Source organism: Urocitellus parryii, chromosome 8 (genome assembly GCF_045843805.1).
Source record: "Urocitellus parryii isolate mUroPar1 chromosome 8, mUroPar1.hap1, whole genome shotgun sequence".
Lineage (NCBI taxonomy): Eukaryota > Metazoa > Chordata > Mammalia > Rodentia > Sciuridae > Urocitellus > Urocitellus parryii.
Genome location: NC_135538.1, coordinates 123,077,576 through 123,148,078, shown reverse-complemented (window position 1 = coordinate 123,148,078; position 70,503 = coordinate 123,077,576). Strand labels below are relative to the sequence as shown.

The following is a 70,503-nucleotide window of genomic DNA, read 5'->3' as shown; positions in this document are numbered from 1 at the left end:
AGGCACTGAAGATAGCAGGAAACAGTTTTATTTGGCTGCAGCTGGGTTCAGAGGGCACAGCTTTTGCTGTAATCAATCAATCCCCTGAACCCTGAGTTTAGGGAATTTCAGAATTTTATACCCAGCATGTAAGGGGAGGGGCTCAGAAGTTCATATAAAAGTAGCCTTTTCTTTCAATGTTTTGGGCAAGTTAACCCTTTAAGGACGGCACCTGAGAAGGGGAGAGCTGCTTCTCCCCTCTCTTTCCTCCCCCTGCCAGCTGTTACCATGGAGCCCACTTGGTAACTTATATTAAAAACGTAGATATCTCTGTGAAGCCCAGCTCAAGGCCAGAGGGCTTGTTTGCACATTTCTTCAAAGTACTATACCGGATATGTTTGTGAAAAACTAGTAAGGGGGTGTCCAGCACTTGGAGTGCTGGTATCTTCTTGGCCAGTGGCCAAGTAAACAGGGTAACATGAAAATAGGAAGTTTATCTACATTGAACTCTTTTGCAAAGACTTTTTTACTGACAGTCCTAAAATAAGTCTGGGTGAAGATTTCTGGAGAGGCTCAGTTAAGACTATTCAGTGGAGAAAGGGGGTGCCACTTCATTACTATTGCTTATCCTTGTTATCTTACCTTATTCCTATAATCTTTAACCTATGTCTATGACTTATTGATTATATTGATCAGTTCAAACCACAACAAGCTCAGCAGTCCTGGGGGAGTGAAGTGTCAGCTGAAGGTGTAATGCCAGATTTGTGGGACCCCAATAGACCTCCAGGAGCTGAATCCAATGCAATCACACGAGTCTTTATTGCAAGCTTGAGCCTGGACTCACAGCCATTTCCAACGCAGCAGTCCCAGGGAGTGAGTCTCTGTCCTTTGTTCAGTGAGATTTTATAGATTTTGGGGGGATATTCTATGTGTCACAACACCACACAGCAAATCATTCCATACCGCAGAAAAATCTAACAACTCTTCCCCCCCCCTCAGTGCTTTATTGAACTTTTTTTTAATTGGTTGCTCAAAACATTACAATGCTCTTGACATATCATATTTCATACCACAACTCTTAACATTGATTAGCACATTAACTGGCAGGAAAAGTTGGGTAGGGGTGATTGGTTAGTACAAGAGGGGGATTCATTTGAACTGATTGGTTTAAGCCATGAGGGGTGTACATGTTAAACTACATGGTTTCCCAAAATGTTATCAACCACCATAAACTACTGGGGGGGTCATCTGGCATCCCAGGTATTTTCCCTGTCTCATGCTGATTGGTGGTTGCTAGGGGGTTGCTATGGGTCCTCACCTAGCCTGACTGAGTCAGGGACACCTGGCACCGAAGATCTCTCCTGTTATTTGCAGACAAACAACTCAGCAGAGTGGGTATGTGCCTAGAAAGGCTCTGTGGGTTTTTTTCCAAGGATAAGGATTACGCCTGAAAGACCTAAGCAACCTCATTCTACTTGGGACCTCATTTTGCTCTAAACTTAACCCCTGACCTACTGCAGTCCTAAAATCAGGAAAATACCATAGAAAAGCTCTGTGGAAACAGTTCTCGGAAAATAGTGATCGCCTAAGATAGGCCAAGATATCAAAATATCTGAAATTCCAGATGGCCCCCCACCTAGGTGTAGTGACCAATATCTAAACTAGAAGCCCTGCAGCTTGGCACGTACCCCCCTTATGACACCCTCACAGTTTAAACCAATCATTTTTAAATGTGTCAACCCCTTGAACTAACCAATAATCCTTTCCAGATTCTTTCCCACCACTTGATATGCTAGTCATGTTTTAGAGTTGTTGTTTGATTTTCCTGTGGTGTGTGATGATTTGCTAAGAGATGCTATGATGTATGTGAAGTCCCCACCTTCCCCAAAGAGTGTATAAGGGGCTCGTTCTGGCTGTTTCAAAGCTGAGAGGGGGCATCGAAAGTGAGGGGGCTCAACGACATGGGAGACATGAGTTCCCTTTTAGAAGTCAGTTCAGTTTTAAATCTGGTTGGGGAATAACAGGTTGTAAAGTCATATGGGGATGGGTGCTTCTATGAGAGAAACAAAAACCATGAGTACTGAATAAATGTTGCAGTAGCTGGAACCTGTCACTGTATAATAGAAGTTTCCTCACCAGGCTTTAACATCCCCAGTTATCAGGACTGTAAACATAACATTTAACTTTTAGTGTTACATATGTCCTTCCCCATAAGATAGTTTAATAATTTAATGTCATCTGATCTTGAAAAATTCTTTTTACTAGTATGACCTCTGTGTCTATTAGAGAAACCTTTAATTCTGATACTTAGGGCTGCATGATCATACTAGCAAACATCAAGCCTACCTATATAGGTTAGGAATATCTGTAGGCCTTAAACTAAAAACTACTCTGGCAGTTTCTCTTGATAGTTTATTTTGATAGTTATCAGGCATTCCTGCCTAAGAATCTCTTTTGTAGCCTCCAGTTTATTTATTCTTGGGGGCAAACACAAGGTGTATACCTTAAGTTACATTTAATTATTATTATTATTTAAAATGCCCAGGAATAACTGTGTTTTGGTTTTAACTGTCTTTGCTAAGTGTTTAAGATGAAGCAGTCAAACTGAGTTTTGTTTCTATCTATTTTTTTTTTTAAAGAGAGAGAGAGAGGAGAGAGAGAGAGAGAGAGAGAGAGAGAATTTTTAATATTTATTTTTTAGTTCTCGGCGGACACAACATCTTTGTTGGTATGTAGTGCTGAGGATGGAACCCGGGTCGCACGCATGCCAGACGAGCGCGCTACCGCTTGAGCCACATCCCCAGCCCTATGTTTCTATCTATTGTTAACAGTCAATTGAGTTTCCATGGTAGTCCTGGGGGAACTTGAGAGCAGCTTCTCAGTTCGGCTAGTGCCATTTGAGCTAGGATGGGTTCAGGTCTTGCTTGACCATGTGGCTTTCCTTGGAAGCATCAGGGATGTTTCCCTTCTCCGATGACCCTCCTCTTTATAGCAAATGCACTGATTGGCTTTCTGTTCTCCAGTGGTCTCATTAATTTCCCTGATTGGGAGGTTATGTGGCCCAGAGTTGCAAAGCTCTTTAGAGAAGTCCCCTGTTCCCTGGATTCAGACTGACTCAGACGGTAAGAGCCAAATATTGGTTTTCTTGGCCCTTTTAATTTAATTTTAACTTTAAATCTTAATCTTAAACATCCTGCAAATCAATTTCAACAGCCTTATATTAAGAGTACTGGGCTTTAATGTCTATCTCTTTATCCTATAGGTGATAATTTATTATCTTAAATTAACCCAGGTTGTGTGTTCTTAAAGCAATACCTCTGCAAAACATTAACAGTCAATCTTTAGACCACTTATAAGAAAACTGCAAATAAAATTAATAAGAGTAACAACATATTTAGTTCATATAATATAATACATTGAACTTTGGCAGAATTATACATTATATCCCCTGTTTGAGATCCCAGTAATCTTGACAAAAACCAACTTTTGGACACAACTTTAAATGTACTGAAACCTGTCCTATTTCTTTCATAGTCATTCTCACATGCAGTAAGATGGGTTTCAGAGCCTTATCTCAGGTAAGGCAGGGCTCTTCATAAATCTTAAGTAAAGTGCTATAGTTCTGAAGCTGATCTTTGCTTTTTAAACATCATTTTACAAAGCTTGCATAAATTGTTGCTCAAGTTCACATAAATATTAGCTAACACAATATAATATCACATCTAAAACATGAATTAAAGAAAGGCTGAAAGGTTTTAACCTTTTGTAGAAAAGTAGCAAAGTACTTTTGTGTTTTACAATATTAAACTTTACACAGATTAGGCTCTCATTAACTTAAAATTTAAATTGTACCTCAGTATAAAAAGTAACATAAAACTTTACATATCTTATTGATAACAGGTCCAGTTATAGAACATCAAATGATATAAATAAATCTCCAATATGTTTTTCTTTTAAGCCTAAAATTACTATACAACTTTAGAACACCAGCTTGATATAATGCTCTTTTAAAGCTTCTATCTTACAGACTTGTATATCTGGAAGATATGAATACATTTAATAGTACAACAATTACATTGATGTTTTTATATTCATTAAGTTTATCTCTTAAAGAAATAATATATTACAATATTGCAAAATAGCAGATGTTGTTTAACCATAGTTGTATAATTTTTAATTTCTTTAAGATTACTTGCTCAAAAAACTTACATATATAATCAACTTACACAGACCTTCTTTATCACTTACTTAAACCTATGTAGCCAACCTACACTGATCTGCTTTATCACTTAAACCCTCTTATTTATTTAATCACATAGACTCTCTTATCCAGAAACACATTTTCCTTCTATTAAATCCTTACTTAGAACCTTCTAATTTATCTTTTCCATGTTAACCTCCTTTTCTGTCCACATTTTGAACAATCCCTGTAAATTTCTGAATTTAGGCAGATTATTTCATAGACATCAACATTTTATTAGTTTTTTTTTAAAACCTAGAAAAACTTGTAAGCTTAAATTTAAAGACATCTTTATTTTCACCTGTTTACCCAATTTAAATTGAACCATTTACATCACATGAATCAAAGATATTTGGATCCATTTTTTAAAATTTCATGAGTGCTCTATATATGTGCCAATTTTCATGAAGACATCATTATTTTCATCTGTTTACAACACATAACACAAGTGTGCACACATAACACAATAGTAAAGGCCTTGTAGCTTTTTGCAAGTGAAATCTCCATTGCAATATTTAAAAACTCCACAGTTGATATCAACACATTATTGCCCATGTCTTAAACGGCCAGAAACAAACACAAAGAAAGACACATTGACAGACAGACAGAAAGGAGCGCCAGACTACGGCTGACAGACAGGAACTTTTAAAACAGTCCAGGTAAGAGAAAAATCTTCCCAAGGTTTTAACTCCCATTTAATTATGACTCCTACACCAGTGGCACCATAGATGTCCCCACGAATGGACAAGATTCTCACAGAGGGGCAACCAGAAGTGTAAAATCAAGGGTCTTGGTGTGGTGATTTTATTTCATTCAGTGTCCCCCCCCCAACTTTTTTTTAGTAGACAGAGATAGAGGGAGTTCCCCGAAGCAAAAGGGGCTTTGGCAGCTGCTGGGAGTCCCTTAGTCCCTCCTTTTACTTACAGGATTATCTCCTCTGGTTAGGCTCTTATCCCAGGCATGCTGGCATATCTCCTAACTTTCCAGTAGTCAGCTCTCAAAAAGTTAATCCTCCACATGCAGTTGTTTGGAGTGCTGGGCTTCCCCAAGAAAACAGAGTGGGGGCTCCTTTAGAGTCCTCCCTGGGGGGTCAAAATTTGTAACTGAAAGTTTGGTTCCTGTCTTCAAAGCCAATTAATGCCAATTTAATAATGAGGACAGGGTTTTGAGAAAAAGAAAAGGGGAGATATCAAATTCTTAGATCCCAAGCAGGCATTTCCCCCAACAGTGGGTGTACTCAAGTCAGCTAACTAGGGGAAGAAAACATTGCTTCCTTAATCCCACTTAACAAAGGGGGATTAAAGTTTATCAAAGTTCTTTAAAACACAGCTAAAAGGGGTGTAAAAGAGAGAACAGAAAAGCTGGCAGTTCTATTGACTTTTGGTCCCTTTCAGGGAAGCAGGAGAAGCATACCAGGGACATTTTCAGGCCACAACTTAGCTAAAGTTACCTCCACACATCTAAGGCAGATCAGAACTTGGGACACTGCATCTGTCCAAAGTAAAACAATGCCATCACACTTAACTGAGACACAGACAAAAAGACACACAAAGATACAAATTCCCTTTTCAGATTGTCAACAAAAATGGAAGTGGGGTGCTGGTCCCAAGCCAACTGGGGCCTTCCCTTCAAACAAACAGATTGGGGGAGTATCCCCCTCAGATTGGGTCTGACAACCCCAGATTGGGGAATTAGTTCCCTTGACAGGGTGTTGGGGTGGAGGCAGACAGGCAATAGAAACAAACACAGAACTGTGCAGGTCACTTAGCACTGGAGGATTCAGGGTTCAGTACTTGTTTCCTTTATCTTCTACAGCCAACCACTCTTTTAGTGGTTTTATTCATTTTAAGGTTTTAAATATAATTTATTCAACATCTCAGCCCAAATCTATTTTCAAGCCTCATATTTTCTCCTGAGTGTCTGCAAACTCATCTGACCTTGCCCAATTGACTGCTTTATTTTCATTCCAAATGGACATCTGAGATTCAACATCTCCTGTACCCAGTGCCTGTGACACCAGCTCCTTAAATACCTTAAGTATGCTTCTTCTCACATCTCCCCCATCTCTGCTAACAGCAGTTCTATCCCTCTACTTTCACAGTTAGAAATTTTTGGTGTCCTCCTTACTCTTTCTTATACTCAAGACTTAATTCACCTGGAAATGCAAAGTCCATATTCAACATAAATTAAAAATCCAATGGTTTCCCACTACTTTCTTACTTGTACTATAGGGGAAATTGACCAATATCTCTAGCCTGGAATACTGCACAAATTTTCCATTCATTTTTCTACTGTCTCACTTGCCCCTTGCCTCTCTATTCACTTCTCAGCACAGCAACCAGAATGGTCTTTTTAAAAAAGAGGTATACCAAGTCTTTCTTCTGTTTAGTACTGTCTTGTAACTCCTCATATCACTTAGAGAAAAGTCAAAACCTTTCTGGTATCCTGCAGGCCTCCAGAATCTGACCACATTCCTGATCTCATCACACTCCTCTCTTCTAGGCACACTGGCATCCCACTTAGAACACACAAACATGCTGTTGTCTTGGTGCACTTGCGATGGAGGCTCCCTCTGCCCACAAAGAACCTGCTCCAGACAGCCTCCTGGATAATTCCTCATGTCCTTCAAATCTGTCTCAAAGGTCACCTTAGTGAGGCCCACACTGATGACCCAAAAACAGTCCCCCTACTACGCCCACACCTGGGAATAGCTATCCTATACCTCTTACTATCTTCTGATGTAAATTCCTTATTTACTGGCTTATAGTATGTAGTATACTTCTTCCCTAGAACACAAACTCAAAACTGTTAGGGTAGCTGGTGCACATATCCATGAGAGACACAACTCTGAGTCAAGCTTGACTAACATCTTGGTGCTGAAACCCAGGACAGGGTCCACAGTATTGCCTGCTGGCTCTCCTTTCACAGGGATCTGAGCTGCCTTGACCATGCCCATCCTTCCAGGTCAATATCCATGATAGAACGTTTCTACCTCTTATAGTTGCTGACCTCGCCCACCACAGAATGACTCTTGACAGTCTTCCCTCTCTATTTGGTGGTGAGTTCTCAGAACCCCTTTATGGTGGCCCTGAGTTCTCTCTCTCCCTCAAAATCTGGGCGCTGGGTCAGAGCCTTGTTCTGTTTTTGCTGCAGACTTGTCAGGGATGGTGACAACACTCACTGACAGTCTGCTCCTACATGGGGAGTCAGAGAGGTTGTGGGGACACTCCTTCCTCTCCTACTTCCCTCCTCTTGGCTCCTTAGAACCCTTTGCTATGGGCTCTGTCCAAACGAAGATTCCCTACAACATTCCCACCCCCCCCCCACTAGCTGTCTCCTCAAAAACCTTTGGCTTCTCCATTTCACTCCAGATCTCAAGCCTCACAAGCTTATTTTCTATTGTAACACAGCCTGGCCCCAATATAAATTAGATAATGATTCTTCTTGGCCAGAGAATGGTACTTTCAATCCCACCATTATACAGGACTTATATAACTTCTGTCACCACAGTGGCAAGTGGGCTAAATTCCCTATGTTCAAGCCTTCTCTTTTCTTTCTTCTAGTACCTCTTTGTGTCAGTCCTGCTTCCCTGCACAGGCCCTCCTCGCTCACTCTCTCTTAACCCTTTCACCTCCCAATCCTAGTGATTTTCTCACTTTCAACCCACAAGATCACTCTTCACTTCTTCGACCTTCATATATGCTTCTTCATGGCCTCACCCAGACACACCTTCATCACCTCACTCAGATACACCTTCACTAAATAGGGACCCATCTTCTCTGTCCAATCCTGTCCTTCATCCCCATTTCCCTTCTCTTGACCTCAACACCACATCTCCTACACCTGCCTCTCTTCCTTCTTTTCCCTTCTTCATACCCATTCTTGGGGGCCCCACCGGGCGGCTTCAACAGGCCCCCTCTTACCATTGTGGGAGGTGGCTGGAGCTGAAGGCATCGTATGTGTTTGAGTTCCCATCTTATTCACTGACCTCCCCCAAATCGAGAAGTGTTTGGGTTCTTGTTCCACAGATTCCTATACTAAAGTATTCCAATACCTTACCCAGTCCTATGATCTTACATGGCACCACATCTATTTCATTCTCTATTCTACCCTCCTGTGGAATACAGAGGATTTGGGCTGCACCCAAGCACGTGCAGATAAGACACATAGAACCAATCCTGCCCATCCTATTGGAACTACCACAGTTCCCTCAGAAGAGCCTAACTGGGATTATCAAACCAACGGCCCAACACTAAAAGGCTAGATGGTTATTTGTCTCCTGGCAAGTCTCAAAAAAGATGGTTATTTTTGACAATCTTAGGGAAACTACCCAAGAACCTAATAAGAATCCAGCCCAATTTCTCTCTCATCTTACAGAGGCTCTTCAATGCTATACTAAAGTAGACCCACAATCCCCAGATGGCACTATCATTCTAATGACTCATTTCCCAATCTTCCCCAGACATTCAGAAAAAACTTAAGAGGTTAGAGGAAGGCCCGCAATCCCTCTAACCAACCATTCTTAATACTGCCTTTAAGGTTTTTTTTTTTTTTTTTTTAAAGAGAGAGAGAGAGAGAGAGAGAGAGAGAATTTTTTTAATGTTTATTTTTTAGTTATTGGAGGACACAATATCTTTGTTTGTATGTGGTGCTGAGGATCAAACCTGGGCCGCACGAATGCCAGGCGAGCGCACTACTGCTTGAGCCACATTCCCAGCCCTAAGGTTTTTAATTATTGAAAAGAACAACAAAAAACAGATATAGAGAAAAGTGATAAAACCAAATTTCAAGTTTTATCACAGGCTGTGCAAGGCAAATCCAAGGGTACAACTTCCAACAAAGGGCAATATAAGGCACCTCTTGGACCTTGTTTCAAAAAAACAAGAAGAACAGGAAGAATACTGGGCCCATGCATACCCTAATCCCAGACTGCCACCCGGCCCTTGCCCTAAATGCAAAAGGGATGGACACTGGGGAGTCGATTGTCCCTTTACCCAACAAGGTAAGGAGCCAAACCTTCCCTTTTCATCCTCCCTAACTAACTTTATAGGACTAGCCTCTGAGAGTAAATGTGCCCAGGACTCTCTGCCCTGTGACCATTACCCACATGGAGCTCAGGATTATCTCCACTGTTTAAGTTAGGCTAATCTCTTTCCTCACTGATAGGGGAGCAACTTTTTCAGCTTTGTCCAAAATTCTGGTGACCAACTCAGCCCTCCAAAACCTCTACAGTCATGGTAGAGGGAATAACTTCCAGCCTACTTTAGTATAGCATTGAAGAGGCTCTGTAAGATGATAGAGAAATTGGGCTGGATTCTTATTAAGTTCTTGGGTAGTTTCTCTAAGCTTGTCAAAAATAACCACCTTTTTTGAGACCTGCCGGGAGGTAAACCCTCTACGATGCAACACTGAGGAAACTCTTTTTACCCATTCCTTTTTATTTATACTTTATTGTCCCACTCCCTTAAAGGGACGAGATCTCCTCTCCAAATTTCAAGCCTCCCTTACACTTCATTTCCCTTTCATAAGTCCCGATATAGAACAACCCACGCTGGGGGCTACAGATCTTTCTCCCTCCTCTTCTTGCCAATTCCCTTTTTCCCTTCCACACACACTACATTACTTCTTTCTTTGGCCCTGAATAACCCAGCTCCTCCACCCATTGTCTCCACACCTAGTCCACCCTCAAACTTGGGATCTGACCCATCTAGTTATCGCATCTCACCATATGCCCACCCACATATCCCTGAAGGACCTCTCTTCCCATGTCAGCCTCAATATCCGATCTCCCTGAGTCACTTTAAAGAGCTAAAACCCCATCATAACAGATGTTTAAAAAGGTCTCCTTCACTCTATACACTCTCCTTTTAACACCCCCATCTTACCCATTAAAAACCCCAATATATCTTATCATTTAGTCCAAGAACTCCACATCATCTATGAGGCAGTCCTTTTCATCTAGTAGTGCGCAACCCTTATACTCTATTGTCTCTCATCCCTAATGACATCTCTTACTTTACAGTCTACAGTCTTAGACTCCTTTTTCTATCTCATACATTCTGACTCATAAGATATCTTTGCCTTTACAAAGACTGACCCAGATACTCATCATTTCCAACAGCTCACTTGGACAGTCCTCTTGGAGGGATTTCGAGACAATCCCCATTTCTTTGACCAAGCACTTGCTGAGAATCTTTCCTCTCTTTCCCTCTCACCTATTCTTCTCCTACAATATGTGCATGATCTCCTTCTCTGCAGTCCCACCTTTTAGAACTCTCAAAATCACACCATTACCCTCCTCAATTTCCTGGTGAAGAAAGGGTACCGTGTTTCTCCATCAGAAGCACAAATATCTAAAAACTCTGTCCATCTCACTCCCTCACACTGATTACAAGTCAGCTATTTCCCATCTACCACCCCCATCACAAAGGCAGACATACTCTCCTTCCTGGGTATCGCCGGTTTTTCTACCTTTGGGTTCCCAATTTTGGCCTGTTGGCTAAATATTTGTATGAGGCAGCAAAGGGAGATTCTAAAGAGCCCCTGATCCTTCTAAACCCATCTCTACTCCATTCGAATCCCTAAAGAAGGCCCTCATTATCATACCTGCACTTAGTCTCCCCAATCTCTCCCAACCTTTTCTTCTCTGTTACGGAAAGACAGGGCTTAGCCCTGCCCAGGTGTTCTGGGACAACAGAAGGAACCCTCCTTTGCCTCTGTGGCACATCTCTTCAAACAATTTGACCCTACCACCAGGGCTTGGACTCTCTGTCTCTACGCTCTTGGGATCACTGCTCTGTTAGCCCAGGAGAGCAAGAAACTCACCTTCAGATAACACACCACACATTTTCTCCCCCCATCACCTTTCTGACCTCCTGACCCACAAGGCTCTTCAGAGTATGGCCCTCTCTCACATTCTACTTCTCCAAGTCTCTTTCACTGAAGACCCTACACTGTCTTTACACTCTTGTCCATCTTCCAACCCTGCTACATTTGTTCCTAATCCTCAACTACCAGATACAAACTCATGTTGAGAAGTCCTGGATGAATTTCTCCCTCATCCCTCCCATATACAGGAAGGACCACAATTCGACTCTGACCTCTCATGGTTCATTGATGGGAGTTCCTTCATCCATCAAATGCAGTGACATGCAGGCTATTCCATTGTCTCCTGCACTGATATCATAGAAGCACAATCTTTCCTCTGGGCACATCCTCCCAAAAGGCTGAACTTATAGCCATTACCCAAGCCATAAAATTATCAAAAGGAAATCCTTTAACATTATACCAATTCAAAGCATGTCTTAAGTCCTTTCACACTGGTTTCAAAACCTCTACCTCCTCTGGCCCCTTTTCTTTCACCCCCAGCCACTCCCAAATCTCTGTGAGGTCACTGAAAAATGCTCCTATGTGCCATCACCTCAGCACAAGGTGGCTCCTGGCCTCCCATCTTTCCTACCCATCATGCTCAAAGCCATACTCCTGGAGAGTACTGGCAACTCAATTTTACTCACATGCCCCCCCACAAAAAATGACCAAATACCTCCTTTTTCTGATGGATAGAGGCTTTCCTAACAACTACTGAAAATTCGGCCACCATCACTGAAGTTCTTCTGGAAGAAATTATTCCCAGATTTGCCCCCTCCCCCGCCCCCCACTCACTTCAGACTGACTATGGTCCCTCCTTCATTTCTCAGAAATCCCATCATGTGGCATCCGCCCTTAATATTTCCTGGAAGCTACACATTCCTATCATCCTCGTCCTCAGCAATAGTACAAAGAGCTAAATTTCTCCTTAAATCCCAACTCACTAAACTGTCCCTAGAGTCAAAGCAACCCTGGACCATCCTTCTACCTTTGGCCCTAATGTGCTAGAGAGCTACTCCATATTCCCCTTCTTTTAATAGCCCTTTTAAACTTATGTATAGCCGCTCTTTCCTCCTAGGATCTGCTTCTGTTAGTCCTCTCAGTGACTACTTTCTCACTCTTTCTCTAATTCGACATTTGTTCCATGAACATGAACATGTGGACAGGGTCCTCCCACAACCACAATATTCCTCTCCACTGCCTATCTATCACCTTCATCTTGGGGACTGGGTATATCTCAATCTTCATCCTTCCCCTCTATCCCCCAAATGGATAGGACCATTCCAAGTTCTCCTGACTACCCTGATGGCCATTAAAGTTGCTGGAAGACCCTCATGGTTTCATCTCAGCAAGGTTAAACTGGTCCCCACCAATGGCCTGCCTCCTCTGCCTCTTCTTCCCCTTCTGGGTCCCAGGTACTCTGCAGCTAAAACAAATCCCACTACAATCAGATTACAATGGATCTCAGAGGAATAATAAGTCCATGCACTCTTGGTACCATTACTAGTCTTTTGTTCATATCCTATCCATAGAACAACAATATTTCCCTTGTTCTATATCTTCCCCAGCCCAATTTCAGGCATGGGTCTCATTCCCTGAAGAAATCTCTTATTTCTCTTCCTTACTTCTATTCTCTTTTTCTCTCCTATGTTCTCCAAAATGTTAGGCTCTTGGCAATTCCAGGTTTAAAAATCTGGGGCAAACCAGCTCTTCTTAATTCCACCTGCTGGGATAGCACACCCAACACTCCTATTGTTCTCTAATTTGACGCCTGCCCAATCACCATACCACAAAATTTCATCACAGGGTGCTACTCCCTTGGTTGGGAATGAGAATGTGCTTCCCAACATAAATATATATGCTTCAGACACAAACAAATGCTTTCAGCTTGCAAAGGTAGCCCTGATGAGGCTTATTGTCCTAGTTGGGGAATGGCCCCTCCACAAATGTAAAAGTAACCAATGTAACCCCATACAATATACCATCCCTGACACTCAAAATCTGCTCTGTGACTCTTCTGTCAAGGCTGGGGTCTGTATAGATGAGCAGGGCAAAGATCCAGCAGGAATAATCAAAATTATTAAGGCCTACATCCAACTGGTTGACAAGCCAATACACAACGTAGCTCAAACCATCAAAAACACTACTAAACCCTAGACCCCCTATACTCACATTTCTCAACACAATCTCACAAGTTCTTAACAATTCTAATCCATTTTATATTTCTGACTGCTGGCTCTGCATCTCTCTTACCACGGCTCATTGATAGAAAACCCTATCCCTTCTCCATGGACTTCCAGTTTATTCTCTCTCTTCACCAATTCCTCATGTCATTCCTCACAGCTACTTTATTCCAATGTCTCCTACTTTGCTGCACCCTCCTCTACCCTGTGTCTCTACTCCACTATGTTACCTAACAGTGATCTGTGTAACAAAACCTACAATGTCACCCAGCCACTCCAAAGCCAACCTGGCATTTTCTTCCCCTGCAGAAGCTCCATTCTTCACTGCCTAATACCCCCTATTCCCACCTTCTGCCTCCCTGTCCTCCTCACACCTGATATAACCATATTCTCTGAAGGGGAGGGTGAACTTGTCCTTTCCTCCCCCTCCTGGATGCCACTTGAACGTCCCAGACTCAAAAGAGCAATCCTCGCTCCACTCCTCACTGGATCAGGCATATTAGCATCAGCTAGCTCGGGGTAGTAGAAATAGGTATAGCCACCCATCTTTACTATAAACTCTCCCAAGAATTGAATTGAGCAGGTGGCAGACTCCCTAGAGTCTTTTCAAATCCAAGTCACTTCTTTAGCCAATATAGTTCCCCCAAATAGGAGAGCCATTAACTTGCTAACAGCAGAGAAGGGAGACACGTGTCATTTTAGGAGAGGAATGCTGTTATTTTGTCACCAAATCTGGAATATTCCAAGGAAAAATAGCTGAGCATCAAGAAACACTTCAGGGAGCAGCAGCAGTCATCTCCCTGGAACTTACTGGGCCAGACTCTCCCTTGGCTGCTCCCACAGATGGGACCTCCTCTTATATTCATCACACTGCTTTTAATAGAACCTTATCTGACAAATTGCCTTAATTTTTTTTTACAAGATTGGGTAAAGGCACTCACTAATCAGAATGTAAACCAGCTCTTTATGAGCCAATATAACCCTCTCCCCAAAGTTCTAGCCTAAACTCTTCATGGACCCTGTTCAGCTTGAAGAAGCAAGACCGAATGATGCCCCTTATCATTATAAGTCAAAAGGCCAGAATGTTAGGTCCTTAGGCCAAAGTAACCTTTATTTTGAAAATCACCACACAGCCATCTTAAGAAGTCCACCCAGGTACAACTTTCTTCTTAAGCCCCCTTCTCCTTAAGCCCACCCCAAAGAGTCCCAAATTACCAAAACCAAAGACGCTAACCATCACAGGACCAGATGGGTTTCTTTAAACTACTTCCTTGTACATGGCTATATAGTTAAGAAGTTTTTTTTTTAGCAGGTTGCTGCACCTTACAAAAGGGCAGCCTGGCAGATATTCTATGTCAATAAAACTTTGCTTAACTCAAGAGCTGTGTCTCTCATGGATATTTGCACCAGCTACCTTAACAAAAACAACAGGCAAGTTTTGTCAGTTTTTAATTCACTGATCTTCCTGATTGCAAAAAGTATACGCCATGTAAGCAATACTCAAAAAATGTTAGTTGAATGAATGATTGGTATAAAGCACCTTCCTATTTTACAACAGTATCTTTACTAATGAAACCTCAGACTAAAGGCTGCTGTATGGCAGCTGCAGCATAATGTTCTCTCATACTGACATCAGGGCTACTTGGGCCTTTCTCACAAATGAGATTTGATTGTTCAACTCATGACAAATGACATCTTTCCACTCATTCTCTGAAAGGAAAGCGAGGAACTGCAAGGCTGGTGAGCAAGAAATGAAAGATGGAGACCAGGCACACATGAGAGTTTATTTGTCAGAGCTGACAAATAAAAGGCACATCTCTCCATAGATGGAGAGAGGCAAAACAGGATTGGGGTTCAGGACTTTTATGGGGCAGGTCAGGGATTAGAGCCGGGTGGGTCCTAATGCAGATGGTTAAGGGAGGGGTTGGTGTGAGGGAGTTGTTGAGCCTTTCTCAGAAATGCCCTAGGCGGGAAAGTGAAATTTTTCTTAAAATGGCGACTGTCACTTAAGATGGCCATCCAGATGCTAAGCAAGGAGCTTACACCCTTGGTAATCTTTTTTGAGTTACAGCTTTTGTCTATACCATTCTATACTTACCAAAGAAATAAGAGTGGTATTTTGGGGGTAGTGAAATGATTATTCAAAACTTCTTGTGCCTTTATAGGATTAAAAGATCCTATAAGATTTCAGAAGAGGCTCGTAGCCAACCTCAGCAACTTAGGAAGAGTCTCTCTCTCTCTCTCTCTCTCTCACACACACACACACACACACACACACACACACACACAAGGCTGGGTATGTAGCTTAGTGGTAAAGTGCCACTGGGCTCAATCCCTACTTAAAAATTTAAAAAAATCAAGTTCAATTCCAGCCTGAGCAAGATAATGAGACCTTGTCTCAAAATAAAAAATAAAATGGACTAAGGATGTAGCTCATTGGTAGAATGCCTCTGGGTTCTATCTCCAGTATTACAAAACAATTGGAGGATCTCTGTGTGTGTGTGTGTGTAGGTCTCCACCTCAGAAGCATTACAGATTGATCCTAGGGGCACTCTACCACTAAGCTACATCCCCAGGTCTTTTTAAAAATCTTACTTTGAGACAGAGTTTCACTAAATTTCCAAGGCTGGCCTCAAACTTTTTTTTTTTTTTTTTTTTGAGAGAGAGAGAGAGAGAGAGAGAGAGAGAGAGAGAGAGAGAATTTTTAATATTTATTTTTTATTTTTGGTTTTCGATGGACACAACATCTTTATTTTTAAAATTTTTTTATGTGGTGCTGAGGATCGAACCCAGCGCCCCACGCATGCCAGGCGAGCGCACTACTGCTTGAGCCACATTCCCCAGCCCTAAATTTTTATTCTTCTGACTCAACCTCCTGCATAGCTGAGATTAAAGGTGTGCACCATTGTACCTAATATGAATTTTTATATTTTTTTAAATATTTTTTTTTAGTTGTAGATGGACACAATACCTTTATTTTTATGTGGTGCTGAGGATCGAACCCAGTGCTTTCCACATGCAAGCTACAACCCCAGCCCTTTATATTTCTTTTTACATGAACATATTTCTGGGGACAGTATCTATAACATTTATCAGCTTTTTTGTCATACCCCCCACCCCCCACCATACCAAAGTCTAAAAAAGTTTAGAACTGATACTCAAACTCTGGTCCATGAACAGATAATAATCTGTTTAAGTACACCAAAGGCCAGGATGTAAATGCTCATTGTTTACCTGTTACCAGCCTGGAACAAGGTAAGGTAGAGGCTTACTTGATTACTTTCTGTGCTAGTCAGCTTTTTGTCACTATGTGATCAAAATACCTGATAAGAACAACTTAGAGGAGGAAAAGTTTAGTTTGGGCTCACAATTTCAGAGGTCTCAGTCGATGGTCAACTGACTCCATTGCTCTGAGCCCAAGGTGAAGTGGAAGGGCATGGTCAAAGCTCAGCTCATAGTAGCAGAAAGAAGAAGTGAGAGAAGGGGAAGAGGTGGAGAAGGGGTAGAGGGAAAAGAGGAAGGGGGAGGGAGAGGAAAAAGAAGAAGGAATTAATAAGAAAGGAAGGTGGGAAGGAAGGAATAAGAAGGAGGAGGAGATGAAGAAGAAGGAGGAGGAAGAAGAAGGAAGAAGGAGAAGGAAGAATGGAGAAAGAGGAGAACAACAATGATGACTGGGGAGTAGAAAAACCCTTCCAGGGCACACTCCCAGGGACCTACTTCCTTCAACTAGGTCCCCATATCCCAGTACTTGATTTATCTATTAAAGATTTAATCCTGGGGCTAGGGTTGTAGCACAGTGGTTAAGAGCTCGCCTAGCATGTATGAGGTACTGCATTCAATCCTCAGCACCACATAAAAATAAAGAAATAAAGGATTAATCCAATTTTTAATGTATTCCACTGATATCGGAACCCTAGTCATTGCTTAAAAGCCCCACCTCTGAACTTTGTTGCATTGGGGACCATGCTTCTAAAAACACATAAGTTTCTGAGGACATTGTAGTTCCAAATCACATCAATCTCACTCTCAATTTTTATTTGTATCTTCTTGGGGGCTAGTTTAATTAGACCAGTGCTGGCCCACAGACTATAATTTGACTAGCATTGTTCTATATAGATTTATATTCCAGCACTCACCCTGGTGTCAGGTAAATAGCAGGGATTAATCATTAGTTAACACCGATTCCATTTCTAGTAATATAGTAAGTTAGATTTTAAGATTGCCTCTTCTGCTGAAAACAACTAAAAATACTAGGTAACACATTAAAAGTATCTAAAATTATAGAAAAATAGCAAGAAGATAATCACTTAGGCCAAAATATAAATGTGGATAGGAATTTAGAGAGAAAATTATGTTTTTTCCTGAATGAATTTGCCAAATTTGGAAAAAAATTGTTATTTTTGGGCTCACAAGCTGTAAGAGACAGGAGGTAGTACCTAGAGCTTCTTCACATGTGGAGTGTAATAGGGTATGTCCCTCATCCTAGAAAGTTGAGAAGCCCAAAGATTCATTTCTTCAGAGTAAAGGTGAAGTGAAAAAAAAAAAATCTGTTTCATCTCCTAATACAAAAATATTCTAAGGAAATTTGTCTTTGAGCCAGCAAAAAGGGAATAGATGACCATTCTTAGTAACCACCAGTCAGCTGTGCTATATAGATTTTTTTGTTCAAAATAATATTTATTGTTCAAAATAGCTTTACCATGGTAGGTCACAATAACCTGAAGCCATGATTTTAGTTTATAATTCTCCTAGATTGATAGTGAGTCAAAAATTGGAAGGAAATTATATCATTTTTGCATGTAACCACCAATTTTAGATATTTGGGTTCAAGTTACCAAAATGTTTTATAATACTTGGAATGGAACCAACATTTGACCCAGTTATCCCACTCCTCGGTCTATACCCAAAGGACTTAAAAACAGCATACTACAGTGACGCAGCCACATCAATGTTTATATTAGCACAATTCCCAGTAGCTAAACTGTGGAACCAACCTAGAGACCTTTCAATAGACGAATAGATAAAGAAACTGTGGTATATGTCAGGTTGGTGGCGTGACTTAGAACAAAGCAGCCCGCACGGGAAAGAAATATCAATCAAGCGCCAACAGAAATTCCTGTCAATCAGCGAGATCTCCTGACTAATGCCTGTCAATCAGCAGGACTCCCCTGGCCAATCCTGGAGTTCAGTCAACTCTCCTGACCAACTCCAATGGGACTAGGGACTCTAAAAACACTTTAGAGTTTTTGCTGGCTCCAAGACAAATTTCCTTAGAATACTTTTCCTGTCCCAAACCCTTTCCTTCCTGCTGTAAGCCCCATAAAAGTCCAGTCTAGTCAAGCTTCCATGCGGTTTCTCCTTAGACCCTTCTCCTGTCCACTGTGTCGGTCTGATTGAGTTCTGCCCAGGAGTGATATTTCAAATAAAGCCTTATTCGGCAGCCTTTTTAAATCTGCCTCCTTTGGTCACTGCCCGCCTCTCCTGATCTTACAGTATATATACATGGAATATTACTCAGCATTAAAAGAGAATGAAATTATGGCATTTGCAGGTAAATGGATGGAGTTAGAGAATATCATGCTAAGTGAAATAAGCCAATCCCCCCCAAAAAACAAATGCCAAATGTTTCCTCTGAAAAGTAGATGCTGATCTATAATGGGGGCAGGCATGAGATAAATGGAGGAACTTTGAAAAGGGCAAAGGGGAGGGATGGGAGGAGAGGGGAATGGGGGTAAGAAAGATGGTGAGGGCTGGGGATGTGGCTCAAGCGGTAGTGCGCTCCCCTGGCATGCATGCGGTCCAGGTTCAATCCTCAGCGCCACATACAAACAAAGATGTTGTGCCCGCCAAAAACTAAAAAATAAATATTAAAAAAATTCTCTCTCTCTCTCTCTCTCTCATTAAAAAAAAAAAAAGATGGTGAAATGAGATGGACATAATTACCCTAGGTACATGTAGGATTGCAAGAATGGTGTGACTCTACTTCATGTACAACTAGAGAAGTGAAAAACTGTGCTCCATTTGAGGACTATGAATTGAATTGCATTCTGCTGTCATGTATAACTAATTAGAACAAATGAATAAATTTTAAAAATGTTTTAAAGGGCTGGGGTTATGGCTCAGCGGTAGAGCACTTGCTTAGCATGTATGAGGCCCTGGGTTCAAACCTCTGCATCACATAAAAATAAATAAACAAAATAAAGGCATCGTGTCCATGTGCAACAAAAAAAAAATTTAAAAATGTTTTAAAATGCTAATACTCACATTTCTTTCTTTTCTTCCCTTTCCTTCCCTTCCCTTCACCTCCCTCCCTGCCCCCCCCCCCTTTTCTTGCTTTCTTGGTACTGGAGATTAAACACAGGGGTCCTTAACCACTCAGTCATATCTCCAGCTATTTTACATTTTATTTTGAGTCAGATCTCACCAAGTTGCTTAGGGCCTTGCTAAATTGCTAAGGCTGGCTTTGAACTCTTGATGCTCCTGCCTCAGCCTCCCAAGCCACTAGGACTACAGGTGTACACCACTGCACCTGGTCTCATATGTTTTCTTTAACAGCTTTCTCAGCAATTGCTTATAAAATCCAAATCCATTAAGCACACCTACTAGAGATTGCCTCCTCAGAATTAAAGACCACCAGTCTTCCTTGTTACTTAAATATTTTATTTAATTGAAATTAAGTACAAATGATCATTAAAGTTACCTTTAAGGGCTGGGAATGATGGCACTTGCCTATAATCCCATGGGTTGGGAGTCTGAGCAGGAGGATTGAGAGTTCAAAGACATCCTAAGTAACGGCTAAGTGCTAAGCAACTCAGTGAGACCCTGTCTCTAAATAAAATACAAAATAGGGCTGGATATGTGGCTTAGTGGTTGAGTGTCCTGAGTTAAATCCATGACACCCCCCTCCCAGCAAAAAAAAGTTATCTTTAAGGAAAATCTCACAATTACAGAATGGGGCATATGTGGAAGGTGCAAGAGAGGCTTTTCAATCATCTACATTTTATTTGTGAATTTATTTTTTACAGTACTAGGGATTGAACCCAGGGACAATTTACCACTGAGCTATACCCATAGTCCTTTTTTAAAATAATTTTTTTTTGGCGGGATACTGGGGATTGAACTCAGAGGCCCCACATCCCCAGCCCTATTTTGTATTTTATTTAAAGACAGAGTCTCACTGAGTTGCTTAGAGCCTTACTGAGGCTGACTTTGAACTCGAGATCCTCCTATCTCAGCCTCCTAAGCAGCTGGGATTACAGGTGTGTGCCAGCTACCTCCAGTCCTTTTTGTTTTTTATATTGAGAGAGGGTCGCTTTGTTTTTTATATTGAGAGAGGGTGAATTGCTGATGCTGGCCTTGAACTTGTGATCCTTCTGCCTTAGCCTCCTGGGGAGCTTGGATTACAGTGATAAACCTAGCCTAAATCACTCTTAAGATCAGAAGCCATCTTGTCAAAAGTTATGAAAGATTCATTTTTTGTTATCTGTAAAATATTAGGATTTCTATTTGGCCTGCTATATTTTGATGTTTTAAACTTGCTTGAAAAGCTTGCCTGTGCCTTGAACTCACCAATGCCTGGCTTTCCCTGAGCAGACAACAACTCTCTCTGAAACCTTAGTGGTGCCTTATAAATTCTGGTGTTGGGACCTAAATTTACTCCCTAAGTGTTGAACCATTTATATTATATCAATACCTGCCTTTGTATTTTGCTTGTCAAAATCCTGTCCTTTAAGTTCTCAAGACACCCCTCTTTTGCAACTTTTTGTGCCATAAAACCATGCTCCTAGAGAACTGGGGTACTGTTCTCTAACTCAAGGTTTTTGCGGGAGAGTCTTGGCCAGTATTATAAGCTAGCTTTACTTTGATTAAAATTGGAGTCAGTGGTCTTTTCTTTGCATCATAGTTTAACAACAGGTATGCGCCATCAAGCCCAGCAATCATCTGCACTTTAGATCCAAGCTGAGTGGGTTATTATCAGAGATGTTTTGGTATACATCCCTACAGATATTTTTTTGCCATTTTTAGTTCCAACCTGTTTTCTGGTTGTGCTGTGGTTTAGGTAAATATTCCTCAAAGGTCCATGTGTTAAAGTCTTGGTCCCCAGCCCATGATGCTGTTGGGAGGTGTTGGGGTGCTGAGTTGGAGGTCTTCTTATCACTGGGAGTATGCCTTTGAAGGAGATACTGGCACCCCTATCTCTTTCATCTTTTCTTTTGTTCTGGCCATGAGGCAAATAGTTCTGCCATGTGTTGCTGCCATGATGTGCTGTCTGATGTGCAACAGGGCCAATCTTTTAAAATCTCCAAAACTGGGAGCTAAAAGGAAAGTTTTTTTCTTTGTAAGTGGATTATCTCAGTATTTGTTACAGTAATGGAAAGCTGACTAATATATTTTACTTCTCCTTTGAGAGGTTTAGCTGAATAAGACTTAGACTCTCATACCTGTTTGTACTACTGCCCATACCCTTCATGGAATTTCCTAACCCATTTTTAGTTTTTATTTTTTGGTATTGGGGATTGAATCCATGGGTGATTTACCATTGAGCAACATCTCTAGCTCTTTTTTTATTTTGAAATAGAATCTTGCTAAGTTGCTGACGGTCTTGCTAAGTTGCTGAGATTGTCCTCAATCTTGTCATCCTCCTGACTCAGTCTCCCGAGTCACTTGGATTACAGGTATGCACCACTATACTCTGTTCCATTTTTATTTTTAAAAGCCCAACTTTTTATAACTCAATTTGCAATCCTGTTTTAATAAATGACTGATGCCACTGGTATATTAGAAACATTGAACTTTGACCCAAATGGAAGCTTTTTAATGTTGCTTTATGAATTCAATCATAACAGTCTTTCTTGTGCTTCTGTCATTTGTAATTGTTTGCATTAAACTGAATGCCATTACAAGGCCTCAGCTGACCTTACCATGATAATTTTTCAAAGCTTCAATTACTGTCACGCCCTAATCCTTATGCTTGTAGGTCATTTATACCTAGATTTTTTTCTTTCTTTCTCACCTCTAATCAAACTTTCCATTCTTCAGTTCAAAAAAGTGTTTACCTCTTCTCCAAAGATTTCCTAAGAGGGTCTTTAGCTCCATTCTGAAGAACTGAGCAATCCTCCATTATTTCTGTTAACTATTTCCTTCTTGCAATGTAATTATTTCTTTCTTCACCAGATTTCAAGTTGTTACCGAGCCAAGGAAGGCCTCTTACTGATCCTTCTATCATTGGCATTAATACAGTACATGCTTAATAAAATTAAATATTTGGAATTACTAAATAAATCCTATCTTTACCTCTTAAGTATTGACTTGCCATAATATGTAGGTTTATCCCAGATTCTACCTAACACAGTATCCTATGCCTAGATATTTCAAATAATTGACAAGCACTTGGCAAAACTTAGACACTCTTATTGTTCAGCCTAAATTCCCCAATGTTTGCAGTTTTTCCTAGTTTAGTAACTTCCCTCTTTTCTTCTTCCTTTTGCATTACAAACTTGAACTACACCGTTTCCATGATTCTGGTAGAAGTTCATAGTACAGTATGAAAAAGGGGAAGAACACACCTACTTATTGTATTACCACCTACTTGGGAGGCTGAGGTAGGAGGATGGCTTGCTTGTACCCAGCAGTTAGAGACCAGTTTCAAAAATAATAAAATTAGGGGAAGACAATGGATAAAAGGGCAATAATGATTCATGGATTCATGACACTGTGTGGCATTTTATGAATCACTTTTCCTTTTTTCGGGGGGGGACAGAAAATGCTGGAAATAGAACCCAGAACCTCCCTACATGCTAGGCAAGAACTCTACCACTAAGCTATACCCAAAGACCCTACAAAGCACTTTAGTATCCCTTATCTCAAGGAGATAAGGAAAAGTGTATATTTTATTTATTATTATTTTAACTGGGGTGAGATCCCTGTGAAGCATGAAAACCCAATATAGCACCACAGAAGAAAAGCAAGGTACCCTTCCTCTTACACACTGCCTTCCTCACCTAGATATTCTGGGAGCCAAAACTAACTTCTCCTTATGGAAAAGGGAAAGCTGGAGACCCCCAATGGTCCCAATTTGCCTCTGCAGACAATAGCATAGGAGACCAAACTTCAAACAGTCTGGGGAGTTGCCTGTAGTTCACATGTATATATTGTCACAGAGTAGGAGGTCACATATTACATACACCCTTCCCCAGTGACCTAAGCTGCTATGGCTTGGTGCCATTTGAAAACCAGACCTACTGCTAGAATGTACCCTTCCCTAGTAGTCAGAGTGTATCACTATTCTTAAGACTGCACTCTTATTCCAGGATGCTCACAAAGGTGGCTGCAGCACTATGACCTCAGCTGCTCAAGAGTGTAAGCCCAGCAGAAAGGCCAAGACCCTGAATCCAAACCCATGCTGTGCCCCATCCCATGGGAAAGGACAGACTTGCACAGAAGGGACTAAACACACAGTTGTGGCCTGCATGCACCTACACCCAGCCCTTCAGCAAGCCAGGTGTTGGAACCATATCCCTATAGCTGGTTGATCTAACAGAGCCAAGAGTACCTGTGAGTCACCTGACAGCCAGTCAGGAGTACCTGTGAGTGACCTGAGAGCCAGTAAGGGGTGGCCCTTCCCCACTGAGAACCCAACAAATGGTTGGGCTAGCTCAGAGCACCTATATGCCTGAGTCAGGCCTGATAATCATTTAGAATGCAACCCCATACTTGATGAATTTGCCATAGAGATGAATGGCCTGTAGCATCTTCATGCACCTGAGCCCATTTGATAGCCATCTGGGTGACTGCCCTGACCCCCTCACCATGAATTTGCTTCACAGCCAGCTAGTCCAACATGTTCTCATGCACTTAGAACTGCCCAACACACAGCTAGGTGGTGCCCCTCTCTCCAAGAGTACACCAGATAGCCAGGCAGCCTGCAGCACCACATGTCCTGAGTGTAATCCACCACCCAGAAGATGGCCACCCTGCCCTCCAGAGAACCCATCATACAGTTACCAGTCCACAGTGCCTGCAGTTGCCCATTCTCAGCCTGAAAGCCAGTAGGTGGTGACCTTACCCTCAGCAAAACTATATCATGCCATACCAGTCATAAACACCCACACTCTCTGTCACTGACACATTGAGGATTACAACTGAACAGATGCCACACTATTGATTGTACTCAAAAATCAAACCCAATATACCACACATACTCTAGCACTAATCCACAAGAAAAAGCCTCTCTGTCACTGGCTGGAAGGAAAAAGTGGCTGTTGCACTATAATCATAGATATCAATATAAGGAACAAGAAGTATGAGAAGTAAGAAATAAAATAATTCTCTAGTAACAGAATTTCCCCCAAAGGAAATTTATGAATAGTCTGAAAAAGAATTAAATATAATGATCTAAAGGGAGCTCAGTGAGACACAAGAGATACAAACAATTTAGTGAAGTCAGGAAAACAATTCATGATCTGAATGAGAAATACAACAAGACAGACAACATAAAAAAAGAACCAAACAAAAATCTTGAAAAATGAAAAATTCAGTGAATGAAAAATTTAAAAAATATATGTGAGATCCCTAACAACAGACTAGATGAAGCAGCAGAAAAAAAAATTATGGTATTGAGGTTTTAACTTAGGGGTGCTCTATATCCCAATCCTTTCAATTTTAAAAATTTTGAAACAGGCTCTAAGTTGCCCGGGCTGACTTAAAACTTGTGATTCTCCTACCTTAGCCTCTAGACAGCAGCTGGGATTACAAGTATGAAGAAAAAAAAAACTGAACCTTAATAACAGATCTTTTGGTTTCTGAGCCCAGTCAAGAAGAAAAAGATAAATAAAGAACGACTAAAGAAGAAAGAGCCTGAGAACCTATCAGATACTATTAAATAGACATCTGAATTTTGGGAGTTCCAGCGGAAAAACAGTTGTAAAAAGATACAGAAACATATGTAATGAAATAAGAGTTGATACTGCCCAATTCTTGGGAGAGATATGCACATTCAGGCTCACAAAGCTCAAAGGATCCCAATTATAAACTCAACCAAAGGGGATCCTCTTCAAGGTATATTATAAGCAAGCTATCAAAAGTCAACAACAAAGAGATTTCTAAATGCATTAAGAGAAAAATATCAAGTCATATATAATGGAATCTCCATTCAACCAAATGCAGATTTATCAGCAGACCTTTGCAAACAAAAAGTGTGTGTGTGTGTCTGTCTGTGTATACACACACACATATATATATACGTATACACACACACACACACACACACACACAAATGGAGTAGCAGAAAAAAAAAATCAGTCCTATTTATGACAGCTACAAAAAGAATAAAATACCTGAAAATAAATTTAAGCAAGGAGGTGAAAGAACTCTATGTAATGGAAAGCATAAAATACTACAAGAAATTGAAGAGAACACACACACAAAATGAAAAGACATTTAATGTTCAAAGACTGGAAGTATTTATTTTGTTACAAAGTCCACACTACCCAAAGTGATTTACAGATTCAATGCAATCCCTCTTAAAATACCCATGACATTCTTCAGAAAAATAAAAAGAAACCACTCCTTAAATTTGGGAGATAGGACCAGGGATTGAACCCAGGGGTGCTTAACCACTGAGCCACATCCCCATCCCTTTTAATATCTTATTTAGAGACAGGGTCTTGATAAGTTGTATAGGGCTTCCTAAATTTCTGAGGCTAGCTTTGAACTTCGGATCCTCCTGCCTCAGCCTCCAGAGCCGCTGGGATTACAGGTGTATGAAACTGTGCCTGCTACTCCTTAAATTTTTATGGAACCACAAAAACCCCAGAATTGCCAAAGTAATAATGAGCAAATTTTGACTTCAAAACATACTATTTTACTGCCATCATAATAGTGTGATACTGGCATAAAAAGAGACATGTACACCAATGCTTCAGAGTAGAAAACCCAGAAATAAATCCACAACAAAATTTTAACAAAGGCACCAAAAATACACGTTTGAGAAAGGATGATATTTTAAACAAATGGTACTAGGAAAACTGAAAATTCATTTGCAAAAGAATAAAACTAGGCACAAATTTTATATAACATACAAAAATGAACTTGAGCTGGGTGAAGTGGCACAGACCTATAATCCCAGTGGCTTGGAAGGCTGAGGCAGGAGGATCTCAAGTTCTAAGCCAGTCGAAGCCACTTAGTGAGGCACTAAGCAACTTAGTAAGATCCTGTCATAAATTTAAATAAAATAACATAACATAACATAAAATAAATAAAATAAAATGGACTGTGATGTGGCTCAGTGGTTAAGCACCCCTGGGTTCAATATGTAGTAGAAAAAAAAATCTTGAAATGGATCAAAGATGTAAAACTCAAAGCTACTACAGAGAAACTGAGGAAATGCCTAGGACACTGGTGTGGACAAATATTTTTTGGATAAGACCCCAAAAACACAGGCATTAAAAACAAAACTTGACAAATGAGATTACATTCAACTAAAATTCTTCTGCACACACACACACAAAAAATAGAGTTAAGAGACAACACATAGAAAGGGAGAAAATATTTGCAAACTATTTATCAGACAAGAGACTAATATCACACTAACTTATAGGTGACTTGAATTTACTTATCAACTTATAGGAGTTCATTATAACTAATTAATATAACTCATTATAACTAATATTCAGAATATATAAAAAACTCAACTCACAACAACAAAAAAAATCTGGATATAAAAATGAGTTCTGAATAGGGAAAAAAAAAGAAGATATACAAATGTTCTCAGGAACTATGTGAATCACTAATCATCATGGCAATGCAAATCGAAAACAAAAAAAGATATCATCTCACCCCAATTAGAATAGCTTCTATCAAGAAAAAAATAACAAATGTTCATAAGGATCCAGAGAAAGAGGACCTCTCATACACTGTTGGTGGGAATGTAAATTGGTATAGTCATTAAGATACAATATGGAGGTTCCTTAAAAATTGAAAATAGAACTATGCATCATCCAGCAATCCCACTACTGGATATATATCTAAAGTAAATAAAATTAGTATATCGAAAAGACATTTGCACTTCTGTTTATTATGATACTATTCACAATTGCTAACATACAGAATCAATCTAGGTGCCCATTAAAAGGCGAATAAATATAATAGATATGGTATATATACTGAACAGAATATTATTTGGTCATAAAAAGGATGAAATTATATAATTTGTGGCAACATGGATGGAACATTAAATTAAGTAATATAAGTCACGCACAGAAAGATAAATACTGTATGCTCTTGACTTGTATGTGAAGTCTAAAAAGTTTATCTCACAGGAACAGAGAATAGAATAATGGTTGCCAGAGGCTAGAAAGGACAGAGGGAAAAAGATATGGAGAGAAAGGATAATGAATGGGTACAGATGGGCAGTTTAGTAGGAGAAATAACTTCTAATATTCTACAGCACAATAGGGTAATACATTGACAACGGTATTTCTAAATGGCTATTAGAAAAATTTTTTGAATGTTCCTAACACAAAGAAACAATAAATATTTCAGGTGGTAGGTATACTAATTACCCTGATCTGTTTATTATACAATGTACACATATAATGAAATATCATTCTCTATCCCCATAAATATGTACAATTACCATGTGGTCATTTGGATTTTTTTTTTTTAAAGAGAGAGAGAAGAGAGAGAGAGAGAGAGAGAATTTTAATATTTATTTATTTTTTTTTTTTAGTTTTCGGCGGACACAACATTTTTGTATGTGTGCTGAGGATCGAACCCGGGCCCGCCCGCATGTCAGGTGAGCCTGCTACCGCTTGAGCCACATCCCCAGCCCCTATTTGGATTTTTTTAAATTTTAAAGAACTACTATGTACTCACTCTAAGCCCATTATTTTGGGGCTTACAAAATAATTTAAGTTCTCACAATCCTTTGAGGCTAAAAGAAAATAAAAGAAGCAAATACTATCAAAGACAGAAAACTGATGGTGGTACTGGAATCTGGAACCCAGGATTATCCTATCCAGTGCTACACTGTGTAATAGGGCAGTCACTTGCCACATGCGGCAATTTAAATTTAAATTAATTAAAATTTAAAAATCTGGTTCCTTTGGCTGCACTAGACACATTTGTCAGTGGCTAATCTACTGAGGAACCCAGATGTAGAACATTTCTATCGCTGTTGAAAGTTCTATTGTACAATACAGATCTAGAAAAATTCATGGTCAGGAGAGTACTAGCAGTACAAGAGGGTGAGCATCAGGATTACTACAACTTAAGTAAAATATTCTTTACGGCAACCAGTTTCCATTTCTCTGGTTCTCTATTCACCAATGATGAATACTGCTTCCACAAATTTCTGGTATCTAGAAAGAAAATGACTGTCTCGAAAACAATAAATTACATCGTGCTTGGTAATTAAAATTCCACTAAATTCATAAATTTGCTTTCTGGTTTAAAATAAGTACTAGTGGCATGTGTTTGAGAGAGGCTGAGTTTGCTTAACCCTGAGTGAATCCACAAATAGGGAAAGCCTTACTTCAGTGGATGATAGACAATGATAAAATGTGGAACTGGAAGAAATGTGAGACTAATACACTACTTCTCTGACTTCCATCTTCTTCACCCTGCTCATCTAGGTGGGTTAATGTCCTTTCTTGTACAGTGTTCTGTACACACCTCTGTCATAACCCTCACCATATGTGTTATCTGTTTACTGAGTGATTTTTGCCATTAACTGTAAACTACTCAATGGCAGGGATTTCTCTTTATTCATCCCCAGTAATTAACATGATGCATTACAAATAGGAGATTCTTAAAATCAAATTTATCATGCAATAAGTTATATGGCACAATTTAGATTTTTTAGGGCCCAGTTCGTAGTTCTCTGATGAAGGTATGAATGTATCCACCTAAGTAAAAGGGGGTATTTTGAATCATAGTAATATCAAGATAATCTTGAGAGTGGGAGCAGGAGGAATCAGAGAGGCAGATGAAAAAAGTTCCTTATAAGTTCCTTATTTATCACCATCACTCAAGCTAGATCTTCCTCATGGAGGGAAACTAATACATATTAATGCTCTATAAAAATTACAATCCTCCCATAAATTCTATGAAATATTATCCTCACTTTACAAATAAGGAAATTGAACATTGAAAAGGATAGGTAAACTTTACAAATAAGGAAATTGAACACTGAAAAGCATAAGCAACTTGATTACAAAGCAACCAAAAATAGCTAAGCAAGTTTTCAAGTTCAGAACTTTCTTAATACTTATGATGTGATACAAATGGGAACAATGACTACACCCTTAGCAGAGACAACTCTTAAGAAATTAGGGTTCATTTAAGAGGTATGATTTCATCACAAAAGCATTGAAACTTTACTAATCTTTTATTTTCCTAATTTGGCTTTTCAAAAAGGGTGGCACAACCAAGAATCTTCTTTGATGTGGCTTTATAATTGTATCCACTTCCTCTGTATTCTGATGCTTTTCCATAAGAATATTCACCTTAATCCGACTTCTATTGCGAGGCTGGAAAAGTGGATATGCAATAACTCTTTCAAACTCTTTTACCTCTTTCTGTATTCTCTCTTGCTTCTCATATGTAGGTAGCTGGCTCTGACTTTTCCTCAAAATTCTTTCCTTGAGTTTTTGCTCTATAAGTTCTCTCCCTCGAATCATGCGTTCTTGATGATCTTTAATTTGCATCTGTTCTCTCTCATTTACCTGCTTTCTTCTCTGTGCTTTTGGGATGCTATGCTTTTCTGGCTTAATTTTTGGTAATACTGTTGCACTGAGGGGTCTTGGTTGTCTAAATGTTTTGCTTTTAAATTCTCTGGCCTGGCCTGTTTGATGTATGTGCCTTTGTATCTGTTTCCTCTCTCTCTCAGGTACCCAATAGTACTGTTTTTGTCCCTCTATGCTTTGGGTTGTTTCCTCCTCCATTTCTGTATTCATTTCATTGCCAGTCTTCTCTTCTTTCAACATTTCCACTAATCTTTTATTATAATAAGACTCTGCTTTGGCAAGCCAGTAGTCAAGAGAAACAGCTTGTTCCCTACAGAGTGTTTCATACTCTTCTTGACATTTTCTACTCATCAAGTGTCTTGCTGCTGTTGTATGCACACCACCTAGATTCTGTCAAAGTGAGGTTCAGAATTTTATAATGTGATCATATTTTTCCTTTGAACATATTTAAACAGGAGCTTACCTTCCTTATTAATACTTGCTTTTTAAATTTACTTTAATGTAATAAGTTCAATATTACTCTCAAAAGTATAAAATATTAAGTACCCACCAATGATCAATAACTAGCTTTAAAAATATATAATGTTGGGAATCTTCAAAATGATATTTCACTTTGCAACTATGAAAATGTCTGGGAAACATTACTAGTGTGTAATGTTTCTACCTGAAGGTGTCACTGGGCACCTAAAGTTCCTTCTCTGAGTAGTTCCTAAATGTCTGATATGAATATAGCTTATTTACCAATATCTTTTTCTCCAGTGGAGAATGTTGATCTGCAGCAATCCTAGGGTCTTTAGATGCTTTAGCCCAAGCCAATCTGGAAGATTAAAAAGCAAAGATAGATTAGAATGTGGGAGATGTTAACATATCTACTTACATATTGTCTGGGTCAAAGACCCTAAATATTTTGGCCAAGACTAGGAACATTTCTCCCACAAAGAGAAAACCTGCTAATAGGCAGGACTATACAGGCAGTGGGGAGCCAATGCATTCCTATAGTGGAGAATAATGAATGCTTTTTTTTTTTTTAAGAGAGAGAGAGAGAGAGAATGAATTTTAATATTTATTTTTTAGTTTTCAGCGGACACAACATCTTTGTTTGTATGTGGTGCTGAGGATCGAACCCGGGCCGCACGCATGCCAGGCGAGCGCGCTACCGCTTGAGCCACATCCCCAGCCCAATGAATGCTCTTTTAATAAGAGAATCTTTCCTTTCATATGAATTAAAAGCATACTTCTCTTCTGGACTCAATGTGAACCATTCTGAATCTTGTATCAGGGGTTTCAAGAGGGAAGAAATAGGCTCCTTGGTGACATGTTGTCCAATTATACTTATTTCAGATGGCTCAGTCCCCTGGCCTCTTTTGTCTTTTGATATAATTCTAGACTCTGGTTTTATCAGTTCATTGTCTTTCTGCAGTTTCTTGAGCCGGTCCCTCTGTGCCTCTATAAGTACATACAGCATCTCTGCTCTCTAAAGTTTTGTACTGAAATTCTGTTTTTATTTGATGGTCCACCCCTCTGCTTGTCCTCCTTATGTTGGCAATCATCCTTCACCCTAAATGCATTACGAGACCACTCCCTGTTGAAGCTCGAAGGATGGGAATTTACGGTTACTCTGGTTTATTTATAGGGCAGGCTGACAGCAACACAAGTGAAGACTACCAACTTTTTATGTGTTGTCCTTGAGTTTATGTGTCTAGCCTGAGTTTACTGTGAGGTCATACTTAAGCCATTGAGGATGCCTGATATATATCTCTGTGCCCTTTATAGCACTGATGGTTAAAGGCATGGACATTAGAGGCTGACAAGGCTAAAAGTGAATCTTAATTCCATTACTTCCTAGTTATGTGATTCAGGACAATTCATTTAACTTCTCCCTAGGTCAGTTTCCTCATTTATAAATAAGATATAAGACCAAAAACTACCTCTCGGGGTGATAAAAAACAAATGTAAATTAGATGTAAAGAGACTGACATGATGCTTGATGTATAGGAAGTTCTCAGTAAATGGTAAATGGTAGCTATCTATCTGTCCTTCACAAGTCAAGCCTCTGATTCTTTTAATATTTATTTTTTTAGTTGTTGATGGACACAATATCTTTATTTCATTTTTTATGTGATGCTGAGGATCAAAACCCAGTGCCTCACGTGTGCTAGGGGATCATTCTACCACTGAGCCACAACCCTACCCCCAAACCCCAATTCTTTTTTTTTTAATTTTTTTTTGAGAGAGAATTTCAATATTTATTTTTTACTCCTTGGCAGACACAACATCTTTGTTTGTATGTGGTGCTGAGGATGGAACCCGGGCTACACGCATGCCAGGCAAGTGCATTACCGCTTGAGCCACATCCCCAGTCCCCCTCCCCCAATTCTTTATGAAGTCTTTCTGGTCTACTTTGTCAGTGATTTCCCTCCTCTAAACACTATTTCTACAGCTCATTTGAAAATCAACCATGATTTCCATTATGATGTGATATGACTTTTAATATTTTGATTTTGAAATTTAGGCTTATAAAAGATGGGAGCTATAATTTATATCTAAAAATATAATGACTTACCTATATTATTGGAGAAGATATCTAATATTTGGTCTCATTGATTTTTTTTGGTACTGGGGATTGAACCCAGGGGTGCTTACCACTGAGCCACATACCAGCCATTTTTTATATTTCATTTAGAGTTAGGGTCCCATTGAGTTGCTTAGGGCCTCGCTAAGTTGCTGAGGCTGGTTTTGAACTTCCCATCCTCCTGCCTCAGCCTCCCTATCTGCTGGGATTACAGACATGTGCCACTGCAACCAGCGGTCTCGCTGACTTTGAAAGCACATTCTTTTTTGTCTATGTGTACCTAGCTTGAGATTTAATAAAAATGGCATCTTTCATTTTTTTGTACATACTCATACAGTACATATCTAATACAGTACTTAGTCTATAATTCCAAATTCTCAAAACTCTTGATTTGGTTGCTGATTACCTCATCACGTAATATCTAAGAATCTTTTTCTTATATTCACCATAATATTGTATTTACCCATCTTTTTATTAAAGCATTTACCAGTCTTCCTTGAGGTTTATAGACATGTTTGTTTATATGTCTGACTCAGGGTCTCCCATTTTGTATTTAGTAATGCACTTTCATTGTGCTCTAATTATTCTTTTGTTATAAAAACACGTTTCAACTTTGTAGTCCCAGCCTCACTGAAAACCTGACATAGGTTTTCAATATTCACTATAAATTGTCTACATCTTTCTATGAGAGCATTTAGCAATCTTCCCTAAAGTTGATGAGTGTTTATTTTATCTGTCTGATCCAGGCTCTCATATGTTATAATTATTAATGCACTTTCATTGTATTGTTCATATGTATTTATGTGGTACTGGGATTGAACCCAGGGGCACTTTACCACTGAGTTACATTCTCAGTCCTTTGTATTTTTTATTTTGAGACAGGGTCTCACTAAGTTGCCCAGGCTGGCCTTAAACTTGCAATTCTCTTGCCTCAGTCTCCCAAGTTGCTGGGACTAGGTACTTGCAACAGCACAAGGCTTCAACTGTGTTCTAAGTTCTCAGATTTCAACTTTGCAGCCCCAACCTCAGCTCAAAGCCTGGCATAGGTGTTTAACAAATAATGCGCATATTGTAAGCTTTTGTTCAGAAAAAGCCATATCTTATAATGCTTGTATTCTTTTATTGCATTAGGCAAGTATTAAAATAGTGGGTGTTTGCTGGATATCAAACTATAAAGGGCAAGATGGTGAACAAGGATGACTAATTTCAATTTCCACTTTGAAAGGAAAAAAACACACAGAAAAGCAAAAATAAAGACTGCCTACCACTAAATGTGGTGGTCGCACACCTGTAATCCCATCTATTCTGGGGGCTGAGGTGGAAGAATTCCAAGTTCAAGGTCAATTTGGGCAATTTAGCAAGACCCTGTCTCAAAATAAAAAAGACTGGTTACTATAGTTCAATCCCTAGTGTCATCAAAAAAGAAAGAAAGAAAACAAAAACACTTGCTTATCATCATGGGCAACACACCTCCTTTGTAAAACAAAATAACACTTCCAGAGTTAAGTGAATATGGGCTTGTCATTCTACAGTAGCTTGCCAAGAGTCTTAGCTGCTTCACCATGAAGTCATATTGTAGAGATATGTAGGCAGATGTCTTTCCTAAGAAAAGATCACAGCTTGTGTCCTTCAAAAGAGAAAACAGTGATGACTTCAGAACTTTTATATGAAGGAGCTTAACACTGCTATGAGATTGGATAGTGCTGGGAGGGCTGAAATGGAACTAGGAAACTCATCTAGAAGCTGCCCCTTCGGGACAAGTTTGTATTTACACTATAGGCTAAAAATTTTCTACAGAGACTTATTGTTTTATAAAAGGGAAGAGGAATGTCAGCTGCCACCCAAGAAATGAAAAGGATGATTCAGAGTTGGACAAAAAGAAAGTAGGGGAGGATGGAAGATAGTCACAAAGAAAAAAAAAAAAAAAGTCTTATGAAATCCTACCAAAGGGGCGCTCTTGACTAATGCTAGCCTCCCTCAGCTGGCAGGACCCTAGGAGAAAGGTGCCCCATCTCCTCTGTTCATTACCTCCAAATCCTGAGCTCCTTCCCAAGCGACCCATTCCATCTCTTATTCCTTTCGTTCCACGGGGACCAGGTGTCTTCCTCTTTCTTCACTCTCACCATTCCCTGACCCTTTAAAAATGGACTCACCCCTTCCAAGTGCCCTGAACTGCCCCCAAAAGAATACACGACGCACGCTGACTGCAGCCTAGGCTAGGCTTGGAGGGCCCAGGCAACACTACAAATCCCAGAACGCTTAGCTTTGTTTTTAACCACTGCGCAGTCTCAAAAGAGACGTGCCCGCTGAGGAACGATAGGAGTTGTAGTTCGCTAACCCGATCGAGTAGGTATTCTTAAAAAAAAAAAAAAAAAGTACGTTTTTAGGGGGACCACCCCCCACCCCGTGACTAGGTCTCTTTAGGATACAAAAGCAGGAAAAAAAAAATCCCAGGACTGAGTCCTAGAGGTCCAGCACTGGTTCCTCGTGATTCTTACTTGACGTCACAGTTTCGGGCCAAACGTGGAGTGAGACAGCTACCTGTCGGAGAAGTTCTGCTTCTTCCCAATTCAGCAGAAGGTTCGCGATTAATTATGACACCCGCAACTGATTATGACGTCACGGGCCAAGCGAACCGCTAACGTGTTGACGCTCTAGCACACCACGCGCTCGCTGCTCCGCAGTCGGCGCAAAACCGGCGCTCTAGCCTACGGAGTTAGAGAGTACCTTTGCCGGTCCTAAGAAAGGTCCCAAGTCCCTCAGTCCTTAACAGCCGGGGAAGTCCGGACGTATCGGCTCCTTAATCACCGAGTCAGGAGGCGTGTGTGAGGGAAGGGTGAGGGTTCTCCATATCTGCGTTCTGGGGCCGAGGAAGAATGATCCCTAAATTGGAAGGAGTTTCCGCTTTATTGTTGGTTTATTAATAAACTTTGCGTTCCCTTCCTAGCTCTTGACCTATTGTCCATCATGGACCACGCCAGTACCTGCTCTAGCTTTCATTCAGACTTGGATTTCTGTCCGGATTGCGGCTCGGTCCTGCCTCTGCCTGGGGCTCAGGATGCGGTCACCTGTATTCGCTGTGGCTTTTCCATCAATGTGCGGGGTGAGAAGATCCTAGGCATTTGTTCCAGCCGAGGGCCCAACTTGGAAGGGTTGGAGGCTGGGGATCTCGAGACTGGGGAGGGGGACCCAACAGCAGAAGTCAGGCGCTTGTACATTTAGTCCAGGAAGGAAACGGAAAGAGGCCTCCGGGACTAATTGGGAGGGTAATTCCGTCCCTCAGCCCGGTTCTACAATTAGTTTTTACTGCCTGTACAGACTTTGAAGGGAAAATCGTGAAGACCTCAGTTGTATTTAACAAACTGGGGACAGCCTTGCCTATGTCGGTGGAGGAAGGACCTGAGATCCAGGGACCTGTGGTAAGTTATTCCAAGATCAAGGACTGGCTCCATAAGAAGAGTGGGAAAGTTAAGGAGGTGTGATTGCAGAGATCTGGAGTTTTTGTACTCAATTCCATGAGATTCCCCCCCCCCCTTTCCTTTTTCCTCTCTAGCTTCCACCTATGAGAGGAAATGTAATCATTTTTAATTTTTTGAGTTTGACTTATTTTAACAGAATGCCCTGAAATTCCATTCATTTTCCTACAAATGACATAATTTCATCTTCTTTATGACTTGAATGAATAAAACTCCATTGACTACATACACCACATTTTCTTCATTTTTTTCCTATATTGAGCACCACCTAGGCTATTTCCATAATTTGGTTATTGTGAGTTATGCTGCTAAAAACAGGTATGCATATATAGCTATAATATAATGACTTTAATTCTTTAGGATAGACACTAAGGAGTGGGATAGCTGGGTCACATGGTGTTTCCAATTTCCAGTCTTTTGAGGAAACTGCACATTGATTTCCATAGTGGTTGAACTAATTTACAACCCCACCAACAGTGTAAAATGTTCCTTTTCCCCAATATTCTCATCAGCCTATTGTTTGTATTCTTGATGGCTGCCATTCTAACTGGAGTGAGATGAAATCTCAGTGTAGTTTTGATTTGCATTTCCCTACTTACTAACAGTGTTGAACATTTTTTCATATATTTGTTGGTCATGTGTTTCTTCTTTTGGAAAGTGTCTATTTTAGTTCATTTGCCCATTTATTAATTTGTTATTTAGTTGTTTTTTTATTTTTTAATTTTATTTACATTTTAGTTTTCAGCAGACACAACATCTTTGTTTGTATGTGGTGCTGAGGATGGTACCCGGGTTGCACCCATGCCAGCGGAGCACGCTACCACTTGAGCCACATCCCCAGCCCCTAGTTGTTTTTTTAAATATTAAGTGGGCTTTTTTAGTTCTTTATGTGTTTTGGGTATTAATCCTCTTTCAGAAGAATAGCTGGCAAACATTTTTCTCATGTAGGTTCACTCTTCACATTCTTGTTTCCTTTCCTGTGCAGAAGTTTTTTAATTTGATGCCATCCCACTTATTATTTCTTGGTATTATTTCATGAGCTTTAGGGAGTTTTGTACCCAATTCTAAGAGAGAGCAGGTGGGGGGGGGTTAGATGAGGATATCTGAGGAATATGATAGCTTGACTTCTGTGAAAGGTAGGGAGGTATGACTAGGCCTTCCTAATCCACCAGTTTCTCTCTAGGTTGACAGGCGCTGCTCTCAGTGTGGTCATGAGGGAATGGCATATCACACCAGACAGATGCGCTCAGCTGATGAAGGACAGACTGTCTTCTACACATGTACCAACTGCAAGTAGGTATCCTTTCCTCTCCCTCTGCCCGTTCAAACTCAAGTGAGACTTGTAGTACTAAACAATTGTTTTATATTTGGCTCCATCCCTAATAGGGAGATTTGTGGCCTTTTAATTTTTTTAAAATGATACTTTTACCCCTTTTTATACTAAGTGAGCTGAATCTTGTAAGTTATTTAAAAGGAAATTTTAAAACACAGGCAGGTATTGCTTGGTGATCAGTATGTTATGCTGGAATCTTCAAATGCAATCAAAGTAGTTTTCTTTTGGTGAGAGACATGCATGAAGTAAAGAACATGGGCCTAGTGCATTGGCAGTCTCCTGTAATCCCTGCTACTCTGGAGGTCTAGAGACTAAGACAGGAATTGAAGTTCTAGGCCAGCCTTGGCAACTTAACAAGACCCTAACTCAGAATAAAAAAGGGACTGGTAATGTAGCTCTGGTAAAGAGCCTCTGGGTTCAATCCCCAGTACTTAAAAAAAATATATAATAATAATAATAATAAGGAAAAAAATGGGCTTTCTAAATAGTTTTAAGAAGTCCTCTTTGTCTTTGCTGTTCTGCAGTTTCAATACAGTATATCAGATATGGCTTTCTTTTATTTATCCTGTATAGTTTGGGATTTATTAGACTTTCTGAAGCTGAGAATTTTTCATCAACCTTGGAAAATTAACAGCTGTTATCTCATTTAACATTGCTTTTCTCCCATGTTTTCAATTCTCACTTCCTGAAGGTATAATTTGTTATTAAATTTTCTCTTGTATCATCCATTTTTATTATCTTTCATATTTTATCTTTATTTCTTTTTATGTTGCCTTCTGGATAATTTCTTCAGGTCCTTCTAGGTCACTAATTCTATCTTCAATTTATTTCAGTTATTGTTAGTTACTATTATTGATTTCTACTTAATTATTTTTCCAAATATCCTCATTTTAAAAAATTTTCACTCCTTAATCATATTCTAAATTTCTCCTTTTATTCTTGCCTTTCTTTCATTTTTTTGATCCTGCCTGTTAACAACCCTTGCTCCTTTTTTTCTTTTTCTTTTTGGGTTCAGGGATTGAACTCAGGAGCACTCAACCACTGAGCCACATCCCCAGCTGTATTTTGTATTTTTGAGACAAGATTTCACTGAGTTGCTTTGCTGAGGCTGACTTTGAACTCTTGATCCTCCTGCCTCAGCCTCCTGAGCCACTGGGATTATAGGTGTGAGCTACCATGCCCAGCCATTCTTTAAATGTATGTTAAATAGCATTACACTTGTTTTTTCTGAGTCTGATAACCACAGTTCTTGTGGGTCTGATGCTGCTATCTGCTATTTCTGCTGGCTCTCTCAGTGCTTTTTTGTTTTGTAATTTTGGAATACAAGCTCAAATCCGTCCCACCTGTTCCCCACCCCCGGGGGGTGGTGGTGACGCTGTATTCTCAGCATTTCTTTCTTTCTTCTTTTTTTTTTTTATTTCATTTTTAAAGATTTTATTTATTTATTTAATGTGATGCTAAGGATCGAACCCAGTGGCGCACACATGCTAGGCAAATGCTCTATCATTGAGCTATAACCCCAGCCCACATTTGTTTCTTTTTCAAGTGCCTTGAGGCATTACCAAGCAGGCATCGCTCTACTTTCATTTCTGTGGCAGTGCTGGGAATCAAACTCAAGGCCTTGCCCATGTTAGGCAAGTGCTGTACCACTGAGCTACATGTGCCCAAATCCTAGAATCACTATGATAACTTCTTGGCTTCATATTTTTAGGAGCATGCAAGTAATATCAATTTTAGCTGCGTTTTCACTTAAAGGCCAGCTTATAGAAGAAATTCTCACAATATTTTCTCTCCTCTATCTGTTGAGGCAGTGAAATTCCTTTCTTATGAGAAGAAGTATTTAATAGGGATAAAACCCAGGGCCTTGCACATATTAAACGTACTCCCTAGCACAGGCCTAAACCCCAATCTGAAGTTTTTAATTTTTTATGAGGCCCGGTTTATTTGTTTTTTCTTCTATGAAGAGTGCTAAGAAAATCTTCACATTTTTTGATTAATAATAGATATTAATTAATTAATAATTAGATATTAGTATTAATCCTAGCATTTTCAGTTGTTTTAAAGTTGGAATTGGAAGATTGTTTAAGGGAGCTAGTTCTCTACAATGCACAAATAAAAAGTCCTTTCCTGATTATTTTATTGATTATATCATCTCACATAACTAGAAACTCTTCCTTTGGTTGAATATTACAAGTCCTTTCTTTCTTCATAGGTTTCAGGAAAAGGAAGATTCTTGATCTTTTTTTCTGGGCAACTCTACAGTACATCCTCTTCTTCCTTGGAAGGTGAAGGATATTGGTTCTTAGATGTCTTGTCTGTCTCCTCTGCAGTGTTTTGCTCCCAGAGAATAATCAGATCTTACATGGGGACTACCATTGGTCTCCCACCTACTACTATCCCAGTTGAATTTATTAAAGTTACATTTTTCTATAAAACCTGAATATATGTGTAATTTTTAATGTGTCTTATTTCAAAAGGAACTTAAATTAGCTTATTAAGGAGAAAAATACAAGGGCAAAATAATGAAACTGCAGGAGTGAGGCTAATGCAAAAAAGCAATTATAAGCCCAGCATAGTGGCACATGCCTGTAATCCCAGGAACTTGGAAGGCTGACACAGAAGTATTGCAAGTTTGAGGTCAGCCTGGGTAACTTAGAAAGACCCTGTCTCAAAAAATAAAAAGGAATGGGATGTAGCTCAGTGGTAGAGTTCCCCTGGGTTCATTCTCCAGTATTGTAAAAGAGAAAAAGCAATTTTAAGTATTCCCTACGTCTAAATCTGTTTGGTTCCTGATTATAAGGAAACAAAAACTGGGGGTTTGGATAATGAGAGATTCAACATAAGATTTAACCAGATCTATTTGACATATAAATTTAACAGACAACAAAAAAATTAGATACCCAGGGGTTGGGCACAGTGGTGCACATTAATCTCAGGGAGGAGGCTGAGGCAGGAGGATTGCAAATTTGGGACCAGCCTCAACAACCTAGGCCCTAAGCAACTCAGCAAGACCCCCCCTTAGAATTAAAAATGAAAGGGCAAGGAATGTGGCCCGGTTGGAGAACTCTCCTGGGTTCAATTCCAAATTACTGCCCCCCGCGCCCATACAAAAGATACCAAGGGATGCATGGGCATTTTGGAAAGTTTTATTTCATTGACTCTTGAGATTAATATACATTCATTGGGCTGGGGATGTGGCTCAAGCGGTAGCGCGCTCGCCTGGCATGCGTGTGGCCTGGGTTCCATCCTCAGCACCACATACAAACAAAGATGTTGTGTCCGCCGAAAACTAAAAAAAATAAATATTAAAATTCTCTCTCTCTCTTTAAAAAAAAAAGAGATTAATATACATTCATTGTAAATAGACTCATATAAAATGAAACAAAAAGTCAAATTCAAAGGAATCCCACTTCCCAGAGATAATCAATATATATGTGCTTATATAGGTATGTGTGGAGATCACATTTTTAAAAATGGGCTATGTAGTATACATGCTGAATTTTTCTTTTCCCAAAAAACTTTCCAGAGAAACGAATGCACAATACAAAACATTCAAATTTTGATTCTGGGAAACAGCATCTCTGCATTCTTCAATATAAACTATGATCAAGGGACAAGAGTAACAATGATTTCTTGTAGTTCTATGGTCCTTCATATATTCATAGCTCTTAAACATCACACTATCTTGTTTGATTGATCCTCACAAGGTGCAGATGGGCAGGGCATTCTTCCCGACTATACATTTGACTGTTCTGGCAGTGGACCCCCCCTGACCTCTCTAGAAATTTCACACAAATATGTTTCTACCCTACTTTAAGCCTTTCTATGGCTAGTAACAACAGGCTGGATAAAGTTCTCTTAGCAAAGCATGTAGGGCCTTCCATGAAACCACTGCTTAACTGTCAAGCCTAATATGGCACTCCCCTTACTCCCAGTAGTATTAAACCATAACGTGTAGTATAAATCAATGTACACACCTACTACTTTATAAGCTCTCTACCTAAAAACAAACAAAATATGTGTGCCCTCCGGTTTTTCTTTTACCACTTTCTTTTGCTCCTTGGAAAACGTGCACGTATTTGTATAAAATGATATAACTTTCTCTGGTTAATGTAGAGAATGAGATGTGACTGCATTACTATTACTGTCCTTGATGAAGTCTGCCTGCAAACGGGATATTCTGTCAAGGTATAGATAGGTAACAGCGGACATGCTTGAAAACGAGGTGTCTGCTGTCCTTGGGAGGACTTGCCTGCAAACCGGATGTTCTGCCAAGTGGGCTAGGAGGGCGCTAAGAAAAATTTTATTATCTGTTCTTAACAAGAGCAGAGTTCGACATGCTCCAGGCCCAGAGTAGATCAGCCATGAGAAGCGGGTCACTTCTGATTAGAAAGTAAAACTTCTGTGTGCTATGTTTAATTAGCTGAAAGACCTGATTCATTGATGTTGGAAGGCTGCCTTCTTTGTTCACAATACTATAAAAAGATTGCTTGTACACAATAAAGGACTTTTTTTTTTTCTGGTGCTGCTTTGCTTGCTCTGCTTCTTATTTCTTTCTCATGCTGACCTGCAAGTGAATTACTGCAACAGGTTAATGTACTCTTTTCCACCCCAGAGAATATGTAAGCAGTATGTAGCTAAATTCACGTCATTCATCAGATTCACTAATACGTTAATATTCACTAATATGTTAATGCCTCCTCAGTGTTTTATACTTCAGTTAGTTTTGAGCATGCCAGTCTTTTTCACCAGACTGGGAGTGAAAAAGCATCTACTAGGCCATCTCCAAGGCCTAGTAGAACGACTGGAAAAATCCAGTTTGAAGGTGCATTAAGTGCCCTCTGCTCAAACACCTACAGGCAGGGCGACAACTAGAATCCTGATTGCTTTTTCCAATTTTTTAGTTGTAGATGGACACGATATTTTTCTTTTCTTTATTTTTATGTGGTGCTGAGGCTTGAACCAGTGCCTCACATATGCTAGGCGAGCACTCTATCACTAAGCTACATCCCCAGCCCCTGGATTGCTTTTTTTTTTTTTTTTTGGCGGGGTGTCAAATCCAGGTACCAGGGATTGAACTCAGGGCACTCGACCACTGGGCCATATCCCCAACCCTATTTTGTGTTTTATTTAGAGACAGGGTCTCACTGAGTTGCTTAGCGCCTGGCTGTTGCTCAGGCTGGCTTTGAACTAGCAATTCTCCTGTCTCAGCCTCCGCAGCCGCTGGGATTACAGGCATGCCCCACCCCGCTCAGCTCGATTGCTTGATTCTTAATCGTGGGTTTCCAACCGCTCCCAGGTTCCATTTTTCGTTAAAGAAACCAAGAGGGACCAATAATGAACCGAAAACTAGCCAAGATTCACTATTGCACCTATTCCCCGGGTCTCTCACCCACTCAAGTTTAGGGAGGGGGCGGGGTGGGGTCAGCCACTAGCATCTCAATTCCGTGCAACAGCCCCCAAGCGACCCGTCTCGCCGCACCGGGTCCGCTGCGTCTGACCCAACCCTACTCCTCCAAGCGCCCCTTTCTGCTTTAACCCCTGACTGCCCTCTTCCCACACCCGCAGTGACGCCCCTTCCGCTGAATTTGTTTCGCCTTCTTGCAGCGCCTGCGCGCTGTCACATTAAGGCGGAACTAAACTGGCGACGCCTGCGCTTTGACGCATTTGGTGCTGGGGAAGGGAAAGGTGGGACTGCAGAATGCGTCACACCCGGAAGTGGAGAGCCGGAAGTGGGGTTGGACAGGTTATCCCCACGGGTGGGGAAACGGAGGCCCTGGAGGAGGGGGAAAAAAGGAGGCCGAGGATCCTTGCTACTAACCTGAATCGGATACCGATTCTCTTAGAACCCAGAGACACAGAAAAAGGGAAGGGTGTATCATTCCCCTTCCTCCCCTCCTCCTTTTCCTCAGCCTTAGCCATGGCCGAGGCAGGGGCCGGGCTGAGTGAGACCGTCACTGAGACAACGGTTACCGTGACAACCGAGCCCGTGAGAAAGGCGGGGGGCGGTGCTCTTTAGGGGTCTGGGAGATACCGGGAGGGAGGGCACAGGGCTTTCGAAAGGTGAAGGAGAGACTGGGCATGGGAATCTGGGAGGTCTGGGATTGAGTATCTGAGGTTGAGAGAATCGCAAGGGATTGGGGATATTTGGAGTGACAGAGATGGTGCAGGAGGCTGTTGCAGAGACATGCAGTAGGACGTCATAGTTGGGATATAGGTGTTGCTGCTTGGGGTAGTGGTTTGTAATAAAGCGTATAAATAATAAAAAGGAAATTGTGAATTAAGGAACAAGAAAAGTGCTGGGAGGAAATGAAAGGTCAATGTAAGAAAGTATGGTTGAAAGCCAGCTGTAGGGGTATTTAACCAGAAGCATGCTTATTAATACATAGCTATTAAGTGCATGAGTATAAAAGGAAATAGAGGAAATGAAGAAGATGAAGGTAGTATTTTCAGAAATCAGAGGGGAGGATGTGAGTGGGAAAACAAGTAGTATATTTGCAAGAACAAGTTAAGTTGCTTTCAAAGGAAGATAATTGCACTGGGTTTAATCTCCAAATTAAGGGAGTTAGTAATAATTGTTATTAAGGATGAGAGGAAATAGGTGGATAAGAGATGGGGAAGGTGGGCTTGGGAATGAGTGAGGTAAGAATGAATGAAGTTCCTCCTTCAATGGGAAAAGGAATAGGGGAATCTGGAGAAAAAAGACCAAAGATTAGTCACTGGGGACTGAAAGTAATTTTTATGTACTAATACCACCAAGGATGATATGGGCAGAAAGAGAAGCAACAAGGATTGTATTTTCCTTTGAAGATTTGCTGGGATCTTCCCTAGGTTAGAAATTGTGTCTTTTTTGTATACTGATGGTTATTGAGAACAGGAAATTATATCCATTAAGGATGCCCTGAGGGCAAAGACCTGTTCTATTTTATTTTCTTCCAGTACTTGGCTCCTCTGGTGCTATATCTGTGGAACTGATTGAGCTAGGGAAGAAAAGAAAGGAGATCCTCTGGGAGGGAATAGGAAGTCAGTAGGAGACTAATATGTATGCTCATGCCTCTCAACCTTAGGAGAACCGGAGTCTAACTATCAAACTTCGGAAAAGGAAGCCAGAAAAAAAAGTGGAATGGACGAGTGACACAGTAGATAATGAACACATGGGACGCCGTTCATCAAAATGTGAGTTATTGTGGGCTCAGAGGAACCCTAGAGTTTAGATTTCTTCCTGTATATCTACCTTCTAACATCCACTGGCCCCAGATGCTCACAATTCTGTCACTTTCTTGGTGATTCTTTTGGTGGTTCTCAGGGAAAAGAGGTTAAAGTTAGAAGGAAAAAGGTAGGAAGGGGCTAGAACAGTGATATATCAAGGTCTGATGGCAAGAGGTATAAGAAGTAGGAGTAGTAGGGTTTCAGATTCTTGTCTGTCTAAAGGGGCCAGGGGCAGTGGGGTGCACCTGTTATCCTAGCAACTCAGGAGATTGAGAGGCAGGAGGGTTATAAGTTTGAGGACAATCTCTATAACTTTAAGTAAAACCCTGTTTCAAAAAAAAAAAAGGACTGGGGATGCAGTTCAGTGATAGAATCTCCCTGGGTTCGGTCCCCAGTACCCCCAAAATAAAAGGGGTTAGTGCCTGAGTCCCAGGGAATGGGCCTGGGAAAACTGTATCCTAGAAGGTAGGAGGAAACAGGTGGAAGTAGGAATTTTCAGAGATCCAGTAGGAATGGCACTGATTGAACATCTTATTCTTCCTTCTTTTTAACTGAGCTCCTCCCTCCAAATCCAGGCTGCTGTATTTATGAGAAACCTCGGGCCTTTGGTGAGAGCTCCACCGAGAGTGAGGACGAGGACGAGGAAGGCTGTGGTCATTCACACTGTGTTCGGGGCCACCGCAAAGGACGGAGTCATGCAACCCCAGGACCGACCCCTACTACCCCTCCTCAGCCTCCAGACCCCTCCCAGCCCCCTCCAGGGCCAATGCAGCACTAAATTTCTCTTTCCCCCATCATTCCTGTGTCTGTCTGGCCCTGAATGTATCCATGTGGCTACCTGGGGGCTAAATCCATGGTTTGATTTCTTCTTCAGCCCCCCTCCTTCCCTTTTCTTTGCCTCATAGAGGGAAGAAGTAGAGGAAGGTGGACAGAGATCCTGGAATTCTGACTTGCTGCTATTCCAGAACCCAGTCTTCTGGGTTCTTCCAGCCCTCATTTCTCTTTCCAGTCCCATCCTTACCAGGGATCTAGGCATCTTGGACCCGGTCTCTTTCCTTTGTTCTTACTGCCAAACTGCCTGTCCTGGGATCCAGTTATCTTGGCCCCTCGCACCCTCAATTTGAGTCCCAAACACTTAAACTGGGTTTTCAGTAGTCCCAGCTTTCACTGCCAGGGTCCCAGTCAGATTCCAGGCATCTCACCCCAGCTGTGCTTGTTAATCTTGGCTTAGAGCTTTTCCACTTATGCATTTATATAATCCCTAATCTTAGTCCTTGCCTATAGGATATGAGGTCTTATGGGACACTGCAGGGCTCCCAGATTTTCCCCTCCTTCCTACCCCTTCATGCCCTCAAACAGAGTTAGAGAAAGAGGTCTTTGTCATTCTCACTTCTAAGGGAAAGTGGAACAAGAAAGTCATGTCCTCTGTCCCCACCCTTTTCATATGATATAGGATTTTTGACAGAGATAATTTGATATTGGTCACTTGGAGCCAACTATCTTTTCAGCCTTTCATCCTTTAGCTTCAGAGCCGTCCAACATATTCCAGGGGCCTAGGACCCTGGGAGAGGAAGGAAAAGGGAGAGAGCAAACAGATGTATTACACTCCTACCCCTTCCTTCCTAGGCTTTGATGCGTCTGCCAACCCAGATATCCAGCTCTCTCAGCCCTCCCCCACCCTTCACTGGGACCTGGTTATCATTTTCCAGGTCTCTTGCCATGCACAGTTGCAGAGATCAGTCAAATCCATATCAGCACTGAGATCTCATTTATTGCCACAGATGCACAAAATAAATAACCCAACATCACAAAATGTGTTAAATACGGGCCCATTTATACATGGGGTGGAATGATGTGAGACTATGTATAAGGATGCATTTGGGGATGTCTGGGTGTCTCCCAGGTTGAGGAAAAGAGGGGTAGCACCATTCATTCTTTTTTGTGAGTATGTGCAGGGGAAAATTTTACAAAGGGTTTTAATAGGCAAAATTTGGGGGCACAGAAAGCAGTCACAAAAGGAAGGTAGAATAGAACTGGCTTACACTCCCCTCCCCAGTCCTGAAAGAAAGTGGGTGTGCTATTAAGCTTCCTAGAGGTCCCTAGGGCCTAACCAGCCTCAAGCTTCTTGTTTTAGGAAAAGGCTTTTTCTCTCGAGGAGAAACCTCAAAATGGACAGGACCAGGAAGCACAAGCCTTCCAACAGTGGAGAAGGCACTGAACCGTTTGAAGTTAAGAAAGCCAGGACCTCTGTGTAGTAAATGTGGATGGCTTACCAGTACTTAACAAGCTGAACCAATTCCACAATTGAGGCCTAGAACAGTGTAGAAAGGGAGAACTAACAGAAAGTACTGGAGTAGTGGGGTGGGGGATATTCCCCAAGAGAAAAGGGGCAGGAGCTATTGGATTTGAGGCCAGGATGTGAAAGCCTAGAGGCCTGGTAAGGTTTGTGGGGATGGGGATAATGAGAATTGGTCATGAGTGCTTATTAATACTATTGCATAGGCTTATGAACCCGTTTCAGCAACTAGAGGAAACAGCCTCAAAGTAGCTAGTCCAAACTCAGGGGCCAGGAGGGAGGCTCTCAGCCTTCTCCTGGCACAATGCGGAGCGGGGTCCGGGGATCACAAGTGCAAAGCAGAGGGAATACGCGCTCTCCCAGGGGTCCGGGCGCCTGGAAGGCGAAGAGCAAGTCCAATGAGCGGCCATCGTAGAAGGCCACACGGCCCCGCTCCCAATCCAAATCCACACGAATGCGCTTCGGCGGTGGTCCAGCGCCACCCAGCAGGGTGGGCTCTGGTGCGGTGAGGGCCCACAGGCGGCCGCCGCGGCCTTCCACTGCCCACACGGCCTCCGCTGGGCACAGGCTGATGCGGCCTTTGCGTTGCACCGATTCCCCGGCAGCGCCCACCGCATAGCAGCTCTCCCCGTCGTCCTCATCCTCTCCGGAAGAGTCTCCGTAAGAAGCAGCATCCGTGGTCTCCACTTCCCAGCAATGGCGGCCGGCCCCGAAGCCCTGTGCACCTAGTACTGCTGGGAGCTGATCGAAGCGCGCGGGGCCGTCCAGGGGTACAGGGGTGCCTGGTGGGGCCAGTCGGACGCTGCGACGGTCGGTGGAGATGAGCAGGCGGCGGTGTGCGGTGCCAGGGTCCAGCGTCAAGTCGGCTGGAAAGGAGGAGGCAAGGGGAGGACTATGTGAGAGGGGTTTCCAAATCCGGCGGGGTAGCGCAGAGAATAGGCAGTGGCCGGTACACAAGAGACTGTTGAAGACCCTACAAACGAAGTCAAAAGGAGGCTGCAGGACCAAAAAGGATAAAGGCTTATGAAGAGCTGGCCTGGACAGGATAGGTGCTATGCACAACTTCTGTGGAATTGGTCGTGAGGAAGGAAGGAGGCACAGCTCAAAGAGCAAAGGTTTCCCTCTGATTTGTAGTGTTAGAGAAAGGAAGGATGAGACTGACCCGACTACATGGGAAGGAATGAAGACTAATACTTCAATATGCAGCATCTGGGGTGGGGCATGGGAGCTGGGTCAGCAGGATAGGGAAGGAGGATCTAAAGAGAAAGACTGATACCTGATAGAACCCGAGAGACAAAGGGGAGGGGCAAAAAGAAGAATCCAAGGTATCCTGCAAAACCAGGCCACCCACCCACAAGCATAGGTGGGGGTGGACAGGCCCATTTCTTTGGGAGGTGTGTTGCAGAGGAGAGAGAAGGAGGTGATAGCCAAAGGGATCAGGAAAACATACACACATTGTCTTGTATGTATGGGGTGCTTTGAGGGAAGATTTCTGGATTGGGGTACTAGAAGTAATTGGATTAGGTGAGATGATGGGTGACTAAAAGGATGGAATATCTTCTCTAAGCATTTGAAAGAAGGGTGGAGAGCAAGGAAGGAAGGGGAAGGAAGAGGCTCTGTAGAGAAAAATGATATGAAGTGGTAGAAGGAGAGATTCCTGGGAGGCAGCCGACTTCCTGGGTCTGTTTGAATGTATGAAAAAGGAAGAAGAAAATGGCTGGAATATGAAGAATTGAGGACAGATACTCTTCTGGGTTAAATTGTACCCCCCCCCAAAGGTATGCTGAAGACCCCAATATCTTGGAATTGACCTTATATGAAAATAGGCTTTTTACAAAAGTAATAAAGTTAAAATGAGACAGTTAGGGTAGGCCCTAATTTAATATGACTGCTGCTTTATAAAAAGGGAAGGAATCTGGTCACAGACAAATGCAAACAGGAGGAAGATAATGTGCTGACCATCTCTGAGCCAAGGAATTAGGCCATGAGAAGCTAGCACAGACATGAGGAACAGATTCTTCCTCAGTCCTTAGAAGAAACCAATACTTCTGACACCTTGATTTCAGATTTCTACCTCTAGAATTTAGGATAAATGTCTGTTGTGTAAGCCACAAAGATTATGGTACATTGTTATAGCAGTCCTAAGAAATAACCACTTTTGAGAACTAAAAGGGTATAAAGTTACACAGATTCTTATTCAGTTCCCTCCCTACATTCTTCCTTACCTGTCAGTCTGTGAAGCATGTTTTTGACCACTGGATAATCATCAGGGAGATCTTCCTCTGAGTTAGACAGCTTGGGTGCTGGGGCATCAAATCTGGACAGATAAGACGAAGAGTCAGCAAATCATTAGACACTCCTCTGCTTTCTGATGCTGATTCTGAAGTCCTTACTCCTAACCCACTCAGTTCTCTGGAGCACAAATAGATGAGGCCAGCACTCCAGAAACACTGCCTATTAGTGGGGATAAAGATATGGGCCCAGTGGTAAGTGATGGCTATGACTGCTGATAGTAGAAAGGAAGAAAGAGTAAAAGTGAAACTTACCGCCTCCACGTCTTCCTAATATCCTGGGATGGGCAAAAGAAAACATGGATGTGAGCTCTGAGTTTCATACTGTGGGGAGTCCTCTCCCTCCTCCCTGCTTCTCAGGGGAACTCTAAGTGGGTGATATTCCTCCCTACCTCTCAGAGTGGTCACCTTCTTTTCCTCCTGTGCCCCCACTATTGCCTTCCCCCTCTCTATTCCACAAAGGTTCTCAATTCCCCTTCTCCAGACTATTTCTTGTCCCAAGAGACCTTACTTTCCTCATTTGCCTTCTCAGTTCCATTCTCTCTTTCACTAGTGCTATCCTTATCACCTTCCAGAGTATATCCCAGACAAATGTCCACCCCCACCCGCCATCACATGACCAAATACACACCCAGAGCCCTTGAGCTAAGAGTTGGTATATAAAAGCCTTACAATAACGCTGCTTCCCATCTTGCTATAAAAGCCCAGTGGCGTTTATTGGGCCCTTCGCTTTGTGTCTCCACTGTGCCAGGGAGGCAACTGGACTTGGAGGACCTGTCCCAAGAGGCCCAATAGATCTTGCAGAGAATCATGGGAGCCAGAAGAGGGCGCTGGATCCCCTCCAAATAGTGGGACATTCCCTTCCCCCTCTTCACTGCCCAGTGAGGATGGCTGGAGCAGGCTGGTGTGGTGGCAAGGGGGGAAGAGAAGAGGAAAGGCAATTTGCCTAATTATGCCAATTACACCAAGACTAATTAGGTCTAGGAAGACTTCAAAGGGCGGAAGCGAGACCCAAGACCGGCTGGGCTGCTGGGAAGAAGCCAGCCTCAGACGCCTGGGGGTCGAGCAAGGGAATGGGGTTGGTTGGTGGCCAAGGAGTACGGGGCTAGGAGGGGGTGTGGAGGCGATAAATAAAGCTGGTGCGTGGAGAGAAGCCAGAGGCCCCAACGGCTGTTCTCCCGGACCTTGCCTCCACCTGTCGCCACCCCTGCCTGGGGATCTGGGAGGAGCTGAAAACAACAATAACAACAACACACATCTAAGGTCTGAGGAAGGGGCCCAACACTAAAGGGACTGTTGGATCTGCTCCCCCTCCTTTCTCCGTCCTTTTTGTCAGTCTCCCCCTTTCCCTCCCCTCCACTCCGCGTTTTCTCCGCCTTCTTCCACTCTCGACGCTCGTTCTGATATCTCTTGCCATCCTCCCGGGCCTCCTATTCGCGCTAGCCGGGGTCACTTGCCCTTCTGCAAGCAGGATCTCTCCCCTCGGCCAGCTCTGCTCCTCCTGGACACTTTGGAGTCTCCGTAATTCCCGTACTCTTTGCATGGTCTCGAGGGGTCCCGTGCTCTGTAAACTACCCGCCTGTCTCTTCCTGTCCAACCTCTTCTCTCCTGCTCCTTTCACAGAATCTATCCATCCTCCTCCTCCGAACAGTGTCAATCCCTTACCATCGTGGTTCCCGGCATCTCTCACCTTGAGGACCGGGTCAGACCCCGCCTCCTTATTCTTTGCAATTCTCTCTCCAACTTCACCCTTACCTAAACTTCCACAAGGACTTTGGGGTGCCAAGTACCGTTCCCGCCTTTCCCAGGGAACTTATGAGCCCTCTCCCACCCCATTAATAGCTGGTGACCCTCGAAGGCACCTACCTCTCCGTGCGGGTCTAGGCAGCCCATGGTTGGGATACGGCCTCCTCGGCGCCTTCCCAAGCGGGCGCCGGGCTCGGCCAGCTTCTCCCGCAGCCCGCGGCTGATCCGTACCTCCACCGCCAGCCGCACATTAGACCTCAGGCTGCGGCGGGGACACGGCAGGCCGCAGCAGGGACAGGCGGTGGGGGACCCCTCAGTGCCGGTGGGCGGCGGGTTCCCCCAGCAGCGGGCCAGGCACGCGCGACAGAAGCTGTGCTCACACGCCAGAAGCACTGGGTCCTCGAAGGGGCCCCCACAAAGCGGACACGTCGCCAGCTGCTCCAGACGCTCCACCAGCCCCGGGCCCAGCTCAGGCGCCTCCATGGGAAGCTGGGGTCTGGGAGCCACCCCCTGCGCGACCACCGCGACCGCCTACGAGCGCGCAGACGGTGGACCGCCCCTGCTGCTTGCTGACTCGATGTCCTTCTCTCTGTCTCCCGCATTAACTTTATGCCGCTTTTCTGCCTGTCTCCTGGGATTGCCTCTCACTTCAACCAGAGTCTCAGTCTTGGCGAGTCTCCCCACCACACCACGTCAGGTTTTATAGGGAGGGAGGAGGCTCCTGCGGGAGGTAAACAGCAGGCCTTGCGTAACACCTCATCAGGTTCTCCCGCTTCCCCTGGGAGGTTTTGGGGGAGGAGGTTAGGGAGGATAGGACACCTGGCTCCTAGAGCCTACGAGGTAGTCACTAGGGGGCGCTCTGGGGGCAAGGTAGCCTTGTGTGGGGAGAGTAACCCCCTGTCCCCCACTGAAGAGCCCGAATATTCCCTCTCCCTTCCCAGGCCTATGGTGTGAGGGTGGGCAGGGTGCCCAGGCTCGCTCTTGGCATGTGTGCCCACATCGCCAGGGTGTGAGTCATTGCAGGTGGCTGGCACACCTACATCTGGGGGTTGGGGGCCGGAAGCTGGGATCCTGGTTTGTGTGGCTTTAGGAAGCCTCTGAGTATTGATGTATGACAGTCATTCCCTTATCTTCCTGCCTTGCCTATTAAGGACTAAAGAACACTCTGAAGCCCACACTCCCGCCTCTAGGAGTCTGTATAATGCGCTCTCAGTTCTACTCTCAGTTCTCTCCTTCTATCTCCTGGTTCTTTCTCTACTTTTCTCTGTGTGAGTTTTTATTTCCATTTATCACTTTCCCTCCTTTGGAACTGACCCAAGGATTATCTACTGAAGCCCAGAGAGTTGGGATAGCCAAATTTACACAGCAGGAAGATCAGAAGTGGAGCCACCCAGGTTGAGGCAGGGGCTCCTCCTCCTCCCCCTCCTCCTCCCCCTCCTCCTCCTCCTCCTCCCCCTCCTCCTCCTCCTCCTCCCCCCTCCTCCTCCTCCTCCTCCTCCTCTTCCTCCTCCCCCTCCTCCTCCCCCTCCTCCTTCTCCTCCTCCTCTTCCTCCTTTTTTCTTTTTCTTTTTTCTTCCTTCTTATTTTACCTTTCATCTTCTTCAGCTGCAGATCCCTGGAACTCCCTTCTGATTTCTGATTTTTTTCCCCCTTGATCTTTTCTTGTGTCTTCTTGCCTCACCTTTAGCGCTCTCTCTCTCTCTCTTCTTCCTTCCGTTTCTTCCTCCCTCTTCTCTTTTTCTTCCTGCTCTCTCCTCTTCCTAGCTTCTATGGCTCTCTCATGCAAGACCTTTCTTCCTGGATACCCTTCCTGGATACCCTTGGAGGTTGTGAATGAGTAAATATCTGTGATATATACATCTGTGATCATGCACTGTTATACAACATGTGTGTGCATTCACTGATGTTCAAATGCCCAAATGTGCACAAACTTATTGACATAGATATATGTATAGTCCAAACATCACAGATATACATTAAATAGCACCAGGGTGAACACCCAGGATTATTTAGAGACAGAGGGGCATACTCAAAACATGCAAAGAGACACTCTGTTATTAGTTTTATTGTCAATAATAGCAACAATACAACAGCAGCAAGTCTTTGTGGAGCAGCAGCGCTTTATTAGACACCCCCTCCAGGCACCCTTCTTCCTCCTCCCCCATACCTATTAGGGAGATACTCAAATATGACACCATGATAAACAAACCTACACAAACAAACACATGCACATTCATTTTGGAATAATTCTCCTAGCTCAATGCTCATATAAGACATAGATAAAACTTGACCAAAAGACTATAGATATGATTGAAATCCATTTGTGAAAGATATACTGCTATGCTACAATAGGTAGAATAATGGTCCTCCAAAGATGCCATGTCCTAATTCCTGGAAACTGTGAATGCTACCTTATATGGCAAAGGAGAATTAATTTTCAGATGGGACTGTGTTTGATAAACAGTTGAAGTTAAAGTAGGGAGGCTATTCGAGAATATCCAGGTGGGTCTACAGCAATCATAAAGGTCCTTAAAAGTAGAAGGTGGAATCAGAAAGAAGGACCAGGAAGATAGCAGCATGAGAAATACTTGGCCAGGGCTGAGGCTGTAGCTCAGTGGTAGAGTGCTTGCCTAGCACATGTGAGGCACTGGGTTTTATCCTCAGCACCACATGAAAATAAATAAAATAAAGTCATGCTGCCCATCAACAACTACAGATAAAATAATAAAAAAGTCCCTGGCCTGATGTTGCTAGCTTTTAAGATTGAGGAAGGGATCCAGGAGCTAAAAAAGTGGGTGGCCTTTAGAATTTGCAAAAGCCCAGGGAATGGCTTCTCTACTAGAGCATTCCAAAGGAATGGAGTCCTGCTGACACCTTGATTTTACCCCAATAAGACCCTTTCCAGACTTGTGAATTACAGAATTATGAGATAATTAATGTATGTTGTGTCAAGCCAGTGTTTGTGGTAATTTGTTACAGCAGCATTAGGAAACTAATTCATGTTTGACATTTCTCCCTCAGCCTCTGACCTTTCTGGGCCTGTCTGTACTTGTCTGCTTTTATGCCTCCAAATATGTCCCATTTCTTGATTCTGCTGTCTCTCTTGGCCTTTTTGTCAATCCCCTTTAGTCTCTTTTCCTTTAGATTACTCCATTTTCCTGGCTCCATCCCCACCTTCAAAGCCTCTTAGACAATGAGTTCTTTCTGGATCTGGGCCTAGACACTGGGAAAATGCCTCTTTGGGAAACTTGTATCTACTATCACCAATCCAAGTGACTTGCCATGGCCCTCAAAGTCTTGCCAATGGTTAAACACCTTGGTGGCACCTTAGAATCATCTGAGAAACTTTTAAACTTCTAATGTCCAGGTGATAACCCAAACCAATTAAACAGAACCTCCTGTGATGGGCCCCAAGTATCCATAGTTTAAAAGCTCTCCAGGTGGTTCCAGTGTTTAGCCAAGGGGAAACCATTGTATTGCAGGACGGGATGTGTAGGTGGACCTGCTCCTCCCATTTCATTCTTTGTGCTCTAGCTGCAGTGCCTTGTATTTTCTGTTCCTTGAGCATGCCAAGGCTGATCTCATAGCACAGCCTTTGCTTTCTTTCTGCCTGGGCCCTCCTCCTCCAGAGCTTCACATGGCTCTTTATCTTCTCATTGTAGTCTCAATCCAAAGGTAACATATTTTTGAGAGAATTTTTTCTTTTCTTTCAGTACTAGAGTATTGAACCAGGGCTTTGTGCATGCTAAGTGAGCCCTCTACCATTAACCCTTACCCTCAGTCCCCCAAGAGGACTTCTTTACCACTTACATCTCAAGTAGTTTTGCTCAAAGGCATTCACTATCTCTTTACTCAGACTTCTTGTCTTCACAACATTTCTGAGTGCCTACAATGGTCTATTTATTATTTCCATCCAACAGACAGTAAGCAGTATAGGAATAGGAACCTAACATTCACCTTCACTGCTGCTTGACATGCACAGGGAACAGTGCCTGGCATGGTGTCCTGGTAAACCTAGTCTCAGTTTTTTAATTATTCATCACTGATTGAGCAAAGTGAGAGGATCCTTTGACTCTGCTGACACCCTCTAAATTCCAGACAAGGACATTCTTATCCTTTTCAATCAATAGTCTTTCCTCATTGAGCATGGTTGCACAAGCCTATAATACCAGTGACTCTGGAGGCTGAGGCAGAAGGATCTCAAATTGGAGGCCAGATTCAGCAACTTAGCAAGTCTCGAAGAAACTTAGCAAGAACCTGTCTCAAAATAAAAAGGGCTGGGGATGTGGCTCAGCAGTGAAGTACCCCTGGATTCAATCCCCAGTACAATCATCATCATCATCATCATCATCATCATCATCATCATCATCTTTTCTTACTGGCCAGTGCCAGGCATGGTGCTTATAGAATGCTCATGTGATATGAGACATGGTGCTCAGTCTGACTGAAGAAGCTCATGACTAGTTGTCATTTCCCTTCTATAACTAGATGATGAAGATTCTACACCCTGGTTATCATGAGTTCATAACTAATGGTTCTAGGACACTGGTAAGGGAAAAGGCATTTGGAGACAGACTCTGCCAGGAAATATCTCACTTCTCAAAACCTTCTCCCTCCCTCTCCAGACTCCCTAACAACTCTACACTTGATCCTCCAATATCCATTTGAGTTCATTCTTTCTGCAGAGAGCAGAAAGGGTGGTGGTGATTTTATGTATGCTGGCTTGGCTTGGCTTGCTCTGGCTGATTGGGAATGGATCCTGCCTCTCTGTTAACATACACATCTCCTTCCTTAATATAGGTTCCTCCCACATAACCATTCTCACCCCTTTCCACCTTCTTCATACCCACACTTGACACTGGGGAACATCAGAGGTGGGACAGGCCTTAGTCCCTCCCTTTCTTTTTTTTCCCCCATTCTCTTTTCTTTGTTCTCTTCTCTCCTTTCATTTCCTTCTTTCTCCTTTCATTTTCTTCTCTCCTGTCTATCTCTGCTCCACCATCAGTAACATGCTGTCCTTTTAAGTAGTCCACAAGTCTTTAAGCCTTCAAGTGAGAGAGGTAGAAAAAAGTGGAGAGGGGTATGAGGAAGGTTTTGTCAGAACAGTCATGGTCCCTGCCCTTAAGAAAGTGTGATAAGACAGGTAAAGTGTATCCATCATCAACTAAAATCTGTCATTACTAAATTAGGGAGTGGAATAAAGCAGATAAGGTGCATTCATCACTGAATGCACTGAGAGGCGAAGATGGAGAATTCTGTTGACAGGATGGAGTATGAGTGGGAATGATTTCAGAAAGGCATCCTGGAGGAGGTGACCTATAAAAGGAAAGGAGAGTTGGTTGAGCTGAGTGACAGAGAAATGAAAGAAGCCTGAGCAAAGAATGGGAAGGATTTGGGAGGGAGAAAGCTTCAAGTGGGAAAGAAGACCCAGCAGGTAATAAGCACAAGTGAAGGAGACCACAATTCTTTTTCAGTTCTCACTTGTTAAGTCATTTGCAAAGATTTTATTAAATTTTGATTGTTTCTATATTTACCTATTTTTTTTTTAGACTCCACAGTTTACAATGTGCTTTAACATAACTGAAAGTTCTCTTACCACAGGGCAATTTTTCTAAATAACTGCTCCAAGGATTCTGGGTAAAACATCCCTGATGCAAGAACAAGAATGGGGTGGAATTAAGGTAGAAGATTCACAGATCAATCCCATCAGTCCTGATGCTCAACAACGTGACCTGTGTTGTTACAGGAATGTCATCCTCACAGGTTATCCTCTTATTTAACCCAGTAAGAGCTGTGGGCCATATCCAGTCATTTTAGAGAGGTCACTGAGCCTTGGGCATCATCTAGGATTTGACTAGGCTAAAAGAGCTGGTAGGAGGGGGATCCAGGGCTGAAATTCAAATCTATTGAATTGGTTTCAAATTCTGTGCTTGTTCTCTTAAGCACTACTTTCTTTTTTTCTGAGACTTTACTTTGTATTTTCTACCCCTAATGAGAAATTCTTTCTTCTCTCTCTCTTTAAACACCTATTTAGAGATAACCTTTCTCTGAGATGTTGTGCCTTCTTCAAGTTCATCCTATATGCTCATTTTGTTCTCTCTCCTAACAACCCCCTTGTCAATGACACTAATCTTTCTTTCTTTCTTTCTTTCCTTCCTTCCTTCCTTCCTTCCTTCCTTCCTTCCTTCCTTTCTACCAGGGATTAAACCCAGAGGCTCTTAACCTCTGAACCATATCCTCATTCCTTATTTATTTATTTTTATTTTGATACAGGGTCTCACTAAATTGCTTAGGCAATTGCTAAATTGATGAGACTGGCTTTGAACTTACCATCTTTCTACCTTAGCTTCTTGAGCCACTGGGATTACAAGCATGTGCTACCACATTTTTTTTTTTAAGTTTTGAGTTAGGATCTCATTAAGTGACGTTTCTTTATTCACTCTTTAAATTCCCCTTTAAATATCCACTATCACTTCTCTTCCCAATGCTCCCCAGGTTTTTTTGTTCCTCAGCCTGTTATCAGCATTCCTTTAAGAGCTGTGCATTCATCCAACTATTCCATTTAATAATTCAATGACTATTTACTGAGCACCTACTATGTGCCCAGCACTGTTCTAGGAGTTAAGGGAACTGTAGAAAACAAGCCAGACACAGTCCCTCGTCCTCTGGCAATTTAAATTCTATTAGGAGACATCAACAATAAGCAAGCAAACAAATTAAGAAACTAATTATAGATTATGATAAATGCTTTAAGGAATATAAAGTGGGTAATGTAAGAAGAGTTAACTGGAGGAGGCATGCACTACTCTTAGTAGGAAAACTTCTCTGAGGAGTGACATTTGAGCTGAGCCATGATGGATGAGAGGGATCCAGTAGTGAAAAGAATTGGAGGAGAGCCCTCTAGGCAATGGCAGGTGCAAAGGCCTTGAAGTGGGAACAATGTTGTTGAAAAGTGAAGTGCTATGAAAATGGTTTGACTTGGGATTAGAGCCATACCAAGAGCCAGGCTGTGAAGGACTTTAAGGACCAGGATAAGGAGCTGGGCTTTCTTCTAAGCTTTAAATTGGGGTTTATATGGTCCAATTTGTATATATTTTAACATTCATTTTATTTTAATTTTTCCACTTTTTGGTGCATTATACTTGTGCATAGTGATGGGATTTATTATACACATTCATACATGTGTACAATATAACATATAACTTGACCAGTATCATTCCCTTGTATGTCTCCTTTCCCCCTCCTTGTCCCGTTCAGGATTTTAGTCCCTTTCCTCTATTCTAATGATCCCCTCATCTATTTCTTTTTCTTTTTCCTCTCTAGCTTCCACATGTGAGCGAATTTCCTGAACAATTAATTTTTTAGTGTAAAGTATCCCCAAATATTGAATGGAGGCATATTTATACTAAATAATTATTCATTATTTATCTTAATGCATATATAAGTGGGCATTCTTTATTTTTATTTATTTATTATTATTAGGTACCGGGGATTAAATTCAGCAGCACTCAACCACTGAGCCATATCTCCAGCCCTATTTTGTATTTTATTTAAAGACAGGATCTCACTGAGTTGCTTAGTGCCTTGCCATTGCTGAGGCTGGCTTTGAACTCAAGATCCTCCTGACTCAGCCTCCTGAGCCTCTGGGATAACAGGCATGAGCCTGTTATATATATTTATTTTATAAATATAAAAATGTTTATAAAAATAAAATATTTTTATTTGTGAAATCTGATAACTTAGTATCCAGCACAGATACTAATAGCCTGAGTTTTAAGTTTGATGAAGGCTTGAGGAAGGCCTCTCCAAGGAGGTAATATTTAAGGGTAAACCTGATAGATGAGGAGTTCATCATACACAGAGAGAAAGGAAAAGCATTTGAGGGCTAGAGAACAGGTAGTGATGAAGACATAAGAAGGTATTAAGGGGCTGGGGATGTGGCTCAAGCGGTAGCGTGCTCGCCTGGCATGCGTGCCGCCCGGGTTCGATCCTCAGCACCACATACCAACAAAGATGTTGTGTCCGCCGAGAACTAAAAAATAAATATCAAAAAATTCTCTCTCTCTCTCTCTCTCTCTCTCTCTCTCTCTCTCTCTCCTCTCTCTCTAAAAAAAAAAAAGAAGGTATTAAATCAAGAAGTCTTCAGTTCTGAGTAGTGAAATAAGATAAGAGTATAATGGGGAAGACCTAGGGCTACTACATACTAATAACATTCCCCAGATCTATACAAGGTGATCATTCTGAAGAGAGAAAAACATTCCAGTTGTTTAGGCAAGAGATGTTGTTGGCTTGAGTTTGTGGAATTCAGTGGAGCTGGAGTGAGCAGGCCAATTTGAAATACAATTTGTAGATAGAACTGACAAAAGTATTGAAGAAGTCTTTGTGGGATGAGAGCGAGGAAAATCAAGGATGAGTTTCTAATTCTTGGAGTGAACAACTGGGTCAAAGCAAGATGCAATTACTGAAACGGGAATGGCATCACAAGAGAGGAGATACAGACAGAGTGTTGAGTCTTCCTGGTTCAGATGAACAGCCCTGCACAAGGACTGCCTCTCCTCTCTGCAGAATATTCCCAGCCATGTACTTACCTCTCTGTTCTCTTCCTCTTACCTATCTCCCTGCTCGCTCCACCACATTTTTTCCTTCTCTCTTCTTTCTTTTTGATTTATTGTTATCCTATTTCCTGGACAGAATCAGAGGCTAAGCCATCAGGAAGGGTAGAATGTAGATAGCCAAAACCAGAAAAATTTCCCATGGTTCTGTGATTCACAGTCTTCCAATAGACCTGGTAAACCACTTAACCTCTCTTCCCTGGGCTTCAGGAAATGTTGAAGTGGGGAGGAGGGAGAAGAACTTGACTAAAGCAGTTGAGAAGGCTCTGGAGGAAGGAGCAGGCCTCATCTTCTAGCAGATGGGAAATCCACCAGTCCAAACCCCTTCATTTATTTTGTTATTTAAATTTGGGTGTGTGTGGGGGTACTGGGAATTGGACACCAGGTGGTTGGTTGGGGAAGGCTTTACCCATTGGGTTACATTGCCAGTCCTTTATGTATATATTGGAGATAGGGCCTCGCTAACTTGCTGAAGCTAACATTGAATTTGGGATCCTCCTGCCTCAACCTCCCCAGGTGCTGAGATTTGGGTGTATGCTATTATACCAGGCTCAAACCCTCTCATTTAAAAGTTGAACTAATTACTGAGTACAGTGCTACCTACCTATAATCCCAGCAACTCAAATAGGCTGATGTAGGAAGATTTCCAGCTCATGACCAGCCTCATAAACTTAGAGAAACCCTGTCTAAAGAGTAAAAAGGGTGTGGGATGTAGTTTCAATGGTAAAGCATCCCTGGGTTCAAGCTTCAGTATCAAAAACAAACAACAACAATAATAACAACAACAAAATAAACAACCACACTGAAATAACTCATGTTTTCAGCTTCCTAGCTAAATTAAGTAAGAAACCGCACAGTATGAAAGTACATACACACAGCTTGGAAATAGTTACATCTCAAGATTCAACTCAACTCTTGCTAGCTTTGTGACTATAGAATAAAAAATATTACATATATTACATCAAAGAATTGTTCTAAGGATCTAAGGAAATAATTTATATTCACTCATTCAACAAATATTTATTAAGTACCTACTATGTGCCAGAAACAGTGTTGGGAGCTGGGGATTCAGCAGAGACCAAAGCACATAGGAACCTGCCCTCCTAAGGAAAACAGATCATTAACAAATATATAAGGGACATGTGATTGGTAGCAATTAGTGGCTCTTATCCAAAATGCTTGGGACCTGAAATGATTTGGGAATTTTTCAGATTTTGGAATATTTGCATATACAAGGTATCTTGGTGATAGGATCCAAGTCTAAACACAAAATTCAGTTATTATTCATATTTACCTTACAAACATAACCTGAAACTAAAAGTAATTTTATACAATATTTTAATTTTATTTTTGTTTTTAAAATATACATATATTAACTTAGTGCTAATGGGAATTGAACTTAGGGTACTCCACCACTGAGCTATACCCCTGGCTCTTTCATTTATTTATTTATTTATTTTTTGTGGTATTGGGGTCTTGTGCATGCAAGGCCAGCTAAGTTATAACCCCAGCCCCCTGCCCTTTTAATATTTGTTTTGAGAAGGATCTTGTTAAATTGCTTAGGGCCTCACTAACTTGCTGAGGCTGGCTTCAAACTTGTGCTCCTCTTGTCTCAACCTCCCTAGTCACTGGGAGTACAGGTGTGTATGCCACCACACCCAGCAATACAATATTTTGAATGTGTCTGCATTTTGACTGTGGTCTGTTATAGGAAGTCAGGTGTGGAATTTTCCACTTATGAAGTTATTTGGATACTCAAAAATTTCAAATTTGGGGACATTTCCAATTATAGATTTTTGGGTTAGGGATACTCAAGCTGCACCATAAGCTATTTAAAGTCAGGAAAGATGATAGGGAATGCTGGATGGAATGGGCAGGTTTACAATTTTAATAGGTTATATTTGAGCAAAGCTTCAAGGAAGGTGAAAGAATTACTCAAGTCCTTATCTGGAGGAAGTTATTCCAGATGAAGGGAAAGGCTCTGAAGCAGAAGCTGCTGGTGTGTTGAAGATTTAGAATGCCTGGGCACAGTGGTGCGTGCCTGTAATCCCAGCCACTTAGAAGGCTGAGGCAGGAGGATCTCAAGTTCAAGGCAATTTAGCGAGACTCTGTCCAAAAAAAGCAGGAGGTTGTGGGGACTGGGATTGTGACTCAGTGGTAAAGTGTCCCTGGGCTGAATCCCTAGTACTTTAAAAAGAAAAAAGAAAGGAAGAAAAGAAAAGAAAATGATTTAGCATGAAGGCCATGTGGCTGAAGCAGAGGGAGGAGTAGGAAGTGAGAGAGGTGACCAGGTTGTACACTTCACTTAGTTCAGAGTAAGGTGAGCCTGGCAGGGGATGGAGGTGCTAGGAAGGGACTGATTCTGGACATGTGTCAACAGGAGCTGACAGTTTGCTGCTGGGTTGGATGTAAGTCATAATAGCAAACAAGGAGTTAGGGAACTTGAGGGATTTGGCCCCAGCACTGAGAGGATGGAACTGTCAGTGGCTGGGATGGGAAGATGAGGAATTTCACGCTGGACATTGTAGCTCAGCTGCCTGTTGTAAACTGTGCAGTCCTTGGTCAGCACATGACATTATGAGTAGTGGCAGAACCAAAAAGAAAGAATAGTATTAATATTAGCAAATAATAATTTTCAAGTTAAATTTTTTTTTTTTTTTTTTTTTTTTTTTACCATTCTCTTACCTACTCAAGGAGAATATGTCACATTCCAGTTACTGGGAGGAAACTGGGGGCCAGGCAGAATAAGTGGCCTTTTTTCTCAAGATCAAAGTCGGCCTGGGGGCAGAATCAGGGCTTGAGTTCATCTTCCTCCAGCAGTGTTGGAACCCTGACTCTTGACTCCCAGGGACACAGAGACACAAAGAGGGTCAGAGACATGGACTATGAGTCAGAGAAACCAAGTCAGAAACATGAAAGGAAGCGTGAGGCAGAGCAGAGAGACTCAGTCGGGGAGACAGCTACACAGAGTGACCTAGAAAAGCCTCAAGAGCTGAAAGCCAGCCCCATGTGCCTCTGGGACTTGGCCCACATGACATTCTCCCTCCCTCCCTTCCTTCCTCTTCCCCGGTGACCTGTTGCCAAAATATCACAGGCATGCTGCTGGCATCCAGCCTGCCAATTAATGCAGCAGCCCTTCCCTCTGACTTCCTCCAGAGCCTCAGAGGTGCCCCCAACTCACTCCTCCAGCCCTACCCTGCCCCACCCTGCATCTCTGAGAGGAAAACTGGCCTGGGGACCCGCCTTGGACTCTGGGGCTCCCTTCATCAAGCCGCTCCCTGAGCAGAGTGTGGCCTCTCGCACCCTTTTATCTGCCATCTCTGAGCACCTTTGTGAGCGTCCTTGAAACCAGGGCTTGGTAGAGGTACCCACACCCATGCCTGGCTCCCCTGCCTTCAGGGTGGCATGTGGGGCAGGAAGAGCAGGGAGGGGCTTCAAGGAAGCCCTTGGGATGGCTCTGAGGAGGCTGTGAAGACAGATCTATTCCTAGGAGGAGAAAGGTGAAGCCTAGTGAAGTGACACTAAGGAGGAATTAGGGAAAAGTAGGGCCCTTTGGGTTAGATAGAGGGGATGGGGTGGTGAACAACAGCATCTGAAATGAAAGAGGAGCAAACACAGGGAGGAGGGAATCTGGCTGGATGTGATGAGAGGATTTCATCAGAACCACATAAAGTTGGACATGAAATTGGAGAAGAGATAATAATTTTTACATTTTGGAGCACCATTATATATTTTATTTCAGCATTTGTTTATCATAAATACCATTACTCCCATTTTACAGATCAAGAAACTGAGGCTCAAGAAGTGAAATGAATTGCCCCAATTCACATCACTAGTAAGAACAGAAAATCTCTACTTTCTCTTTTATACCATAGCTTTGTGTCTGTAGGTGACACGTTAAATAGAAGAGAGAGATTAGACTCTTAGGAGGTTAAGGATTTTCATCCTACAAATATTTATGGGCCACTTTTTCTGTGCCAGGTGATATGTTAAGCACTGAAGGTATTAAGAGAGTCTGTTTCAAAAGACTAAGCTTCCAGTCCAGCAGAGATGTGAGCTGTATAAACAAGACAAGGGTGTGGCCCCAGGCCTGAGGGCTCCTCTGGGGGAGGGCAGCTTGGGGAAGCTTTCGCAGGGGATGTCTGGGAAGAGGGAAAACCTTTCTCCAGTGGATGGTGGGAGAGGGTCAGAGAGGGCCTTTTAGGTAAAAGCCAGTTTGCACAGTGCATGGGAGAGTAGGTGTGTGAAAGAACAAAGAGGGATGTGAAGAGAACACAATGGAGAAGCTAAAGAAATGATGGGGAGGACAGTGGCATTAAACTCATGATCCATTTAAAATCATCGCATGGCTCTCGTGAGGGTTAGGAGGGATCTTACAACTATAGGGCTATGGGTTAAAGTGCTTCTCCCTTTGTGGGGACAATAGAAATATTCATAGCATACCTGTATGCCAGATGGCATCCAAAGTGCTTTCATGTATATTAGGTAATTTAATCCATGTAGCAGTATTTAATAAGAATGAGGAAGGGCTGGCTCAGTGGTAGAGCGTGCTTAGCATGTATGAAGCCCTGGGTTCAATCCCCAGCACCAAAACAAAACAAAGAACAAGGAAAAGAACCCTATTTGGGTTGACATGAGACAATCTCTAGGAACATGGTTAAAAAGAAAAAGTTCAGAATATTGAGTACTATGAGTTATGATTCATATTCAATAAACACCCACAAGGGAAGGATTTTGTTGGGGGGGATAGAGAGAACAGAGCCAGGCCTGGAGAAGGGCAGGTGCAGCTCACAGCTGAGGATTACAGTGTGTGGTGAGCATCACATCCTGCCTGGGGCTGGAGCTGAGAAGGACCTAGAGCTTGCCTTGCCAAGCGCTTAGCATCAATCCTTTATCCTGGGCAAGTCTCAGTTCTTAAGTCGGGTAGGAATATATTCTGAACATGTTCCAGAGATCATTCTGGCAGCAGGTAGAGAGTGGATTGTCAAAAGTGTGAAAGATCAGGAAGATTGCAGAAGGCTGGACTGCGGGAATAGAGAGGGGGAGGAAATGTGAGGGAGTGTGTGGGCAGCACAGCTTGATGTGGGGGAAAAAAAGAAAAAGAACACAGAACATAATAAGATTATTTCCAGAATTTTAATTGAAGTTATTATGTGTAAATAAAAAGTCAAATAATTAGATGAGTTAGTTAGAAAAAAAATATTAGCCCTCACCCCTATCTCTCTATTTTCAGCTCTTAGCTCATTTGTTTTTGGTGTTTGTTTCTATATGCCAGGATTATATTAGTAATTATATGCTCCTTCAATTTTAGGCATTATCTATTGATTTATGCAAGATATAACTTTTTATTTAAACCATAACCTCACTTGGTCCTCAAGCAAATATCCTCCCATCTTCATTACCCTTACTTAATAGCTATTTCAAAAACACAAACATACATACATGCACATTCACATATATATATATATTTCTATGTGTACATGAGTATGTACATAAATACTCAGAAAAATGTCCTGAAAGACTACATTAAGTTAGGATTTAGGGAGACAGTAGTTAAATGAGACTTTCATTCTGCCTATCTCATTTAAATTCTTTGCAAATGAATGTATACATTAATTGCTTGTATAGTTTTTAAAAATAATCCATACAACAATACTAAAAGGCAATTATCATTATCCACAGTTGACAGATGCAAAAACTAAAGCCCAGAGAGTTAAGTAATTTGTTCCAGGTCTTACAGCAATCAAACACCTCTGGTAAAAAGATTTGAACCTAAAGGAAGAGAAGGCAGGACATAGGATGTGATAAAGAAAGCCAGGCATTGTGTGTGTGTGTGTGTGTGTGTGTGGTGGGGGTGGGAGAATAATAAAGAACCTATAAGAACAAGAGAGTCTGCCTTTGTCAGAAAGGGGAAATGAAAGCAGGAGGCATTAACATCAGAAATATCTGATTTGAAGAAACATTAAGGGCCTTACTAGGAAAAGGGAATCATTAATACACAGAAGCACTGGAGGATTAAAGGTCATGGCCCCACATCCTTAGAGGATGTCCAAGACAACTCAGGAGCCAGGCATCTGGCAGGCTGTTGATTTATCCCACAATGACTCACTGGATCCCTGAAACTGACAGACTGGGTGAGATCACCACCCCAAAAGGCAAAGAGCAGAGACAAGAAGGCCCTTGGGGTCCAGGGAGCTGAACCCGTCTGGTCAGAGGCCACTATCAACAAAGAATTCATATCTAATAGGTTTTCCTCAGGGCTCAAATGAGTGGGTATGGGAGTCACTGTGAGACTGTGATACAAGGCAGGATGACAAACAAAAACAGCCCAGCCAAGACAACAAGCTTCAGAGTCTCTGCCCTGGGAGAACAAGGAACCTCCAGATAGGAGAGGCCTGCATGAGGCCCCAGTCAAGGCTACCCAAGGCTGCTCCCTAATGACTAGTTGTCTTCACCGTGGCCATGAAAGGTGGGGTTTTATGGCTAGGTTGGAGATTGAATACCTTGGAGATTAAACTCAAGACTTGTCCTGTTTGAAGAGCTTTTGTATTGAACTGGACTCTAAACACACATTCCCCAACCACACAAATTCATCTATGCCCCAATTCCCCACCTAAGCACGCAGACAGGAAAACAGAGCAGCCTCTGCTATTCAGAAGGTGGCCTGACACCCCAAACACCTTTATTCTCCTCCTAGGCATAAACTTCCCTAGAAAATACCAACCTCAGACAAATTTACCCCAAACTGTGATACAGTGAGAAAAAGCAAGATAATTTTGTCAGAGCACAGACCAAAAAAATCATGGTAACTGTACATCACAAAATACCAAACACCTCTGCTAAAAGGGAAGATGCATTTTTGACCAATTTGTGAGATGACTGCTGTGTGTGTGTGTGTGTGTGTGTGTGTGTGTGTGTTTTATTGGAGATTTAACACAGAGCACTTTACCACAAAGCTAAAGCTCCAACCTTCTCTTATTTTTATTTTGAGATAGGATCTCACTAAGTTGAGTTGTTGAGGCTGGCCTCAAGCTTGTGGTTCTCTAGCTTCAACCTCCTGAGTGGCCAGGATGACAGACAAGCTTCACTGTGTTTGGATCTTTAAAAAAAAAATAACCAATTACAGTTTTATTCTCATTCTAGTCTCCTCTCCCACAAATCCTATAGTAGGTGTTCTTTTTTTTTTCCTAACACACTTATTGAGATGGCCTATGATTTCCTATGGAGTGCATTCTCCCTCTCTGCAAGGAATAATAAATTCAACTTGTTCAATTGCAAGTGTGTTCCCAGGGTCTTTGGATGGAGAACCATTCAGTGTTCTCTCTTTTTTTCCTCATTCTTTCTTTTCCTTTTAAAAATTTTCTTCCTCCCTCCTCCTCCTCCTCCTCCTCCTCCTCCTCCTCCTCCTCCTCCTCTTCTTCTTCTTCTTCTTCTTCTTCTTCTTCTTCTTTTCCTCCTCCTCCTTCTCCTCCTCCTCCTCCTCCTCCTCCTCCTCCTCCTCCTCCTCCTCCTCCTTCTTCTTCTTCTTCTTCTTCTTCTTCTTCTTCTTCTTCTTCTTCTTCCTTTTTTTTTCTGTTTGATGTGGATCAGAGGGTTGAACCAGGGGCCCTCTACTACTGAACTACATCCCCAGTTCTTTTCATTTTTATTTTGAGACAGGGTCTTTTCATTTTTATTTTGAGACAGGGTCTCACTCATTTGCCCAACTGGACTCAAACCTGTGATCCTCCTACTTCAGTATCCCAAGTAGCTGGGATTATAGGCATGGCCACCACATCCTGCTTCATTCTTATCCTCTGGATGCACACTGAAGAACTGGATCCATGCTGTGGGGAAGAAGCTGGGACAAAGGCAGGAGGTGCTGTCAGAAAGGACAGATAGTCATGTATTCACTCAGCAAGTATTTGTGGAGAACCCACATATGCCACAGATTGTTCTAGATGCCAAGGACAATAGGCAAATAGAACAAGATCCCTGACTTCAGGAAGCACTCAGTTGAGGTGAGGGTGGGAGAGACACGAGCAGATCATTGATTTGTGGAAATAAGTCCAATAATTTAGATATGGCCCTGGGGCTGTTCTATGCTCATAGAGGAGATTCATCTAAACCAGTGTAGGAGAGAAGGGGGGACATAAAAAAAAGGCTTCTGGGAATGGGTATTTGAGGCCTGGAAGCTGAGGAAAAGCTCATAAGAAGAACAAAAGCAGGTCAGGGTGATGATAGATAGTGTGATGGATGGGTGGTGAGTTTTATGCAGTTTGGTTTTACTAGAGTGAAAAATGGGAAGCAGGCAAGAGGAGGGATTAGACTGGAGGCTCTTACAGATCACAATGTGGATTTCAGTCCTTCTCCTTTAGAGAAAGTGAATCATTGAAAGTCCAGCTAAACCTGATATGGTTAGATTCAGTTTTAAAAATTCAGTTGAATGTCTGCTATGTACTTTAAAATTCATAAAATTACAAGATGGACTGATGATAAAGGGATGAGTAGATAGAAACATTGGATAAAGCAACTATAGTCAAATGCTAATGACAGAATCTAGGTGGTGGGTATTTGGGTATTCATTGCAAAACCCTTTTCAACTTCTCTCTCTGTGTGTGGGTGGGGGTGTTTCCTTTGGTGGTGCTGGGGATCAAATCCAAGACCTCATGCATGCCAGACAAGTATTTTACAATGGAGTCACATCCCAAGCCCCTCTTCTGCTTGTTGAATGCTTGTGATAAAATTTTGGGAAACAGCTAAGCACAGTGAAATATACTTGTAGTCTCAGCAACACAGGAGACTGAGACGGAACACAAGCAAGTTTGAGGATAGACTTGGCAATTTAGTAAGATTTTGTCTCAAAATAAAAAGGATTAGGGTTGTAGTTAAATGGCAGAGCTCCCCTACATTCAATCCCCAGTCCTGAAAACAAAACAAAACAAAAAAGGGAAACAATTCTTTTGGCCTGAGTCAGAGAGGATGGATTGGGCAGAATAGGTCTGGAGTCAGGAAGATGAGGGAGGCAGTGGTCATGGTAATTCAGATGGGGGCTGATGGCCTGATCTAGGCAGTGGCAAGGGGAGCAGAGGAAAGAGGGTGGAGTTCTGAAGAAGAAGCATAGAGTTGGGCCCTGAAGGACCATGAGAGTGAGGAAAAAGAGGATGAGAAAAACACCTAGGTGAAGGTGAGTAAGTGGAGGATGGTGGTAAAAAAATGAGTAGAGAATAAGGCCACAGGAAGGAGGACAAGATGATTTGATGATCCAGAAGTATCTGGACTATGTTTCAGGAGTTAGCAGACTCCATGCTTCTCAAGGGGTGGGTGGAAGGGTCTCAGCACCGTGGGCCTCCTCCTTTTGACACTGACCTTAGTTGTCACTGGACTTCCCCAAGAGTGGGTGGCTCTTGCTTACTCTCCCTTGCTAGGGAGCAGTTCTTTTGCACCCCCTCATGCTTTCTGCACTCCCACTACACAGTTTTCTCTTCTACCTTGCCACTTCCTTGGTCCTCCAGCCTAGTTGCTCAAACTTGACTCTCCCTGGAGAATGCATCCTCTGACCCACTACCTTGTCTTCCTTTCTTCTTGTTTTGACTTCCTTCAGGTTTTGGCCTTGGCTTTTTCAGTAATAGAACAATGACCATCCCCTTCTCAGCTCCTGAAGGAAGAGGAGTTCTTCTTTCAGAGCCTTTCAAAAGCTGCCATGACTCTAAAGAACCATTTTTCCTGCCATCATTTCTCTTTTTCATAACCTCATTTTCCAGTATGTGATAGAAGGAATTATAGGTTGAACTGTGTCTGCCAGAAAGCTAGTCCTAGCTCCAGATACCTATGAAGGTAACTTTGTTTAAAAATAGGATCTTTTCAGATGAAATCAAGTTCAAATGAAGTCAACTGGATTACAGTGGGCCTTGGTCCAGTATGACTGGTGTCCTTACAAGAAAAGGGAAATCTGGATACAGAAATGCAGGGAAAAACTGGGCACAGTGGTGCATGCCTATAAACCCAGCAGCTTAGGAGGCTGAGGCAGGGGGATCACAAGTTCAAAGCCAGCAATTTAGTAAGAACCAGTCTCAAAGAGTAAAAAGTGCTGGGGATGTGACTCAGTGGTTAAGCACCCCTGGGTGTTTAATCCCTGGGGGTGGGGAGAGAGAGAGAGAGAGAGAGAGAGAGAGAGAGAGAGAGAGAGAGAGAGAGAGAGAAAAGAAGGAAAAAGACACATAGGGGAGAGGACAGATGAAGAGATCAGAGTGATGCATCTTCAAGCCAAAGAATGCCCAGGATTTCAGTATTACAGAAGCTAGCAGAGATAAGGAAGGAGTCTTCCCTAGACCCTTCAGAGGGAGCAGGGCTCTGCTGACATCTTGATTTCAGACTTCTACCTTCCAAAACTGTGAAAGAATAAATTTCTGTTGTTTCACGCCACTCAGTCTGTGTGAATGTGTTATGACAGTCCTAGGAAACTAATAGGGTGTCTAGGAGGGAACAATACCATGGAAAGATTATTATTTGTCATAATCATTCTGTCACTTGTTTATAGGATTTTGTCTTTTCAAAATGCTTTTTGCATGTGCTTTAGACTTAAGTTTGAGCATCCATGACCTATCTGGAATGTGGGAGTGCCATGATACATAATTCTTCAAGAGATTGTGAGGAGTAAATGGAATAACATCTCTGAAACCATTTTAAAAACTGCTGAACAAGTTATTATTGGTACTATTAACATGTGGAGGAACAGGAAAAAAAAAAGTTAAGGAATGGAAATTTCAGCTCTTGATATGGACTCAGTACCTACCCGGAACACTCCTCAGGGATATAGGATTCCAAAAGGCTCTGAAAGAGAAGCCCCTCTTTCCTCAGGGATAAGGGAGGGGATGGTCATTGCCCAAGATTAAGATTCAGGTTGGAAGACCTCCCCAAATTTAAACCTGGTGGTGAAATATTCTTCCATTCACTCTGAACCATACCCTGAACT

At 42.0% G+C, this 70,503-nt stretch overlaps 4 protein-coding genes across 7 annotated transcripts; 2 read left to right on the top strand and 2 right to left on the bottom strand.

The window, feature by feature from the left end:
* Positions 1-29,641: 29,641 nt before the first annotated feature.
* LOC113201551 (putative uncharacterized protein ZNRD1-AS1) lies at positions 29,642-34,816 on the bottom strand. Of its 2 annotated transcripts, none has more exons than XM_026415307.2 (3): positions 34,615-34,816; positions 30,756-30,831; positions 29,642-30,404 (listed from the first exon to the last, which is right to left on the bottom strand). In XM_026415307.2, exons 1-3 carry the CDS (start codon positions 34,710-34,712, stop codon positions 29,649-29,651), a joined length of 930 nt encoding a protein of 309 aa, XP_026271092.1. In that variant the 5' UTR covers positions 34,713-34,816; the 3' UTR covers positions 29,642-29,648. The 2 variants fall into 2 exon arrangements, with proteins under 2 accessions (XP_026271092.1, XP_077657937.1); XM_077801811.1 differs by lacking the exon at positions 34,615-34,816 and adding an exon at positions 31,250-31,479.
* Positions 34,817-35,110: 294 nt separating this feature from the next.
* On the top strand, positions 35,111-39,822 carry Polr1h (RNA polymerase I subunit H). Of its 3 annotated transcripts, none has more exons than XM_026415311.2 (5): positions 35,111-35,166; positions 35,534-35,689; positions 35,905-36,005; positions 37,246-37,355; positions 39,608-39,822. In XM_026415311.2, exons 2-5 carry the CDS (start codon positions 35,554-35,556, stop codon positions 39,630-39,632), a joined length of 372 nt encoding a protein of 123 aa, XP_026271096.1. In that variant the 5' UTR covers positions 35,111-35,166; positions 35,534-35,553; the 3' UTR covers positions 39,633-39,822. The 3 variants fall into 3 exon arrangements, with proteins under 3 accessions (XP_026271096.1, XP_026271093.1, XP_026271095.1); XM_026415308.2 differs by lacking the exon at positions 35,111-35,166 and adding an exon at positions 35,245-35,422; XM_026415310.2 differs by lacking the exon at positions 35,111-35,166 and adding an exon at positions 35,255-35,333.
* Positions 39,823-43,113: 3,291 nt separating this feature from the next.
* Positions 43,114-45,401, top strand: Ppp1r11 (protein phosphatase 1 regulatory inhibitor subunit 11). Its single transcript, XM_026415306.2, has 3 exons — positions 43,114-43,384; positions 44,463-44,571; positions 45,180-45,401. Exons 1-3 carry the CDS (start codon positions 43,316-43,318, stop codon positions 45,380-45,382), a joined length of 381 nt encoding a protein of 126 aa, XP_026271091.1. The 5' UTR covers positions 43,114-43,315; the 3' UTR covers positions 45,383-45,401.
* Positions 45,402-47,185: 1,784 nt separating this feature from the next.
* On the bottom strand, positions 47,186-51,620 carry Rnf39 (ring finger protein 39). The gene is made up of 4 exons (XM_026415329.2): positions 51,058-51,620; positions 49,447-49,469; positions 49,126-49,217; positions 47,186-47,766 (listed from the first exon to the last, which is right to left on the bottom strand). Exons 1-4 carry the CDS (start codon positions 51,418-51,420, stop codon positions 47,186-47,188), a joined length of 1,059 nt encoding a protein of 352 aa, XP_026271114.2. The 5' UTR covers positions 51,421-51,620.
* Between the last annotated feature and the right edge of the window lie 18,883 nt (positions 51,621-70,503).

What these genes read in the sequence shown, in the direction of transcription:
- Ppp1r11 (XM_026415306.2), top strand. Translation starts at nt 43,316, where the DNA reads ATGGCCGAGGCAGGGGCCGGGCTGAGTGAGACCGTCACTGAGACAACG. An exon ending in TTACCGTGACAACCGAGCCC is followed by an intron (nt 43,385 to 44,462) that starts GTGAGAAAGGCG and finishes TCTCAACCTTAG; the next exon opens with GAGAACCGGAGTCTAACTAT. An exon ending in GGGACGCCGTTCATCAAAAT is followed by an intron (nt 44,572 to 45,179) that starts GTGAGTTATTGT and finishes CTCCAAATCCAG; the next exon opens with GCTGCTGTATTTATGAGAAA.
- Rnf39 (XM_026415329.2), bottom strand. Translation starts at nt 51,420, where the DNA reads ATGGAGGCGCCTGAGCTGGGCCCGGGGCTGGTGGAGCGTCTGGAGCAG. An exon ending in GCCTAGACCCGCACGGAGAG is followed by an intron (nt 49,470 to 51,057) that starts GTAGGTGCCTTC and finishes TGCCCATCCCAG; the next exon opens with GATATTAGGAAGACGTGGAG. An exon ending in CATGCTTCACAGACTGACAG is followed by an intron (nt 47,767 to 49,125) that starts GTAAGGAAGAAT and finishes CCTCCTTTCCAG; the next exon opens with CCGACTTGACGCTGGACCCT.
- LOC113201551 (XM_077801811.1), bottom strand. Translation starts at nt 31,479, where the DNA reads ATGCTGTATGTACTTATAGAGGCACAGAGGGACCGGCTCAAGAAACTG. An exon ending in ACATTGAGTCCAGAAGAGAA is followed by an intron (nt 30,832 to 31,249) that starts GTATGCTTTTAA and finishes TTAATCTTCCAG; the next exon opens with ATTGGCTTGGGCTAAAGCAT. An exon ending in CACTGGAGAAAAAGATATTG is followed by an intron (nt 30,405 to 30,755) that starts GTAAATAAGCTA and finishes TCACTTTGACAG; the next exon opens with AATCTAGGTGGTGTGCATAC.
- Polr1h (XM_026415311.2), top strand. Translation starts at nt 35,554, where the DNA reads ATGGACCACGCCAGTACCTGCTCTAGCTTTCATTCAGACTTGGATTTC. An exon ending in CTTTTCCATCAATGTGCGGG is followed by an intron (nt 35,690 to 35,904) that starts GTGAGAAGATCC and finishes CTGCCTGTACAG; the next exon opens with ACTTTGAAGGGAAAATCGTG. An exon ending in TACACATGTACCAACTGCAA is followed by an intron (nt 37,356 to 39,607) that starts GTAGGTATCCTT and finishes CTTTCTTCATAG; the next exon opens with GTTTCAGGAAAAGGAAGATT.